Source organism: Sceloporus occidentalis, unplaced genomic scaffold (assembly GCF_023333645.1).
Source record: "Sceloporus occidentalis isolate IW3139 unplaced genomic scaffold, rSceOcc1.0.p SCAF_130, whole genome shotgun sequence".
NCBI lineage: Eukaryota > Metazoa > Chordata > Lepidosauria > Squamata > Phrynosomatidae > Sceloporus > Sceloporus occidentalis.
In genome coordinates, this window is record NW_028317110.1 from 2,376,712 (window position 1) to 2,447,992 (window position 71,281).

General features: G+C 40.8%; 6 protein-coding genes across 6 annotated transcripts; 4 read left to right on the plus strand and 2 right to left on the minus strand.

The window, feature by feature from the left end:
• Positions 1-9,075: 9,075 nt before the first annotated feature.
• Positions 9,076-11,254, plus strand: LOC149281597 (sorting nexin-21-like). Its single transcript, XM_089499162.1, has 3 exons — positions 9,076-9,262; positions 9,943-10,097; positions 10,574-11,254. Exons 1-3 carry the CDS (start codon positions 9,076-9,078, stop codon positions 11,252-11,254), a joined length of 1,023 nt encoding a protein of 340 aa, XP_089355288.1.
• A 291-nt stretch (positions 11,255-11,545) lies between these two features.
• LOC149281598 (acyl-coenzyme A thioesterase 8-like) lies at positions 11,546-18,810 on the minus strand. The gene is made up of 6 exons (XM_089499163.1): positions 18,689-18,810; positions 18,117-18,253; positions 16,107-16,332; positions 15,086-15,243; positions 11,909-12,100; positions 11,546-11,667 (listed from the first exon to the last, which is right to left on the minus strand). Exons 1-6 carry the CDS (start codon positions 18,808-18,810, stop codon positions 11,546-11,548), a joined length of 957 nt encoding a protein of 318 aa, XP_089355289.1.
• Positions 18,811-19,560: 750 nt separating this feature from the next.
• Positions 19,561-23,496, plus strand: LOC149281599 (zinc finger SWIM domain-containing protein 3-like). Its single transcript, XM_089499164.1, has 2 exons — positions 19,561-19,715; positions 21,291-23,496. The coding sequence occupies exons 1-2, from the start codon at positions 19,561-19,563 to the stop codon at positions 23,494-23,496; spliced, it is 2,361 nt and encodes a 786-aa protein (XP_089355290.1).
• An 820-nt stretch (positions 23,497-24,316) lies between these two features.
• On the plus strand, positions 24,317-31,268 carry LOC149281600 (zinc finger SWIM domain-containing protein 1-like). The gene is made up of 4 exons (XM_089499165.1): positions 24,317-24,349; positions 24,964-25,082; positions 29,372-29,463; positions 29,824-31,268. Exons 1-4 carry the CDS (start codon positions 24,317-24,319, stop codon positions 31,266-31,268), a joined length of 1,689 nt encoding a protein of 562 aa, XP_089355291.1.
• An 8,478-nt stretch (positions 31,269-39,746) lies between these two features.
• Positions 39,747-41,518, minus strand: LOC149281601 (neuralized-like protein 2). The gene is made up of 2 exons (XM_089499166.1): positions 40,831-41,518; positions 39,747-39,862 (listed from the first exon to the last, which is right to left on the minus strand). Exons 1-2 carry the CDS (start codon positions 41,516-41,518, stop codon positions 39,747-39,749), a joined length of 804 nt encoding a protein of 267 aa, XP_089355292.1.
• A 1,822-nt stretch (positions 41,519-43,340) lies between these two features.
• On the plus strand, positions 43,341-47,993 carry LOC149281602 (lysosomal protective protein-like). The gene is made up of 14 exons (XM_089499176.1): positions 43,341-43,504; positions 43,584-43,695; positions 43,793-43,843; positions 43,934-44,020; positions 44,684-44,839; positions 45,105-45,196; positions 46,012-46,096; positions 46,198-46,289; positions 46,625-46,697; positions 46,818-46,966; positions 47,187-47,262; positions 47,381-47,470; positions 47,598-47,699; positions 47,910-47,993. The coding sequence occupies exons 1-14, from the start codon at positions 43,341-43,343 to the stop codon at positions 47,991-47,993; spliced, it is 1,413 nt and encodes a 470-aa protein (XP_089355302.1).
• Positions 47,994-71,281: the final 23,288 nt, after the last annotated feature.

Here is a 71,281-nt window from a genome sequence, read left to right on the forward strand (position 1 = left end):
AATATAAATAAGGTTTCCAATCCCTACTATAAGATGTCTACCCCTTAAAAAAAACTTAGCTGGTGATGTGCCAGAAGACTCACAAAAATATTGCTGCAATTTATCCAACATCAGCTTGGATAATATTTAAACATCCTGTTTTAAAAGTGTTATGGGATGGTTGGACTGGACCTTGCCTGTCTTGTTGGGCTTCAGGATCAGTATTGTCAATTGGTAGATTACGAAGGAACACATTATTATTATTATTATTATTATAAAAAAAAAGTGCTTTATGTGAAGCCAAAGATCCATTTGTCTTCATGAGGCTATCAGGGAGTTATTTAATTCCCTTTCTTCAATCGTCAGTTGAGGTTGCCTCCATAAACAAAATGTCCAACTCCTTGTCATCTGGGGCGGACTGGTATAAAAACTTAAAGTATGTCTGAAAAGAAGTACATTTCATTTCTTGGGTAGTAAGACTTGAGTTATTACTCACTATGATCCTTCTAACATTATGTTTTTGTGGACAGTCTGTCCAATTTGTTCTCCGGGAAGAAAACTATTTAAGTACGTAAGTATCGCAAAGGTCTCTGTATTTTACATACTGCTGGTTGGTGCCCTTCGTTGAAGACTGCAAATATAGCCTAGCTGCCTCCGTAAGACTGCTATTAAGAGTATAGAATCTAGCAACTACCCCCTAGTTTGTTTAGCTGTGAAAGAGATTATGTTACCCCTCATGACGGCTTTGAATGTCTCCCAGAATAAGAGGTAGTCATCCATGTGAATTAAGTTATCGTCCACACAGTTGGCCCAAGTTGTTTCCAAGAAAGACCTGAAGTTATCACTATCTGCTAAATATAAGGGGAATCTCCAATGCTTGCTGTAGGTACCGTGTGTAGGGAATTGCAACTTAAACCACACTGGGGAGTGGCATGATACCAAAATAGCCTCGGCCTTCGTGTCTAGAAGTGGCATCATATGGGATGAGAAAGGAATCTATTCTAGAACATGTGGAGTGTGTAAAAGACATAAGAAAGAAACTTATCAAAATTTCTACCGCACCCCTGGTTCCTGTGCTATGGGGTGCTTGCACACGGGTGTGTATCCACTGGGACTCCTCCCCCCTCCTTCAGTGTGTTTCTTGTAAAAACATAATGTAAGAGTTTTGGGTTTTTTTGAGATATTTGTTATGGTAACCCCCTGGGGTTAAGGGCACATGTGGGTAGATTTGAGCTTGGGAGCAGGCCACTGATGGATTCCTGGAGAGACTCCTTGCCTGCCTGGCCGCCCAGTCCCCTCTTATGTCTTAGTCACCCTATGCTCACTGGGGGGCACAGGCTGACCAGAAAACCAGAACTAGCCAGCTATGGGGCTCTATGAACTAGCTGGTTTCTGGGGGCCGGAAACTCTCCATGTGCCTGACCGGAACCTAGCCGCAAATTCATGGAACTGTATGGCAATGACTGCAAGGAACCACGGCGATGACTGCTGACAATTGGAACTGCAGCGCTATGGACATCTGCTGTCCCACCATGCTGTTCTTTTAGGGTTACACTATGCTCGTGGTGGGCAACACTGGGAGGTGGTTACTGAGAGGGAGGCACATTTGTGTAGGGAGGCTCACCCTGGTTTTATTACCCATCTTCAGGACCAGGGTTTACCCGGCCATGGCTATGGAACTCTGGCCTGGGCAATTCTTGAGGACGTGACATTTAGTGTGTTAAATGTAAAGTAAAGTTGAATTATTGCTTGCTGTGTCAGGAACTGGGTCCATACAGGCAACTGTAATGACCCAGCGCGCCCAAAGATGGAGTTCAGGAGTTCAGTATGCAGTAGCGGAGTAGGACAGGGCCTGGTGCAGGGCGACCGCACTCACCTGGGTGTTGAGCACCTAGGGTTGTGCAGCTATATACCAGCGCCCTGACATAGCAACAGGTGTAGTCCAGGACAGAGCAGAACTAAACTTGGCTGGATGCGGAAATCCGAACTAAACTTGGAGATATCCTGCAGGCACCCTGGAGCAGGCATGAGACATAGCACTAGAATCATGTCAGGATGCTGCAGGCTGGGAGTATGGAAGCTAAGCAGAGTATATAGCGGAAACAAAGCAAGCAAGGGTGACAGAGCAAGAAACAAGGAAACCGAGCAAGGAACACAACCAGACAAGTCATACATGACACAGGGCACAACAAAGGACAGGGAACAAGGCAAGGAACACAGGGGACGGAGTGAGGAGCCAGAATCCTCGGACGCTTCTCCTTTAAGCAAGGATAGGACATATTAACTGGGACATGGGGAGAGGAACCAGAATCCTCATTTGATTCAGGGAAGAAGGGCAAAGGTACATAAGAGACAGACGCACATGGATACAGGAACTAGCCTAGGACTAAACGATAACAATTGGAGATTCCGTCACATCTTATGGCCATAGTATGCTTAGCCCACCACTACGCCAAAGTACTCCAATGACGGTGGGTCCTAACGCTAAGCCCTGCATACGAAAGTACCGATAAACTAAACATTGAATCCAAACACAGAACCGAGAAGGACAAACCTTTAAACTACAGACTGAGACAAACAGAACAAATGGGTGGGACACACCTTATAAAGGAAACAGGAGCTGAAGCTAAGAGCAGACTGGAATCAAGGAATAGAGGTTCAGGACAGAGCATATGGAAATCCAGGAGTGGACCACAGCAAAACATGGCAACTGAGGCAAGGCAGGGAAAAACAGAGATATGCAGCTCCGCGGCCTGGATGGACCCTGACAGCTGTTCCAAATTCTTGTAAATTCTAGGTAAATTCTTGTCGCTCAGGGTCCCGACGTTGGATCAAGTCGCTTTTTGGAACATACTATCCTCGGACCCTGATCACCTCCGAAATAGTGACTTTTTGCTGGCCATAGAACTGTATAGAGGTGCCGGGCAGTCTGGTAGTTGATGGGATTATACTCCTGATCCATTTATGTTGTGTGTATAAATATCTCTGCTGTTCCCAATAAAGTCCGTCCTTGTTTTACCTCAATACGAGTTCTGTCTTTTTATTGGGGTAAGTCTTGGTGCTGTCCTTGTGCTATGCTACAGTGCCACCAAGGTTCCTGAGGAGCTGCTGTATCTATCTATACGTTTCCTGCTGTCTTCAATGCTAGCTCCACCTTATGATAGTGTACCCAGTCGGGGTACGGGTTGTTACCGTCACAATATTGAAGGATTTTGCTGTGTTTTATTGGGGAGTTAAGACATGCTTCATTCCATGAAAGAAGTTTCATCATGTCAGGGGCCACTTCGTTCAGGGCACCTCCGCTCTGCGTTCAGTTATATACCATAAGTGGGATTGTCTCTGCCCACAGCACAGTGTAAACAGACCTTAAATTATAGGAAAACCAGTGTACTTTAAACATAATACACATTATTGCCAACTGGGCACAAAAACAAATGATTAACAGCGTATGACATTGTAATGAAATATCCAACCTTTCATGTTCTTCCAGCCCCAATGTCATTTAAGAGCGTTTTGAAAATAGGCTCAGCGATGTATACAGGCCTAGGGCGGCAGATTGTCCTCTTGGGCGATCAGCATACCTGGAAACTCTTCGCGCCTTTAAGACATGACGTGCCATACACAATGTCACTTGGTTCACCTTTTAATACAATGAAGATACCAGCTGCGGAGGGACAGCTGGCAAAAGGTAAATAATTTAAAAGTCATGCTCATGTTATTCAATGTTTAGTCACAGTCTAGCTGAGTGCCCCATTGCAAAACGTACGTTACTTTCTGTTAGGTGCTTGCACACAGGCTCAAAAGATCACCAATGCTGCGAAGTCCTGAAAAATCAGTATCTTGTGTTATAGCGAATGGGCATTTCTGTAGGCTTTCAGTATCCTTACTTGTCCAAATAGTTGAGTCCCAAGTGAAGCACTTGTGTAAACCACGTCTGTGGTGTGGAGATTCGTCCTGGGGCTTTTATAGATTATAGTAAGCCCATAAATCCAATAGGTTCCATAACTCCAACAAGTACCAGTTGAACATATAAAAAGTGTATCCCCATGGTCCTTGTCTAAGAACAACCCAGCCACCATAAAAAGTAATTGCTCTAATCAAGGTAGCACTTAGAGGCCTGGAGATAAGGCTCAACATTAATGCCAAAGGACCTATTAAATATGCTAATTTACACTGAATATTGAGAAAGATGTAGCAGCGAAATAGAGAAATGGTGACTGGGCCATCTTACGGCTGACATGCACTTTAGTATCAAGAACATCTGTGTGGGACTTAAGGTCTAAATCATCACCTTTAGCAGAGGTTACAGATGCAAGCTTTAAAAGTTAAAGCCCTAACCACCTGTAGCTGGCTTTTCTTTCCTTTGTCACCATATGAGCAAGGGTGATCTTTTCAGACTCCTAGTCAACAAATCTTGGTTATGGGGTAATAACACAAGTGACTATTACAAGCCAAAATCATCTTTTTTTATGTCAGGAGGCGATAAAAGAGAACAGTTCCATAGAAGCAACATAAAGCATCTCATCGGAGGGCAGAGAATTTATAGAAAATGCCCTCCATCTCTCTCCGCTGCTGGGGACAAAAATCTAAATGGTGGCATTGTGCACATCCCCAATCACACCCTTGTTTAGTCTCCTGCCTTTTATGACAGATTACATACAGTAATTTCAGGAAAGATTTTGCCTGCACTTCTACTAATTGTCACTAGGTGGCACCCCTCCAGCAGAACAAAACCCGATAGAAAGCTAGAATTGCAACTTGGGAGGCAATTGCAGAGCTACACAATCAGGAAATCAGCTTAATGGAGCAAAACAGAGAGCTAATTAGTAATATAACCAAAGAGGCAGGATACAAAGTGATTGACTAATACATACGCCATGATATCAAGGGTTGAGGTGATAGCGTCTCTCTAATAATAATAAATATGTATCACATAAACTTGTGACCCATTCAGATGGGTCAGGGTGGGCCTGGTTGGTTTAACATGTTGGGAGGAGCAGGCCGGCCGGCCGGCAGGCCAGTTGCTCAATGGCACAGTGGAAAGGGAACAGGAAGGAGGAGGCTGGAAAGCAGATCTCCCAGGCAGGAAGTGAACTTGTTGGAGGAGAGGTCTGAAGAGGATGAAAGTTTGAGTTCTCATAAACTGCAGGTAAGATATTCGCTGCCCCTGAGTCGTCTCTTTGAAGCTCTCTTAAATCCGTTATTTCTACAATAACTTTCGAAGTGCCCTGGGACACGTGGTTTGGTCTCCTGGGTCCTCTTGGCAATCGTGTGAAATACGTGGTGCCGCTTTCCGCCATCACTCGCTGCTGTATTTTGGTAAAGTGGGAAGAAAACCTTTTCCATTGTAACGAAGAAAGAAGTGTTATGTGTACACATGATATGAAAAACGTTGGCACTTTTTTTTTTAATAAGATATCTAGGTTTCCCTGGGTAAAGCAAACAACACAAATTGGCCTGACATCCCAGGGTGAACATTGTGTCTGGATCTTTGTCATGCAAAGGGTTAATGATCAGTGTCATTGAATGTGAAATGATATATATATATATATGTATACATACAGTACATGGCGTGCCTCTTTGTATGTAACCTGTAGTCAGAGTCCTCATAAATGGCCATCCTCACGCCTCCTTCGGAGTAAGCTGGCTTGCGTGGATGCCCATGGACTCCAGTTTACCCTGTTGTGGTTTAACCCCTTCGTGACAAAGGCTGATTTTACTTTTTGTACCCTTCGTGACAATGGCCGTTTTAACATTTCTGCGCTGCTCGTGTTTAGCTGTAATTTTCTTCTTTCCCGTTTACTGAACCCACACACATTAGATATTGTTTTTTTCAGGACAAGAAGGGCTTTCTTTAGATGACATTGTTTTGATTGTATCATATTATTTACTATTAAAAAAAGTATAAAATATAGTGAAAAATTTAGAAAAAAATGACTGTTTCTAACTTTTAGTTGAAAAATCTTTTACTCATCTATAAAAGGTAATAAAAAAACCTGCTAAATAGATTCTACTATTTGTCCTGAGTTTAGAAATACCCAATGTTTTTATGTTTTTTTGTTTTTTTCTGCACGTTGTGGAGCAATAAGTACAGGTAGCGTTTTGCTATTTCAAAGCCATTTTTTCCAAATCTGGTAATTCTTCCCCCCATGTGCCATTTCGGGTATCTTTGAAGCCGGCCAATGCAATTTACCCCATCAAATCATATATTTTTGAAAACTAGACAGCCCAGGGTATTCCAAATGCTGGTATTTTAACCCTTTCCAAGCACTTATTCTACCATCAGCCTTTGTCAAACTTTATGGTAGTAATTTTTTTGCATTTGTTTTTACACACACATTTTACTTTAGGTATAAATAAACAGGTTCTGGTATATGTCACTATCAAAAAACACCCCAATATGTGTTTAGCAACATCTCCTGAGTACAGCGATACCTCACATGAATGATTTTGCCTGGCTGTTTGGGGGCAAAAGGGCCACATTTGGGGCATGCACATTTTTCAATGTTGCACTTTGGCGTATTGGGGGATCCACTGCCCATGCCCTATTTGGTACATCTTTGAGCCGGGCCATTTCAGTGTGCCCAATAAAGCTATATATTTTTGAAAACTAGACACCCCAGGGTATTTCAAATGCTAGTATTTTAACTCTTTCCATGCACCATATCTACCACCAGTCTTTGTCAAACTTTGTGATAGTCATTTTTTTCCATTTGTTTTGTCACACACATTTTACTTCAGGTATGAATTAAAAAGTTCTCGTATATGTCACTATCACAAAACACCCCAATATGTGTTCAGCAACATCTCCTGAGCGCAGTGATACCCCACATGAATGATTTTGCCTGGCTGTTCGGGGGCAAAAGAGCCACATTTGGGGCATGCACATTTTTCAATGTTGAACTTTGGCATTTGGGGATCCACTGCCCGTGCCCTATTTGGTACATCTTTGAGCCGGGCCATTTCAGTATGCCCAACAAAACCATATATTTTTGAAAACTAGACACCCCAGGGTATTTTAAATGCTGGTATTTTAACTCTTTGCATGCACACATTTTACCACCAGCATTTTTTCAAAGTTTGCAGTAGTATTTTTGTGTGTGTATTTTTCCCACACACACCTACTTTATGTATGAATTTACAGCTCCTGGTATATGCCGCTGTCACACGACACCCCAATATGTGTTCAGCAACATCTCCTGAGTACAGTGATACCCCACATGCATGGGTTTGTCATTTTTGGGGGGAACTAAAAGGCCACATTTGGTACGTGTGCATTTTTCTAATTGGAAATTAGATGTGTGGCCATCCTTCCCCCCCGTGTTAATTGGGACCTTGTTGAACCCGGCCAATTCAATTTACCCCATCAAATCATACATTTTTTAAAAGTAGACACCCCATGGGCATTTAATATGCCAGTATTTTAACTCTTTCCATGCGAGAATTGTTTTAAGCTAATGTGCTAATTTTAGGACTTGCTCACAAAAATATTTTTTAGATATATATATTTTTTTTTTGCCTTTTTTTTAAATTTTTTTAACATTTTTTTTCAACTTGAAGGTTCCCCTGATAGTGAAATCAGTGGGAAATTATTTTTACATTTTACTGTTTTTTTACTATTTTTTTTCTAATTATTAATTTTATTTTATTTTTAATTTATTTTTTCTAATCACACTGTGATTAGAAAGCTGAGCTCCATTGACTTGCATAGTTGAATGCAGTACCTATATTCAACCTGCAAGTGGAGCCAGAGTTCTCTAGAGGGTCTGGAGACCGTCTAGCGAACTTTTTAGACTTTATTGTTTCTTTATTGAATTTTCCCGGACCGCCGCCATCTTGCGGATGGCGAAGATCACCAGCAGCTGCGGCTGTGACCGCTCTCCGGAGCGGTCACAGCCCATCCAAAGGTAAGTGTTTGGTGTCGCTGGACGCTTTTAAAACGGGCGTCCGCCGCCATACAAAGTATGGCGGATGTTGACGCCCCGGGGAGGGGCCAGAGATGGCCCCTTTGTGCCGATAATGGCGTTGCTGAATGCCTCGAGGTCGAGGCATTACAGCAACGCCGTTTCGGTGCAGAAAGCGAAAATAGATCGCTTTCTGCACCCGTTTAATCCTGGCACGTCATTTGTCGTTATCGACATGAATTTCCGTGACGTGCCCGGACCGGCAATTGTCATCAAGGGGTTAAACTAGCACAAATGTACAATATTTTGTCTACATTGTGATTATGCTGTTAAATATACTTTTCAATATACCCTTTATATGCTAAATTAATTTGTTTAAATTTAAGTAATCTGGGTCATCCTAAGCAAGTATCGGGTTTATTTTACTGTTGTGTCGCTGTCAGTCTTTGGCAGGGGAACTCCTTCCTAAATTATTGTGTACACATAGTTGTAACTGCGTAATCGGGGTTTGAGCAGCGTTGCGTAATGCTTGCGCAGTAGGAAGTTGTCGCGTAAGCAAGCGGTTACTGTAAGTGTAGGTCTGGCTTTATAGATCCAATGAAATTCAAATTCTGTAAATGTTTTTTTGACAAAATTTCCCAGGATCCTAGTCATGCCAAAAATAGATCTGTAAAGAATAAGGGGCGAAATAATAGAATAAATGGTTCATCGTATGTACAAGTTTTTGTAAGGGTTTTGTGCCAAAAATGTGACCGTATTAGCCATCATACCCACGGTGCCAGTATAACCAAGACAAATATGTACATGTGTGTATCATGTGGTTGTGGTAATTGTATAAACCACAACATACCTTGCATAGGTTTGGGGGAGGTTTGACATGACTTCTCCAGAGATGTCAACCTGCTTGGAGTTTTCCCAAAGAAGCCAAACTTTTGGATACTATGGGGTTAGATAAAGATTCAAAAAGTGATTCCGGTGCAAGTCTGGCTGAATGAGTCCATTCCTATGGTGGTAAGGGACTAAGAGAAATGCGTATCTGTGAATAGCCACAAACTTTCCCCTGGAAAAACTTCTCAAATTGCACAATGATCCTAAAGCAGTTTGCGTAACTGGAAAAAGTGGAGATGTATGGATCAATAAGGAGTTTGATCTTTCCGGAACACATTTTAATCTGTCATATCTGTTAAGCCAGATGGCCTTTAAACTTCTTCAGCGTTTCCGTGCTTCAACAATGAAGGAGCCAAGGGGACCTGGGCCTCCCGAAGAGCCCCCGGAGAGCGCAGAACTAGTGGATGACACTGAGGTATTATCTGTAAGACTAAGTGGAACCCTCAGCCTAAGTGAGGATAGTCTTGGCTCTGATGAGAGTGATGACACAGGTAAGTAGAATATAATGGCAAACATTCATACTTAGCACTTTAATAGTCACTTACTACAAGTCTACCTTATACCGATAGTTGGCATATTTATCCTTCTAAAATAAGGTAAATCCTACTGTAAGTAGGTGTTCAGAGGCATTAGTCTGCACACTGTCCTGAGCTCACCTTCCACGCATACTTACCTGTGTTTTAGGTCATCGATTTAAACATTTCCAAAGGTTAATGGAGTTTGAGATAGCCTGTCACAATGGATTTTGACCGGTTCTGGAGTATATCTTTAGTAATTGAAGGCAATTAAGGCCGTTTGTAATACAATGGTGACATTAAGGGATTTAATTTTATCTCAAGAAAAGGTGTAATTTGAATGGTTGGAGGAGATCTGTAAAGAATTATAGTAAAATACAAGCGCTTACATGAAATCTGCCATCAACATTGAGTCATGTATATTTTACCACTTGCGCTGTGATTATAGTAATTAACATACTATGTGGTGGTTTCACTTTAATGTAATTCGTTATTTAACATATTCGTTTCTAGAACATGATCTGTAAGTGATATGATGAGGTTAACTTGAATAAAGTACCTAGAAGTCTGTGGTATGCGATAAATTAAAGCTTGCTAGCAGAAGAGATGGCTTGTTCATTTTATACCATGACCCTTTTCAATGACTTTCACCTCAGAGACTAGAGCACTGAAAGAACGGCATCAACGCACCCTTTTAACACAGCAGCTAAGAGAGATGTGGGCAAACGCTCAGCAGCATCCTAAGCCTATCAGGCTAACGTTTGAAGTGACAGAGGCCAATGTAGTGCACGATGCCCATGCCAAATACGTGGTAAGTGGATCAGGGTTCAAACACACCCTTACAATCTTTGATGTTTCATCTAAGTGTTCTTTTGGCTGGTAATTGACTAACCCAGGAAGTCACATCACCAGTCATACTTGCCCCTTTCGACGCTTGGCTATCATAGATCCCTTTCATCTGATTAACCATCCAAGTCTCCTAGCAGACCAGTCTTCTTTATGCATACTTAAGCCTGCTCTTCTTATATTTATTGAATATTGAAATATTATTATTCAGTGGTTTTATCCTCAATATGATACCTTGTAAGTAGCTTAGTGGTTCAAATTGATGTCATACGGCTGACTGGAACTACTTTAATTTACCTATTTAGTCACAATCTATTAGTAATTGTGCTTGCAAACGTATATAAATATATATGTAATAAACCCTTATAGACCCAGTCTATTGTAATGTGCGCACAAACACACACATCAATCTTACAAAATGAATCATGTGTTCCCTCTTAGGTGTACACGATCTTCGTTCTGCTATCAGGAAAATATGATGCTTCCCCAGCTTGTATCTCCTGCCGTTATTCTGACCTAGAAAGGCTGAGACGGCGTCTCCGTACACACTACCCGGACGAAATGAGCGACGTCGCCTTTCCCCGCAAGCGTCTTCACCGGAACTTCACTGCAGAAACGATTGCTAAACGCAGTCGTGCTTTTGAACAGTTCCTTTGCCATGTGTCCTCAATTCCGGTCCTGCGTTGGTCCGGGCACTTCCTGGGATTCTTCTATCTACACGAGATGGAGAACGCACAACGGCTGACACGCACAGGTCTCTATAAATTAGCACTTCCATTATGGACAAACATCTGGCACCTGCAACAGAAGCTTTGTCCCTCCGGTCATTGTGCTCATAAGCTAGTAGTGTTAGCTGGACTGGTTGTTTGTCACCAAGAGATGGAAACGCTAGTAGAAGCACAAGTATACAGCGAGCAGGCAATAAGACTGTTGCAGGAGACAGTTGCCCCGAATTGTCCATGGTTAGTCCCTTTCCTGCATGCACATATCCAGCTATCATGGAGAGTAGGAAAAGATAAAAGAGATTCAGAAACTGCCCTGCAAAAGTTACAAGAGGCCGGACATCCTACAGAAAACGTAGCCAGTCTGAAAGAGATTCTTATTACAGAGACCATTAGTTGAAGCAGCCAAGTGAGTACCTGCTGGACTACAGTACTCGCCAGTCTTGGGAAAGAAGTTTACCTAATAGCTTCTCTGCTGTTCTTATAAGCACCCTGGGGTGTTGGGCTTTTTGCATGGTGGTGAAAGACTCTTACACAGTGAAGAAAAATCCGTTGTTGTAAATCATCAGATACGAATAAGATTTATTACTGTAAGCAAATTATATACAGATTAACCAGAATTTCAGTTCAGGTTTGCACAGGTTGTATGACCGTGACGGACATCAGATGTAGGTCCACAGCTATTTTTAAATCACAACTTGCTGTTGGGATTCTCCTCCTGCCTGACACGGAATACACCTTCTTGAGCACATGTGACTGCAAGAATCCCGTCTCTTCGCCACAATCGGCCATGCACCAGCCCACGGCAGTTCCCTGAGTGGGAGAAAAGGAGAAAAAAGTGTGACCATTACTTGAGAGAGAATACCTGCACTTTATATGCTTCAACATCAGTCCCAGAACCTGTGATTTTCTGCACAAATTGATTGTGCCCATCCATAGCACTGCAGACTTGCTATTTCGCCTGTCCAAGACAAGCATTGGCTCTCTTAATACTCTTTCTGGCTTGAGGACTAATTTGCTTTGGTTACTGGCATCTTATTGTCCAATACCTTACCTGCCCAGTGACTCTCGCATTCATACAGCATCCATTCATCTGCCCTGAATGGTGCATGGAACCACATGGAGTGGTCAAGTGATGCCATGAAGCGCATGCGGAGGTGCAGATGAGGAAGTAGCGCCGTACCCAGAAAAGAATAATCAGAGATATAGGCAGCTACGCAGCAGTGTAGTCTCATATCACCTGGTCCTAAAGAAGGAATTGAGGAGAAAAGGGAAATTATTCTAAACTCTACTACACTTTGTATATAAAATGATATACTTCACTACATAAAGTACTAACGAAGATATAATTAATCAAATTAAATCACAAGTTATAAATATTCAGTTGGCCTAGTGGGACAGTGCATTAATCTGTAGGTTGACAATAAACTAAGGGAATAAAACCAGTTAACTACACAATGGTTCTACAATATTACAATAACACATACACTTAATACTAGAGCATGAAAACATCCATTTTTATGTTTTAACTGTTTCAATAACTGTTTTACAGCCTTAACTATATTTTTATAATAAACTTAAAACTTCTTGCATCCTTACTTTTTTCCTGCACCATTTATAAAGCAAAACTTGAATGTATATTTTCTTTGTTAGCATCCAATTTTAAATTAACCCCTAAAGGACCGGGCTCATTTTTCGTTTTGTACCCTGTGGGACCGAGGCTGTTTTGACACTTTTGTGGTGCTTGTGTTCAGCTGTAATTTTCTCCTCACCCATTTAGTGTACCCACATAAGTTATATATTGGTTTTTTTCAGGACAAGATGGGCTTTCTTCAGATACCATTATTTTGATCGTATCATCTTATTTACTATAAAAAAAATAAAAAAAACATGGTGAAAAATTAAAAAAAAAACACATTTTATGACTTTTATTTGAAAAATCTTTTACTCACCTAAAAAAGCAAGTAAAAAAACTAGCTAAATAGATTCTACTACTTGTCCTGAGTTTAGAAATACCCAATGTTTTTATGTTTTTTTGCTGTTTTTTGTAAGTTATAGGGCAATAAGTACAAGCAGCGTTTTATGATTTCCAAATCTTTTTTAACAAATCTGGTCAGTCTGCCTCCATCTCCTCTTTGGAACATCTTTGAAGCCGGTTAACTCAATTTAACCCATTCAAACCATATATTTTTGAAAACTAGACACCCCAGGGTATTCCAAATGCTGTTATTTTAACCCTTTCCATGCACCAATTATACAACTACACTTTGTCAAACTTTGTAATAGTAATTTTTTTTATTTTTTTTTCCACACAAATTGTACTTTAGTTATAGATATACAGGTGCTGGTATATGTCACTGTCAAACAACACCCCAATATGTGTTCAGCAACATCTCCTGAGTACAGCGATACCCCACATGCATGGGTTTGTCAGATTGTTTGGCTGGTAAAAGGCTACTTTTGGGGCATGCGTAATTCAGGTGGTCATTTGGTCATTGTGCCTCCCTCTCCTCTTTGGAATATCTTTGAAGCCGGTTAACTCAATTTAACCCATTCAAACCATATATTTTTGAAAACTAGACACCCCAGGGTATTCCAAATGCTGTTATTTTAACCCTTTCCATGCACCAATTATAGAACTACACTTTGTCAAACTTTGTAATAGTAATTTTTTTTTTTTTTTTTTCACACAAATTGTACTTTAGTTATAGATATACAGGTCCTGGTATATGCCACTGTCAAACAACACGCCAATGTGTGTTCAGGAACATCTCCTGAGTGCAGTGATACCCGACATGCATGGGTTTGTCGGGTTGTTTCAGATTTAAAATGCCACATTTGGGAAGTGCGCTTTTTTTTCTCCATTTTGGTCAGTCTGTACCTATGCCCTATATTTGAGCTAGGCCACTCCAATTTACCCCATCAGCCATTTTTTTTATATATTAGACACCCCTTGGGTATTTGAAGTGCTTTTATTTTAACTCTTTGTTGAGATTTTTGAGAATTTTTAGCACTTGCTCAAAATAATAAACTTTATTTTTTAATTTTATTTTATTTTTTTAATACTTTTTTTATATTTTTTTTACACATTTTGCTGGTACTGGATGGTTCATCTAGTGACATCACTGCATAATTATTTTTAAATGTTAGCACATTTTTTTTTAATTTTTTTTTCCATTTTTTATTTATTTTTATTTTTTTTTAATATTTTACTAATCACATAGTGATTAGAAAGCTGGGCTCCATTGACTTGCATGGTTGAATGCAGTACCTGTATTCAACCAGCAAGTGGAGCCAGTTCTCTAGAGGGTCTGGAGACCCTCTAGCGAACTTTTTCGTCTTTATTGTTTTATTTCCCGGGCCGCCGCCATCTTGCTTGATGGCGAAGATCACCGGCAGCGGCGGCTGTGACCGCTCTCCGGAGCGGTCACAGCCCACCCAGAGGTAAGTGTTTGGTGTCGCTGGATGCCTCCTGATCGAGGCATGCCAGCGACACCATTTAAGTTTAGGAGGCGATCGTTGATCGCCTCCTAAACGCTTTTAAAACGGGCGTCCGCCGCCATACAATGTATGGCGGCTGTTGACGCCCCGGGGAGGGGCCAGACATGGCCCCCGATGCCGATCTCGGCCTTGCTGAATGCCTCGACATCGAGGCATTGCAGCAAGGCCGTTTAAGCGAAGAAAGTGATCCTTGATCACTTTCTAAGCTTATTTAATTTTTTGACGGTTCAGGACCGTCAAAGGTCATTTAGTGACCTTCTTGTTATGACGGTCCTGAACCGGCAAAGGTCGCGAAGGGGTTAAAGCAGCAAAATTACAATTCAGTTATGCATTTAGTTAGTTCAGTGGGGAAAAGTGAAAGTACAGCCCGAGAAAATATAAAGTAATGGCTGATGGAGAAGCTGATAACATTTTTAACAATCTTAATGATGGGAATATATGGCTACATATATATATATATTCAATTACATAAATGTATTTACTTTGAAATAACCATGGTTACGAAGCAGCTTATAGGAAAGTAAAGGGAATTTGTCTTTAGGTGAAATTGGAACTGAGATTTGGCATGACTGTCCTGCCCCAGTAATGGCAATAATTCCAGAATTTTACACCATGCATGAGGAATGACAGAAAGAGTTTTTGGTTTTGTTTTTTTAAATACCATACACTTCCAAAAATAATATTCTAAATACTTTGCAAAATCTCAGTAAACTCCCCTATACACTCTTACCAATTAATCCTCTGGCTCGCACCCAGAACATCTGGCGCGGTTCCTGAGGCATGCGGTGGAACATGTCTGGCGGGTTAATAGGTTTAATCTGGATGGGAACCTCTTGCGCAAGAATCTTGTTGAGACCTAGCCTGTGCTTCTCCACCAGGGAGGGATCCCTAAAAAAGGAGGATGAATAAATAAGTTAAATACGCCACAAAAAATATGTGGCGTATTTAACTGCCTGACCCATCTTGGGATGAGGAGATATATATATATATATATATATATATTATATATATACACACACATACACAACACGTGCAAACGGGCCAAAAACGATCTTTTGGGCAATAATTTTTGTTCCCTGTCCAATCAGCTTGGCTGAAAATTCTGCATTTTTAATTTGGGAACAAAATTTGTTGCCCGCTGCCCACATTCACTCTCTTCCACTCTTATCTTCGTTAACGCTCTTCGATAACCTGGTATCTTCTTTCTCCATCCGCATCTCCAGATAAAACCCGCCAACTTCCACCAAAATGGCGGCACTGCTGTGACGTCCTTCACGATCCCCCCCAATCGGGAAAGGGGACATCACGAAAGCACCAACTGAGGGCAATATGGCGGCGCAGTGATGTTTTGGTGGAAGTTGCCGAGTTGTCCGTGGAGATGCGGAAAAAGAAAAGACCAGAATAAGGATTAAAGATTGAAAACGGAATGGAGAAGATAGATGTAGAAGTAGCTGGCAGAGAAGGTAGGGAAGCATGAATGAACGTGGACCCACGAACTTCAGATGAAGATTCAGAGCTTTTTGCTTGGTTTTAGTAGAATTTGTGGGGTGTCTGGCCTCGTTTTGAGGGCTTCGTACAAATCGCCAAATTTACTAGAATTTTGTAAACTTGCAATCTGTACAAATCTGAATGCACAATCTAGTATATATCTAGTATATATGTAAAACCTTTGTCCAGCAGGAGACAAGACAGTACCACCTTCCCAGATGGATTGCGCAATGAAAGCAATATGTTATAATGCAGCTAATTACCGTAAATACTTTTGTATAAGCTCCTCTCGGGTCAGGAGATCCTCTGGAGGAGGCACAGATGGCATTGTAAACTGATGCTGCAGGGGGCTATCCTGGGAACATTGAAAGGAAGCTTGACATGTCAGGATCGGCATGCCATGCTGAATCGCCTTCACTGAACGCACGCTGAAACTGCGACCATCGCGTGTTCTATCCACTTGGTACAGCACTGGAACTTTGGGGTCGCCTACAGGAGGCCACAATCAAAAAGTTTCAAATGTATAAGGTGTTCATAAATCTTGTCAAAATACGTACACACAAAAGTAGCATCAGCTATATGGACCTGATGGGGGGTAGAAAGAGGACATTATATATACCCACAGTAAGCATTTTACATAGCGAAGCAAACCTTGTGGTGTGGGGTAGTTATTGACTTGTATCACTTAACTGCTTTAAGAAAACTGTTAACCCTTTGCATGGTTATAGTGCCCATCAATGTGCATATATCTGAAAAAAAACAATCATTCTAAAAATGCATTTGTTGCGTGCATACGTTCATACAATGCAAAGGTCTAAGCTTTAATATGTATGCTGTCTGATGCAGGCATATGTCTGTTTCTAGCCTGACATTTCTACAACGCACTCAACCCGCTCTGCATTTTTTTTTTTACTCTCTAAAAGGGTATTTTATTGCAGGAACAAAAAGTTACTTAAGCCCCCCATCAACCATGACGTACTTGAATCATCAGAAAAACATTATTTGGACGGCTGGTAAATACCTATTTTGCCACAGGGCTACCCTATGCCTTTAGTGCAGGTATGATGGTCCAACCTTTAACCCCTTCAGGCCCGGGTTATTTTTTTATTTTTATTTTACCATGTTTGCGCAGTTTTTGTTATGTCTTTATTCAGCTTATTTTTCATCATTTAGTATGAAAAATATCTAAAAATGCGGAGACAATTAGAAAAAAAGGCAAAATTTTCAGTATAGGAATACCCCATATACATGGGTAGGGCATGTCTCTTTGGCACTGTGGGTTTAAAATTAGAACATGCGCATTACAGTTTTCAAACATGGAATTTTGACAGATCAGTTTGCTGGGTCCAGGTCCCAAATATGAGTTTAACCCTATAGTTTAAAAGGGTATCTTCCCTGAAAGCACAAAGCCCAAGGACCTCAGTCACCTTTTAGTGTAGTGAAAATATGGGTAAGCTGATAGCATAAGGGGTGACACTATGATCGTGCTGGTTGACAGTTATAGACTATAGGGTGGCCGTGCTGGTCTGCCCAGTCATCTGGGCATTTTTATTTTTTTTTTGCATGACACACCGGGTACTTTACAAAACCAATGAGCCCACTTCGGCATGATGTACCTGGTACGTCACTGGACCAGAATGGGTTAATTTAGGTTCATCAATGCATTTTCTTCCAATAGATTCTTCTTCCAATAAAAAATAGATTCCATCTAGTGAGTGGTTTACTACATATAAGACACGGATACTTTTCTAAATATGGTAAATAACATTTAGTCTTAATCAGAGGAGAAGTGTTAGAAGAGGCCATAGTCTAAAACTGGAGGGTCAGGGGTTTAGATGTAATGTAAGGAAGTTTTATTTTACTGGGAGGGTAGCGGATACATTGAATAGCCTCATATCAGAATTGGAAGAGGCTAATACAGTGAGGGAATTTAAATACACATGTGATGGGCTAACATTATCCTGGATCTAAGACATGGCTAAGGACTGATTCAGGTCTAAGCCTCTACATCAGGAAAAGCGGGCAGATTAGACGAGCTGAATGGTTCTTATCTGCTGTCAAATCCTATATTTCTTTTCTGTGCAATCCCCATCCAGCTTTTTCATGTTCATGGGCAATTAAGGTACCCTAACCTAGTATGTATATTTTGTTAACACAAGATCTGTGTTATTTTTCAAGGTCATCAGTTTTAGGAATAAGCACACACAGTGGTTTCAGCCACAGTAGCACGCATGCGCAAGACTATAAAGCTACAGGATGTTTATATTTGTTACCTGCTCGGACAAAGTAGCAATGCAAGGAATGGACATGCACATCTTCATCCACAGAACTAGCCGCTGCCACCAACGCCTGACCCACAATCTGACCGCCAAACAACCTCTGTGTGGCGGGGACCCAGTGGTGAGAGCCCCTGCGTGGGAGAAAAGAATTACTCAAATGACAGCTGCCACGGTCTTTGAACCTGTGGATTGCGCAGCGCTAGCAGCAATCTGTAGTGAAGTTCCATAATCACGTGTGCCAGTTATACCGTTTGTGCCCAACATTTACCACGCACAAGAATATGAATTTCTAAATCATCAATAAGTGAATACAAACAAATAATTAGACCTTTATAACATTGAAATGATCATTAACTCATCTGAGTGATAACCCTTGGTTTATTTACTCCATTGCCTTCTTCTATATACATTCCCTATAGGTAACACTACCCCTCTTGAGATGCCAAGGCTCACCATGAATCGCAAACGCCTATTCACTCTCGCACAGTCACTGTCATAAACTGTCAAACACTCATCTCCGCTTCCCTGTTTCTTTTCTGTACACGAAGACCGCCTCTCGCCGTTACCTGAAGAGATCCTTGTCCAACTGCTCTAAATTTAGAACACTGGTGACAAGCACACTTCTCAGATCGGGGTTATTAGCTTCTTCTGGCTCCGGCAAATCGTCCGGTTGCAGGGAAGCTGCCATGTTTCTATCACGTGACTTTTAGACCCTCACGTGACTCTTGGACTCTAGCTCCAGAGCGAAGGGCTGTGTGTACGTTCGACGCACGAAGTCCGTAGGTGATGTAACGTCTTCCGCTCAAACTGTGAATGGTTGGTCTCTTCGCGATCGTTTCTTTCGACCTTTGCCATTGGAGAGTCTCCGACTGGACGTTAACTTTCTCAGCGTGTTCTCGTCACGTGATAAGAAATCGGTGCGACGAATGGTGGATATCGGCCCAACCCACTCCTTTTTTACATTAATGTGTTTTAATATTGATGGGCGTAGCTCACCCGGGAATTATATAAATACGGCGTGTCCAAAGAACCTATTAAAGGGTAGGATTTTCGTATTTTGTATTTATTTGTTTATTTATTGTGGCTTCACACAGTAATAGGGATTGCCCATTGGAAGCATATGTCCACGTAATCATGAGTTAAACCACAGTATAGGTGTTTAACCAGATGAAATATACAATCAAGGGCATCAAAAGTCCATGCGGCGGGGGTGTATTCATTAAAACCGGAAGTGGGCCTAGAGCCGGAACACAACAAAGAACTTGTTTGCGTTGTGGCAATATCTGCACTTGAAACCGGTACCGCTAAGCAGTCGGTCATTTTGACAAGCGATAATGAACACCTGAGCGTACGGCGAATGCTTCTGTGAAAGCCACTCGGTGTTTATTGTCCCATTTGGCATCACAGGTACGTTTACTAAGCTAAACCTGCGGCAACAATGCAGCTGGGCAGCTGCTTCGTCAACTACGAGGACTTCGAGGAGTGTTTTAATGAATACAGAGAAGAGACCAAGACCAGCTACAGCATGAAGAACACTGTGTCTGTACGATGCCACAACCGGAGCCATCACGCTGACATACGACAAGATGTCATGTAAGCGGTTTTATTATCATGTATAACACACACACACACACACACACACACACACACACACACACACACACACACACACAAAGCTTACATATGATGGTGAAAGGCAAGGGTTCTGTCAACCAACTAAGCAGTCCAAGCCACTGGGCTGGTTCAGTAGTTGCTATGGTAACGCCACTTTTACAACTTCACTCTAGCCATTTATTTTAGATTAGGACCACTAGATCATTACCAGCCTCTGCATGGAAAGGCTGCAGGATGCAATGCATCAACCCCAGAGGTCAGTGGGTTAAAGAGCATCTAATGCTAGTATTTCTTAGTACATTGTGCCAAGTGAATCCAGGTAATGCTGTTTACTAATTAAAACAAGTGATGTGCTATGGAATGGCTGCACCTATATTCTAACTTATTTTTCTTGGGATCCGCTTTAATTCCTTGTATATTCATGGTGACTTAATGTTTGGTTCAGACTCTGTTGGGTCTATTCACTTAAGCCAGGGAATTGCGTGTCAACTTCTTGACTCCACTATACATCATTAACAGCCAACTAAGTGAACAAAAAAAAACTTAACAGTTCTGTATAATGTATAGTTTAATAAGTAAGGTTTCTTCAAAGTATCGTAATGCATTAAATTATGTGTTATAGAAGCTCTGCTTGGTCCTTCGGAATTAATAGTTGAGGGAGGGAGAGTTAAAACCACAACTCATGTGCCCCTCTCTGTCTCAAATGCAACTAACTGGGAAAAAAGTATAAGCAATAGTTTTGATATACAGCTGTAATAACGCTAAGCTGTGGACAGATCCCATATAGTAATTTTCACTTAACACAACACCTCCCCAAGCAGTGTCCCTATTTTATGGAACTTGGAATGCTTGATGTGTATCAGTGTTTGTCAGATGTAAGAATCACAATACGTTTATAAGCATAGGGATGTGTTGCTAAAACGTGTAAATGCATTATTCGTAAAAATGCTTCCATAACTACTTAAAGGGGCAGTATTATGCTCCGCCAAACAAGAATACATATTGAAATGAAATCTGTAGTAATACAATTTATGTAATGCATTCTGATTAATCCCTCTTTGCATTTAGGTTCGTATGGTGGCTGATATCCCTTTTAATAGCCGTCACTTAGTCTCTTGGTAAAAAAGAGGAGGAAGATGATTTTACAAATTATGAGGTAGCGCTGAACAGCCAGCAACCTCCTGTCTTTATAATGAAAATCAAGAGATTACAAGTTGGGGTCAGATAGTGTTTTATACCATGTTGTCACTGGGCTTTCCCAAGTGAACAGCACACCGAAAAGGAGACCTGTTCTTAGGTTTGGAAAAATGAAGCATCATGGGGAATAAATAACATAACTTTCGGTTATGCATTTAAAAAAAACCAAACAAGCAAAACAGATATACTCCTATTTTAAAACAGCAGTAAATTAATTCTGATCTTATTAAGCTGTTAGGATGCCTTTAACTGGAAATTCAGTTTGGGTTTTTTTTTGATGGACTGAGATGCAAATATGCATTGATGTTGATTACGGTAAGCTTATATTTAATTTGGTTTTCTCTTTCTGTTTTACAGTTTCACCCATGTAAAGTTTTGCTGTTCTCAGCTGAATGGACACAGGCGTAAAAAGAAGACTCAGGAGAATACCTGCCCAGCATACTTCATTCTACAGTATGATGAAAAGCTTGATCGATTGGTTGTGAAGGAAGAAAATAACGTACATATTCATACTGTGGCTGTGAAGGAAGAAAGTAGTGTACATCTTCATACTGGAGATAAAAAGCAACATCCCTCTTTATCGATCCTTCCTACTGAAAAGTTACATAATGGGTCTATGCTTTCAGAATCTTCATTAAAAAAGACGTGTGCTGTACCAGCGACCGACAAACTTGTTGTTGATGATCAATCGTGCTGTGTGAAAAGTATGGTACCTTCACAAGAAGTGACTACCTCAAAGACCAGTGTTAGTGGTCCTGCTCCCTGTGAAGAGGCTACCACTTCTAAGACCTTTCTTGAAGAAATCTCTGGAGATGCTGTCACCCAGTTAGCAAACCTAATGCAAAACTTTATCTCAAAAGATATAGGAGCCAAAGCCACAGTTGACATTAGGAACCATCACGAACTTGAACTGTTGAGCTTCCAAACCAGTAAAATGTCTGATATGTTTGTAAAGTTTCCAGAGTGTCTTATATTACACAGAGTGCACAGAAAACGAGGGTATGTCTTATATACTTTTTTGGTGGAGAGTAAAGAACGAGTGGGGAAAATTGTTCATTTTTCCTTTGTTAAGCAGGATAATGCTAACAATATATCCAGAATGTTGTCTATCTTCCAGTACTTCAATCCTGATTGGACCAAGGTTAAGATTATTTTTACTGATGTAAACTTTGCACATGACTCGGTCATTAAGGAAGCGTTCCCTTCTGCTCAAATGCTGCTGTCTATGTACCATACAGTTAGTTTTATTCAGAAAAAAACTAAGGCAAAGTGTGTCAGTAAGCTATGGCTCAAAAAACTCATAGATGATGCAATCTTCAGCACATCTCCTGCTAACCTGTCCTGTCTGTCAGAAAAACTTCGGCATATAATGGACAAGGAGCTGTATGATTATTTGTGTAAAAACTGGTTTTCTTGTGAGTTGTTGTGGTACATGCATGTAAAGAAAGGCCTGCATTCTTGCAGGACCTACATGGATAGTCTGCAGTCGGCGACTAGTCAGATATCTAATTTATTTGCAAAGCAGAGTTCCATGATATCTGTTATCCAGCAATTTGTGGAATACGCTGACTGCTTCAACAGCAAAGGCTTGGAGAGTCAGAGTAATGGCTCGTTACGCTCCTCCAAACCAAATACAAAGCCCACAAAAAGAGTAAACAATGTAAAACCCCAACTAAAACCTTGTAAGCAACCCATGGCTATTCCTTCTCTTGTGATTTTTCACAATCCATTGATCATGAAAGACAGCATATCTGAAGCGAACCAGAAGCATATCACCACAGACTCTATTGCACAGCCTGACAAGAAAAACATGCCGAACCAAACTGTAATCCCTGTGAGCTATTGTACGTATAGCCCACAAATTACAGTATGTTGCACCAACAATCCAGATCCTGAAGTGGTTTCTATGAAGGACCAGAGTAAAGCAGATGCCATGTTAGAGTCTCTGCAGGAGCACTGCAGTGACCTTGGATTTCTCTTATGCTTGAAGGAATGGGAGACAGTACAGAGGTCTACGCATCTGATAAATACACAAGAAAGTTTCATTAGTGTCCAGCTTCTAGAGGAGCCACAGCTGGTGTCAGCTGATGGACAGTCGTGTACGTGCTACTTCAACAAAAGGTGCAAGTTACCATGTCGGCACATACTGAGCATTCTTTATGCAGAGAAAAGGCCAGTTGAGTCAGACATGGTAAGTCTTAGCTGGCAAAGGAAATCTGAGAAATCAAATTCAGAAGCATGGCACGGTGCCACTGAACCGGATATAACAGAGACGGAGCATGCTGTGAATCAAAGAGACTTTAAAATTAAGAGTCTGACCAAGGAGCTCTCTAACCTTCTTCTGCATTGTGAGGGATCAGAGCACTCCGTCAGATTCTCCACGTTGCAAATGATAGTAGACCTGTGGAATAAGGAATCTACCCCAGACAGGGGCAAATGTGATGATTCCAATGGTGAGCAAGTGCTGCCATATCAGTGGGTGAAGAAGGAGCAGTTAGAGGGTGATGAGAATTATGGCTGTCTTGAACTTTACAGCTCGGATGCTTACCCCGTTATGAGTTGACATTCATGCAAAATGTGTACCATGGTTTGGCACCTTTTTTACTGTACCACAAAAATATGTATATATATATATAGTGTCTGAAATGGACCAGCAGAATCAAATCCTTTATTTATTAACAAAAGTAAATTGTTTCACTTTAATGATAAATAAACTGTAAGCAATGTTCTCTCAGTTATATCTTGCAGATTTTTACCAAATTTTTGTGTACGATGTTTTACTTTAAATAAGAGATTTTTACTAGGTGGATGTGTATGTATAAATTATTCTCATTTAGACAGTGGACCTCGGTATAGAACAGGTTTGTTCTTGGTGTTGGGATTAATGCTCTGATCTAGGTCACAGGAAGTTTAGTGCAGAAATAACCACCACCTTGCACCTGCCATCAACTGTTGCACAGGAAGAACAGAGCCATCCGTAGCTGGCAAAGGCAGGAAGTGGATTAAGAACTGATCCAGCAAACTGTTGCGTAACACCACCAAGGTTGGACATTCAAAGGAAGAGAGAAAAAACACACAAACACCCCAAAAATATGACTTAGTGTGTCTCTCCAAAGGATGAAACTGCTGGTGTGAAATATAATTGCAATTGTGTATGGAAATGTTTAAACAGAATCATGTGAGAGGTGGCAGCACTTTCACGCTTCTGAAAGACACACTCATTTTTAAGGTGTGTGTGTTTACTCTTTGGAGTTTCTTGGTTGATAGATGGTGTTTGGATGGTGCACCTATTACGTGTGATACATTGCTTTTTTTTTTAAATTATTTTTATCCACTTCACTCTGTTTTCTAGCTTTAATTAAAGGCAGCATCAACGGCCAGAAATGACCAATATAAAGAAACCACCAGGAGACAAGGTCAGTGGCAGGCCAGGTCTGACAATAGCAGAGTAGATTAAACAGGTGGCCGTACACAGTATGTTAAACTATCCAATAAGCAAAGTCAATGGCCTGCTCAAAAATCAGTCCAGACAGGGATGAAAGCTAGAAGAGTAGATTATCAAGGCTATGGTCATAAACAATTGGTCAATTCTAATAGGCAAATTAAAAAACACCTAAGGCATAGATATTGTGAATTCCATCATGCTATATGGCCATATGTTGCTTATACCGCCGCTACATCAAAGAACCCAATTAATGGGACTGTACTGCATTTTAACCCAAATAAGCAATTTAAACCCTTCTCTAGAGACCATTAATGAGACCCCTGGGTGGCAGGAGAGGTTGCTCAACCCTAAAGTTTTATCAGAACCTACAAATATGCATTTCACAAAACATATACAAAAATAAAGGAGGAAACAACCTAAGGAAAAGTGGTGATCTTGGGAGCATGATCTATCACTAGTTGTATAAACAACTGAGCCTCATCCTCCAGGTGGCAGGAGCTTTTATAAGCAGGAGAAAGTCACATGGGAGGTGTGTTAAATGTATGCACATGTGCTGTAGATACATGTCTGCTGTACATTCTGTAGATACTGCCTCTAGACATTAGGGAAGAGAAGCCTGCTGCCACTGGATCACCGCATGTCATCGCTGGATTGTCACAGGAGGTGGTGGTTCTCAGCAAACATGCTGTGAAGGTATATACCAGGTGCGTCCAATGTGCGGCCCGCCGGACTTCGAGGTCTGTGCGCTGGCAGACCACATTCAAAGCGGCCGCTTTGAACACGTGATGTTCGAGGGGGCGAGCTCAGAGAAGGTGTTCCTCGTGGCAATGAGAGGGTCATCACATGGTAGGAGAGTAGGAAAAAAGAAAAATGTAAGTATTACCAAAAAATAGAGGTTATAGGAAAGTGGAGCCATATAAGAGAGGGGGTTGCTGGGTTATGGCATTATAAAATAAATATAAACGGGTGTGTGTGGCTGGGGGAAATACACATGGCAGTGGGGGCATTAATAGACAAGAGGGTGGTAGGGCATTACATTAACCTATACAAAAGGGGTGGGGGCATCAATACACAAGGGAGGGCATCACATAAATCAATACACAAGGGTGAGGGGGCATAAATGCACAAAGGGGGGGCAATACACAAGGTTCTGGGGGGACACTAATCAATAGTAAAGGGGGCCTGGCTGGGACAGCAAAACACAAGGGAGCAAAAATACAAAAGGGGCAGTGAATGACAAAGCAGTGTAGAAAATAATTTTTTATGCTTCAGTCTTTTATGGTGTGTGTCTGGGTGTCGGTGTTACAGAGCCTGTCCTGGTGTGTTTGGGTGTCTGTGTGGCAGACCCCGTCCTGGTGTGTGTATCTGGGTGTCGGTGTGGCAGAGCCTGTGAGTGTTTGGGTGTCGGTGTGGCAGAGCTCGTCTTGGTGTGTGTGCTTGGGTGTCGGTGTGGCAGAGCCTGTCCTGGTGTGTGTGTGTTTGGGTGTCGGCGTGACAGAGCCTGTCCTGGTGTGTGTGTGTGTGTGCGCGCGCACGTTTGGGTGTCGGTGTGGCAGAACCTGTCCTGGTGTGTATTTGGTTGTCTGTTTTCTGGCACTTTGCTTACTGTAGGAATAAATAGAACTATGTAATTTTTACTTATTCAGAGATAAAACGCCCTCCTAAATTTGTAGTCACTTCAGAGGACAAAACTTTCTTGGCCCAGAAATTTCCAGAGAGGAAAAGTAATGGTTTTGTGTTATTTACTCTGTTTCAATCTGCATATTTTATTAAAAAGGATAAGTGGCAGTAAATTGTGGCTTCGGGCGTCCCGTGTATGATTACTTTTTTAGTTTACTGATTACTCCCAGTCCCATAACATAAGATTCTATCCTATATTATCTGCCGAGCACTGATGTTCTCTTTATGCAGTACACATTGATGCAGAGGAGTTAAAATTCTGTCTATTTTATTTATTTCTATAAAATGGCCGCCAAGGCCCATGATTCTCTTAATCCGGCCCTGCCTCCAGTGTGCGTCAACCAGCTTAAATCCAAATTTTACCCACAGTGTGCTCCAGCCTTGTGCAGTTTTATTTGGCTAAACCTGTTTTAAATAGTTTGTGGACTGACTTTGTTTTACTGTTTAAGTTATTTAGTATAAATAGAATTACATAAAAATTTCCACTGTTTATTCATTATCGCCAAATTAACCCTGTATTAATATGCATTATAAAGCTAAAAGGCTTTATAGGCCACACACATATACATTTCTGATAAAGTGGCCCACTGCAGAAAAAACTTGGACACCCCTAGTATATACGAACAGGCTGAACTGGGCCATGGGGATAATTGAATTAAAGTGATAACAAAATCCATGACAAAATTGAAAATTACAATAATCACTGTTTAAAATGTAATATGCTAGACTGTATTTGCTTTATATAGACCTTCACAGTGATGTTTTTTTTTCTGATCAGACTTGAAAACTGCTGCATGCTGTAATGTCAGTTGACACCGCATCTTCATTTCTATATATACCGTATTTTCTTGAATATAAGAATGCTCTGAAAAATACCCCTCGTGTTATATTCGTGGTCATATCCGGGGGGGGGGGGCAGAGTGGCAAGCCTGGGGGCAGATGTGCATAACTGGGGGCAGGTTGGCAAATAAAAGGAAATAAAAACAAGAAATGCATTTTTCTCAATCATAGTTTTTATGAAATATGAAAAAATTGTTTACATGTGAATTAACATTTACTAGTAAAACTTTTTTTCCTATAGGGTAGTCTTATAGTCAGGCTTTTTCTTTTTTCCTGAATTAATATTCATATTTTGGGGTGTCGTCTTATAATTAAGCAAATATGGTAAATAACATTAGGTACATGTAGAATAATTCCATAGCAAAAAAAGATTTGTAGAAAAAGTATTTTTGTTCTGCTTGATCTTGGACATGACATCAAGAACATTTCACTGATAACTGACTTTGGGTGTTTTTATTTGTAGCAAGTGGTAAGGTATTGAGAAGGTTCTAAATTTATTATATCTATACTGTCAGATTGCAGTTCAGTCTTCCTTGTGATATCCCACCTGGACTATTGTAACTCCCTACTCCTCTCCCACTTTTCACGGCTCCAATCCATCCTGAACAATGTGGCTAGACTAATTTTCAAAAAAAAACAAACGACATCCTATTGGCACATCTTTGAACCTGGTATATTCGAAAACATCTCCTGCGTACAGTGATACCCACCATGCATAGGTTGGATGTATTCAGTCTGTATTTTTAGATTTACCGGCCCTGGAATACATCACTGTCAAAAAACACCCCAATATCAGCAACATCTTCTGAGCTTTCACAGTCCTGCGGTGGGTGTTCGGTGTTGCTGAATGCCTCGCTATTGAGGCATTTCAGCTACACCATTGAAGTTTAGGAGGCGAAACAGTGTATGGCAGACGTTGACGCCACCGGGAAGGGGCCAGACATTAAGGAACACTGTTTAATGTCATGACGTGCCAAGCACGTCGTTGGTCGTTAAGTGACCTTTTTTGCATGACATGTCTGCCCTGTCATAGGTCGTTAAGTGGTTAATCACCTGGTTCGACCACGCACCCTTGATAGCCACAATACTAATGGACTTCCCGAACCAATCTCGGGGGCCCTGGTGTTTATTTCTGTAAGTTTGATTCTTTAACAGCTTTCGCATGCAGAATCAATTCCAAGATTACTTTGTGATTAACAACACAAGCCAGATTTCCTTAGTAACACTTTGGCTGCTGACAAAGCAGTAATGAGGGGTTTATTCATACAGCAAGGAGCCAAACAAGCGATACTACGGACAAACTAATGCATGAGTTACATTTACTTACCGATCAACAAAAATCACAGCCTCAAATACAACTAAAAGATATACCTAAAAGTATTTTTAGTGCATGCAAGCGTTATAAAATGCATAGAGCTGATCTGAGTCCCAAAAAATCTCAGGCTGTTCCATTTATCTACCACCCTCCCTGTAAAGTAAAACGACTTTACAGTTTACAGGGTTAAAAAATGACCTACAAGTTGTCAAAGTAGCATAAAACACATTGTAATGTCCCGAACACGAAAGAGTGCCAAAATATGATGCATTGCTGCTCCACCACCAGCCTACCGGAACCCTGCTTCTTATACATTCATTTTTCCTCCGCAGTCTCTGTGTCACGTGACCACGAGAGTCACATGCTGATATAACCCGGAAGTGTTTGACTCCGGGTGCTGTGTCTGTGAATGAGTGGGTTCATTCTCCTGTCACTTTGGTGAGTAATCATTGCAACAAACAACTGGCACCGGCACCGGCACCGATCTCAGTTGCAGAGTGCATTGGGCTTCTATAGAGATATCTTCCCTCTGCTGTTAGATAATATATAGCTTTAAAAGTGTAGTGTGTAGCCGTTAACACATATCTCACATTAACACACACGTGTGCTAACACAAGGGTTTGCTGCTATGTGATGTAATGCAAGCACGGTGCTCGGGAACTGAGGGTACTTTGTGACTATTATAATTGTCAGTAAAGTAGTTGGGCTGGCCAAAATATCCGGACTATATATTAATGTAAGAGTCTTGAGCTTGGCTGAGTGTGATATGAGTTGTAGCCCACAAAAGGACATTTTCAAATTATTAGGGGAGTTTTTCTGGGGGTGTCTTGCAGCACAGTGTCTGATTCCCTACATGACAGCAGGGATCAGACAATTTTCCAGTGTTGCTGATCCAACTGTAGATACAGCCCCCCACCGGCGTTCCCACGCCAACACAGGAGGTGACTGGTGGTAAGTACATGACATGCAGGGAGGTGTTCGGCCTGCACTGCATGTAGCTAGGGGCAGGGAAAGAGGCAAATTCATACAATCTGCAGATTCCGCCAGTGCATTTGCAAAACAAACACTAAAATGTAATGGGGCCATGCAGCCGTCATACGCATTACAGTGCTCTTGATGGCTGGAGGGTCTCTTTAACACACTTACTTCTGGTGACAGGCATGAGCTAAAACAGGAGATTTTATCTGCCTTATTGAATGAAAGATACAGTATTGATGAATATGAATCATTTGGCCTGTGGATGGTAAACGGTATTGGATGAAAAAGGTGTGAAATTGGTTTAAACGAATGACTTGCGAGTAATGTATCCAGTCTTTCCAGAGTTAGCAATGATTGGTGCTAAATAATGTTTTATGAGTTGCTTGAAGTAATCGTCAAACTGATATCAAGGTATTTGAAGTTCAAATGTATTAATGTTTTCACTATAGCAGGAACTTTAGTAAGCAGAGCTTATGTTGAGCTACTATTTAAAAAAAAAAAATGCTTATCCTAACTCCCAAAATTTACAGTATTTGGGTACCCAACTGGTGTCATCAAACACAAAGGGATTGCAGTTGTAAAACATTCTTTTTCTGTTACTTTTTGTTAATACAACTTTTATATATTAACAGGTGCTGAATGTTCTAAGAGAGTTGTGGAGATGGCTTCACAATTAATGAACAGTTTCCTGGGAATTTACCCTGGTTCGCAGATTAACTTTAATTTAGATGAAAATGCTGAGCTGGCCCATGCTAATATACAAACCTTATTGATGGGAAAGGTATTCATGCACTTTCCAGAAGTGCTATTGCTGGTCCGATCCTACAACGAAAATGGGAAAGCTCTTTACACCTTTGTGGTAGATGGCCCCTTTCTTACAACTGAACATGACATGGTTAAAATTGTGCATATAGCCATCGCTGATGAGACACCCGAAGGACTGGCTCAAATGTTCAGCGTCTTCAAAGACTTCAATCCCTGCTGGCCTACAGTCTGTGTATTTCTGGTGGACCCTTATTTTAATGGAGCTGAAGCTATCTCTAAAGCATTCCCATCAGCTGAGGTTGTCCTTTCTGCTTTCCATGTATGTAAATACTTTAAAGAAAATATCTGCAGATTGCCTAATCAAACTGAGTCATTGCTACTAAATGCTCTGAAGAATGCAATGTGCTCAGCCACAAAGAGGAATCTAAGGAACATGCACATAATCCTGCACCAGTTTTTGAAACCACATATGTTGGAGCAGGTAAAACTAGATTGGTTACTGGTAGACCGAATTTGGGCCTTACATCGATGGAGGAATTGGGCTGAATGCCTTGTGTATTTTCATATGATGGACTTTGTGAGTGGAGAATTTAGCCAGATATTCAGCAAGGAACCCAAGGTAGAGGAAGGTCTGTCTTCTTTGCTTAAATTTATCCAGGTGCAAACTGCTGGGAGGGGTGTGCCTAACGTGCGCCCGTGCGGCCCTCAAGATAAGGTATTATTGGCAGGGGAAGATAAAACATCCACGTCAGCTCACACTTCTTCTACAGAGTCTGAAATAGATACTGAGGCCACATCAATAATCTGTGAATCGCTGAACCGGATCTGCATACCTGCGGCTTTTGATCTCTGTTTGAAAGAGTTGTCTGTTGCACAGAAATCTTTACAATTGATTGGCAAAAGTGAGGATGGAATAAATGTCCAGTTTCTAGAGAACCTTCAGGAAGTAAGTTGGCAGTACCAAAAGAAATGTACTTGTCCCTTCTACAACACCATGAAACTGCCCTGCCGCCATATCTTGACTGTCCTCAATGCCAACCAGGAAGTTCTGACACAAGCTATGCTCGAAGATTCCTGGTGGAAACAGACGCAAGCACTTGAATTCATGCTTCCTGTGTCCACGGACACCCTGAAAATCATGAAGGGTGACAACATGGATATGCCTGCAAAAAAGACAAATGTGGATTTGTTGACTGACCAGATCACACGGTTGCTGTCAGAGTGCAGTGATGATGTATTTCAGCGTCGCTACAGTACATTGAGGGAACTGGCCGATGCATGGATTGGTCCCTATGAACAGGTGAAATTGTAGAGCAGGTGGTTGACACTTCCAGACAGTGGTAGCTTCACAAGCTAGAACTGGGCATGCCTTGAAATATTCTTTTGAGAACAGGATCTACAACTATAATTTAAAAAAAGGGATCCGTTGATGGCAGTAGAAGTGTTTTTTATTTAAATGGACGTACGTGAAATATGACCGCGAACCATGTGTCTATTATCTTGTAAAATGGTTATTAACAAGAATTGTACGTAGGAATGCCATGTTTGTGCAATTTAAAACAAAAAGGACTCATCAACAGATCTCCAAATCTGTATCTATTGCAATCTCAGGAAATCTGAAACAATAGAAATGTGGTAATAAACTGCAAATTATTTTTTAACCAAGGATGTCCTTACTTGTATTGTAATACATAATTGTAACTATTACTTGTAGTTTTTGTTTTGCACTCCTGTGGTGGTGAAGTAAGGCCCTTGTTGCTTATCCAGTGCTGCCCACCAGAGCACGAAGGTCTGTGTTTCAACAACGGGCTTGCTGCCATGTGCCCCTGCACTGTACTGTGCTGAGTATCTAGATATGATGTCATGCTCTATTGCGTCATTGTTCATTTTCCAGAGGGAGCTGGTCACAGATATCTGCGTTCCCTCTACCCTGTCGTGTAAAACACCAAGGGGTATATTTTTTGGAGGTGGGGTCCCTGCATTTGGTTGGACACCCCTTTTAGAGACATGCCTGTATCACAGTACTATAGCACAAGTGGAATCCTGGCCAGGAAAGGCCCAGCTGACAACAAATACAATACTTAGTACAATGGTATTAATTGTAAAACCAGTTTTGCTTGCTGCAAATCAACGCTCCTACCTCACAGGAGAAGTCTCATTCTAAAAATATTTTTATTTGAGCTTAAAATACAGTAATAAGTTAGGAAGTGGATTTAAAAAAAAAAAAAAATCAATAACGGCCTTTATATATAGACCTGAAGGCCGCCCTTTGTGTGAGTCGTGTAAAACTTTGGGTGCATTTTCCTGTTTAAACATCACACTGAGCTGTTTGGGGTTATGCTATTTTTTTCTACACCATTTGGTGGGGACTGTATGGTTTTCTATTTTTATTTTGTTTTTTGAGCGCACTTCTACACTTTATTTCATTACATATAGTGTATCCGTTATCACTATTTTCAGTGCTGATGGTTACTCATGGAAAAACAAACAAACAGGGCATTTAATATACAAATCAGGCTGTCAAGAATTTAGGTAAACGTAGACTATCCCACCAAGTGTGCCATGTTCAGTACAACCTCATCAACACATTGGGGATGCATTTTTGAATATATATGACCAAGTCTCAGATGGGTCATATGACATCTATATAAAACATTTGTTTGTGTTTCAGACGTCCCCGTGACATGTAAATTGAAGCTTCGGGGATGTTGTTGCTTCAAATATGGGGCAATTCATTATCTTCCACAACCATTGGGAAGAGTTTCCAGAATATGTTTAATTCTCAAATAATTCAGAAGAAGCTATTTTAAAGTGGCCATGTCTGAAAATGGTTAAAAAAAATCCTTTATGACAACACATCGTGTTGCTCCTCTTCTTTCATTGTGAACTAAGATAGAGACTTTGGGAAAACAATGCCAGTGAGTTAAAAGATCTCATCCTATGGGACCCGGTAGGTTATTGCCACTAGCCCCTGACCATTACATCTTCTCTACTAAACTTGACGTTGGGCACTATTCGTCCAACAGACTTCCAGATAGTGAAGCATGAGACAACACTCTAGTGAACACTGCTTTGTGCACTACAGCACTTGGCAGCCTCATTCTGTCCAATGCGTATGGTCTACTGTTTCGTGGCTGAGCTGTTGTTAATCCTATATGCTTCTGCTTCATACAATACAGGGGACCAGGGCAGAAATTTCATGAACTGACTGGATTTTTGAGATGTGCCTTCATAATGTAAAGTAATGCATCTGAAACCACAACTCTCTTGCAAACACTCCCTTTAGTCAAAAAAACCCCCAAAATTTTACGTGACCTCATTGTAGTAGGGCAGGATAGTCCAAGCCGTTCTGAAGATATGCAATGTGCAAAGAAGGAGTGTGAGTAGTGTCAAGGTGTAGGTAGGGGTAGGGTTGTATATCTTAGAGTGAGCATGTGTTGAATGGTGTGAGTGTGTAAGTGAATGTTATTTCTGTGTGGATGTTAAAGCATGTTTTGTATGTATTAATCTTTGTGTAAGTGTTTTGTTACTTATGGAGGAGGGGGAGTGCCAAAGAAATCCCTGTATACTGATATACCAATAAAACCTGTGCCAAGAACTTCCACAGTCTTATTTCCACAGTTCAGAGCTTCCAGTTACTCAGTCCCATAGCAGCAGTAGCATCATTGAAGATGCAGAACAGTAGTCTGCTGGCTAAGGGTATTGGACACTTTTTATATTACCCATTTATTAAATGGCAGATGACAACAGAACACAATAAATACCTATACAAAGTGTACTCTTGGAAATGACACATGACAATTTAATGTCCCAGCCAGCCTTACCAAAGAAAGTTGCATGTCATTCTCCATGGTCCAACAATTTGCACCACTGATTGGCTGTTTTGCACACAAGGGGTCTTGTTAGAGCCCCCTATCATGCTTTGGAGACAGCACTTTGTAACTGTATCTAATCTATAGACGAGGTAGGTGCCAGCCTAAGGTGCAGATCTCCAGGCCGATGAATTGGAGGCTCCCTGGGGTAAGTGAGCTGCGTGTATGTGTCTGTCTTTTAATGTCTATCTGCCTAGGTATGTATGCAAGTCTTTGTTAAGATGTGTGTTTGGTTGTGTTAGTTTGAGTGTCTAGGTTTTTTTTTGTGGGTGTCTGGTTGTGGTAGTGTGTGGGTGTCTGGTTGTGTTAGTGTGTGTGCATCGATGTTGGTTTTGAGTGTCTGGATCCACCCCTGGCTCAGCAGTGAAGCTGCGCACCGTAACAGAGCTGTAAAACAGAGGCCTCATGCTCTCACCACAGGACTTCAGGAAGGTAAGTGATGAGGAGGAAGGGGAAAGATAGTAATAAAATGGAGACATAAAAAGGACATAGGGGAGATAGAATGAGTAGAAAGAAAGGGAAGAGATGGAGTGAAAGTGGAGGGGTGGTGATGTGTATCATGCACTCATATGACTCCGCCCCCGAAGATAATTTACAAGGGGGTGGCAAAATGAGTTTTTGCCTAGGGTGAGAAAAAACCTTGTATTAAAGCCACTCCCTTGTGACTACATCAACAACATATCTATTTTTCTGTATTTGTAGTAATAAAAAAAAAAAAAAAAAAGCTGTGTAAAGTTTAAAAGTTTTTTTATTTACACAAAAATATAGTTCACTATAAAATATGTATTAAGTAATATGGGCAACAATTGAAAAATACAACAATATTGCACAAGTAATCTTAAATATATGAATATAGGAACTTAATCTGAAAAATATAAAATAAACAAAAGCTAAAAGTATGAAGTACAAAGGCTCATTGAAAGCATATCAAGATTTTGAAACAAAATAGGTCAACCTGGACTCCAGAGCCCTGTGGACCATTCTCCAGAATGGGACGATAAGCAGGCAATCTAACCATATGTGGATGAGGGAGCCAACACCCCCCTCCAGCAACTAGTGTCTGCTTGGGGTCCGGTACCACATTGTTAATACTTTATATGCGTTTTCCTCAGTACTAGTTTCATATGAGCATTTATGCGATTTTAATAAATCGCCGTTGCTGGATGGTTATTTACACTAGTGGTTAGTGGTGGTTTTGTTTTAAATTTATATTAATTTGACAAAATTTTATAGAGATACATTTTAGCACTGTATTTTGGAGATTTAAGGTATGCAATTGTGTAACTAGATAAGCAGCAGTTAAAAGCTTCTCAATGAGCCTGACATAACACTTGGGGATCTTATCGTGGAGAATGAAGATCTTTGGATAAATCAGACCAGAATATTAGTTAAAAGTAGACTTGGGCGCCGGTCCGTACGAGCTACTCTATTGGTTGCCGACAGGGGCCTCCTCTGCCATCAACCAATGAAGTGTACCTGCAAAATCCAGGTGGCGAAACTCGGCCTGGGGAGACCATTGGTCTTCCCGCTGCAGAAGTTAAAGCTCCGTACGAGCGACAATTAGAGTCGCTCATACAGATCTTTAATTCCTGGAGTGGCTCTCCCCAGGCCAAGTTCCGCTGTCAGATGTTAAAGGTCCGTGCGAGCGACTCTATTGGTCGCCGGCAGGGGCCTCCTCTGGCAGCTAGCACTACTGGTGCACTACTACAACAAGGTCATGTAATGTTCGTTACATACACTTACAAGTAGATTGATTTACAGCTGACATGCTCCCAAGGGTGGTGGTACAATATTGGACTTGCAAAATGAATTTTAGGTCGATGACTGAAGTGTCCTAGCCTACTTTGAGCCACAAGCTCAAGGGATTTTTAATTTTTTTGCCTTTAGCTAGGGGTCAGATAAGAGCCTGCTTCCTGCTCCTTATGTGCTGTTTTCCTCTTCATTGGGAAGCTGTGGTTTTGAGTAATAGTAAAAGCCTAGCTGTCACCCATATTATTGTTATCATTATTTATTGTTTTATATAGCGCCATCAAATTCCGTAGCGCCGTACTTCACCAAGTCGGGCAGAGAATATTCTGGTACCATGTCGTACTATGTCCAGGCTCCTAGAATCATCTCGCATATTCTGTCTTATTTTCATGTCTACACCATCTGAAAACTATAGATGTAATCTTTTATAAGGTATTTAGTGATGAAATACATGGGGATTCAGGTACCCATAAACACACACCACTGGTGTCCAACTTGCATATGCAGTATTTGATAACTTTGCCTACTGTGGTGCCCCTGAGAAATAGGGCTCTGGACATCTGCTTAGTCTTCTTTATGGATTACAAGGTACTGGGTGGGGAAGGACAATCACATTCCTCTGTAAACAATTATACATGAAAACAAGCATATTATACACATGCAACTATGCATTGACTGATAATTGTACTTATATATTGGAAGTTTTCCTTTCGCATTTTTGTAATGCAATATATTTTAGGTAATATTCAGGCATATTCAACGTTTCATAGTTAAGGCATTGTTTATCTCTGCTCCTCGTGCAATTTTGTAACAGCACTTCCTGAATTGAGCAGCTTAAGTATGAAGAACAGAACACCAACACAATCACAGACACGAGTCTTATTTAAAATATTGATTGTATTTAACAAAAGAAATAGTTTAATTGCTGGCATCTGGAAAATAGAGTGTGGAACACAATGACTCTTTAGTGGCAGAGGCAATCTTTCAATTGTTTTTTCATAAGCTTCACGCCAAGTCTCCATCTATTTTTCTTCCAAACGTCTCCATCTATTTTTCTTTGACACATGGTACTGGTACAGTGGGGATACCTGCAATTCTCATAGCCAGGGCCAAGATGCATATCTTTGGATATGTCTGTCCTGTAACACCCTGCTGTCCGTTCTTAGTGACAGTTTGTGGGATTGGTACAGTGGAGGGTGCTGAAAACATACTTATTATTGGTTTGTTCCAATGATTTTTTAAGGTATAACCAATGCTTCTAGTATGCAGTAGTTCCTCAATACTCTTTGCTGGGTAACGCTTGTACCTCAATCCCTGAACAGCATAGCTGTGCTTCTGCATCCTCCATTCTCTAATCAGTCTATAGTCTGATCTGGCCATTTATTAAAGGAGTTCAGTAATGGCTGTGCCTTGCTTATCTAAAGAAAGAATCATTGGCAACGTAAGGAAAGATAATATGTTTAGTTTACTGACATTCAAACTGATACATGTTTTATTATACCAATTCATGAGTGAAAATGATAAAATATCAGATGTCCCCCAAAATGTAAATTATTTTCCAATTTGATGGTACTTTTTATATATCACAAAACATTATATCCATACATTGGGAGTCAGCATGCACAAGAATAAAACCAATGGTTGTATGTAGACCTTTAAAAGCCAAACCTTGCCCATGTAGTTTTGCAGAGTTTTACTACAGTTTGAGATTTTCATCAGGGTTGTTCCTACATGTATCATAGGTGCCACACATATGGAATTTCCTGGAAAGTTAGGCTTTATCTTATTATATTATAACATGCGTTCAAGAAAATCATTCCTGCTTACCTGAAAAACCATTCATGAAATCTTTAGGGAGCTATTCAACACTGGTCATTCATAAGAATGCTTATTGACCACCCCTGATTGCCCTACCTGGGAACTTTGTGGCTACAGCTACCCGGAGACCCCTTTTGCGGCATGCAGGTATGAGGTCCCGCTGACATTGCTCATCATTGCTTAGGGCTGCAGCCTATGAGCTGTCTAAATGACTCAATCTTGGTGCTTCACACTAATTTGCCTAATAAGCAAATACATTACTACCTATGATGCCTGTATTAATGGTAAATATCTGGCATTTAACACTTTTCCCATTTCCCTAGCTTTCTGATATCAACCAAAGGTGACACTGCTGGGAGCTCGGCGCATGTTGCTAGAATACTATTCAGCCGTGTACTGCCACAAGGGTTCAGAACTAAATACAGCTCATCAGTATGATGTGCAATTAAGCTAAAAGTAACCTGACTTACGGTACATGTGGAGTATAAAAGACAGGGCAGGAAGAGTTCAAAGATATGGTCACCTGAGCAATCAAGTAAATAAACTGACATAACTGTATAATTGACACCTCTGAAATTTTGGCCGAAACCAGCACTGAAATATAAGAGGAAATGCTTTCTGTGAACTGCTTTATAATGGAAGTGAAGCGGGATACAAGCAGAATCACAGTTACACGCCTCTCAATATCTGAAAAGGCAGAAAAGGGTATTTTTGCTTTAAGTGAGGCGGTTGGAGGACAGTTGCCTACAGAGACACATTATGTACGGTAAGTTTGTGACCTACTGGTAGTGATTTAGGTAGCGGCATAAGGCATTTAGGATAACAATGCATTTTAATTTGATATTGGTAAATTACATCTTACTTTGTGGTCTATAAGGGGGGAGGACTTTGTCATTTGGACTGGGCCAAGGGACAACCACCCCTTGCCTCTTTAGTCAGCCTGCTCCTACCTCATCCCAAAGCAACAGTGACATCAAAGTCCGTGCATTTCATGTGGTTGCTTAAATGATGCTTTGATATCCACATCATGATTCTGAAATATGTATTACGGGAAGTGCATGACTGCATCTTTTTCTCTTCACATAGTGAAGGATACCTTTTAGTAGACCAATGCCTTAACTTTCTGCATTTAATGCAAATTTGTCATGCATGGAGTCTATGCACAGTGTATGCACAGTGTATGTGATACAGGGGTGTCGATCATTATTGTTATTATTATTATTAATATTATCTTTTATTTATATAGCGCTACCAACTTACACAGCACTTCTTACAATACATATATTCAGGGTATATGATAAGACCAGAATGGACAGACTAAGACAACTTAATACATGTTGTAATGTTGTTATTAAAGTGATATGTTAGAAGGAGGAAAAATGGGCAAGTGTAAGAATCTGAGCGACAAGGGCCAAATTGCAATGGCGAAATAACTGGGTCAGAGCATCTCCAAAACTGCAGCTCTTGTGGGGCGTCCCCAGTCTGCAGCGGTCGGTACCTATCAAAAGTGGTTCAAGGAAAGAAAAGCAGTGAACCGACGACGGGGTCATGGGCGACCAAGGCTCATTGATGCACGTGGCGGGTGAAGGCTGGTCCGTGTGATCAAATGCAACAGACCAGCTACTGTAGCTCAAATTAAAATGTTAATGCTGGTTCTGATTGAGAGGTGTCGGAACACACAGTCCATCGCAGTTTGTTGCGTATGGGGCTGCGTAGGGCTGATATTGCCATGCAGCAACCCTAACAACTTTCAATATGTATAACTGTTATAGATAACGTGCTTTTTCAGTATTAAATATAGTCAGGGGAGGGCTGGCAGCCTAAGGCCTGGGGGGCAAGTCAAGTGAAGTGGCTCCGCCCCCTCGCACTCACCTTTCACCCCTCACGCTGCTCCCATCACTATGCGGCCGTCAGACTGCTGGAAAACTTATCTAAACGGCCGCTGGGTGCTGATGCCACCGGCCGGAGCTACTTTAATCCTTTTTTTTATTTATTTAATATGCCGGATCGGCTTGCCATATTAAAAATAAATAAATAAAGTATTAAAGTAGCGCCGGCCGGCGGCATCAGCACCCAGCGGCCGTTTAGATTAGATTTCGGGCGGCCTGGGGGGCAATTGCCCCCCTGCCCCAGCCCGCCCCTGAATATAGTATAGTTGTGATAGCTTCCTCACCATGCCCCAGGTGGATCTGAAATACTAGAAATGTTTGCCAGTTACATTTACAAGGCTGCCCTTGGATGCATACACAAAAGTCAAAATCATGTTTCTTTAATTGTAACTGGACATACAGAATGCAGTACAACATGTCCTGGTAGAGTCCCCAGAAATCCCTTGACTATGTTTTTCTTTTTCATTCATATTTGCAGAAATTCTTCAGCAGCTGCGGCAGGTCCAACCAGTCTATAGCTAATCTGTGCACCACATGCTTCTGGATGATGAGACGGCACAGGGTCTGCAATGAAGGAACTGGGGAAAAAAACAGCAATATCTGAGTTCTGCATCATATGCTCTATACAATGACCAGTGAAATTAGTAAAAATCTATCTTATTTTTCAGCTGAAAATTCTTAACTTATTATTTATTGGCACAATATGCATTGCATTTCTTGTGTGGCAGATGTTTTAAGGATGCGCCATATTTAACTCCAATAACTACAGACAGCAACTGCTCCATATACAGTATTATCATAGTGTATGCATTCTGTGTGTTCATAAAAACAAAGTTATTTGCAACACAAAGCAACAGGCAACATTAATTATACAGTGGTGAATATCATGAGCTCTGAAATAGGTTGCTACCCCTTAAAGAAACATTTAGTTAGAACAATGGATAGAGAGGCTTAAAGGACACTTTATAATAATAATAATAATAGCTGTGTAACTACGTATGTAGCAGATACCTTTCTCATTGAGCCTCTCGGTTTACATCATAGCTGGGGATCTTATGATGGAGATTTTTTTCCCATAAATCAGACCAGAATATATGTATTTACTAAACAACTTAATAGTGAATTTTCCCGTGTAGTATACTCCATTAATTTCAGACAGGTGGTGGAATTAAAAGCAATTGTGTGCAAATAAATATTTTGGTTCAGGGTCAGTAACTGGTAAATTAGAGATCTGGAAAGCAAATGCAATGTTTGCACTTTTAAATCAAGGCATGTAATAGTTTTAGGATAAGGAAATGAAAAAGCTTTTTCACTCTCCTCCCTCAATGCTAAAAATAGCAAATGGAAGATCAGCACCTTCGCACCCTCCTACCGGCTACTTATCCTAATTTAAAATGTCACACAGACCATAACAGACCATAAAGCATAAGAGAAACGAGTCTGTACACTACCGTATTCCTTTTCACATTTAGGAGAAAGAAATTCCTACTCCTTTACCATGCCCATTAAGTGTTCAACAGATGATACAATGGAATGAGATACCTACATCCATATTCTAACTGGATAACACGGACACTCTTCGTGGAGGCAAAGACATCGACAACAGCATAAAGGGGCTTCTCCGCAGATATCCCACGTGCGCTGGCTCCCATGTCTTCTCCATTGATGATGATGTGCATGTTGTGGGTTCCATCTGACTGGGGTTCGTACAACACCCCTATCCTACTTCTTCTTGACGTTGGTGGTAGAATATTGGACTTGTAAAGTTCATCCAAGATGTGGCTGAAACGCCCAGGCCTACTTCGCGCCACAAGTTTGTCACGAGGGATTTTAAACTTTCCAACCTTTAGGTAGGGGTCTGATAAGAACCCGCTTACCACTCCTGATTTGTTGTTTTCTTCACCCTCGGCAAGCACTCTGTTGTGGTTTCGAGTAATAGCAAAGACCCAGCTGTCGCCCATATTAACCAGGTCTGGCAGAGAATATTCTGGTACAATATCCAGACTTCTAGGATCCCTGGCCATCAGACCTACTCTTAGGTGACCACACCATCCCAGCTCCTTTTCCTCAATCTCCACCAAAAATATCTGCCCAGGTTCCAGGGGCTCCCGACTAAAGCAGATGCCATTAGCAAAACTCTCTACCCTGGTAGCTTGGGTACCTGATGGGTCGATGCGTACATTTGTACCATGGATATGATGAAAACACATAAATGGCTGGCAGGGCACAGACATTTCCCCAGAACGGTGCTCAGATGACACACTAGCTGGGGCTATTTTTAAAAAGGGCAGAGTAACGGAGCATATCTGTCCTGGACAGCTGCACACAGAGGGGCAGCTCCATTTAGGGAAAGGAAATCTTGGCTCCCACCTACCAAGAATTCTAATTAGAGAGGTGAAACACGGTGGCTTGATCAGAAAACAATCTTTTAGAACTTAGTTTTAGTTATTTTATAACTAAACTTATAACTAAGTTTGCCAAACAAGCAAAGAGGTGAAAAAGGGACACTATGGACACAGTGAAAAAAAAGATTTTTAAACTCTGATGCAATCATGTCTCCTTAAAAATCAAATCAAATAACAAGCATGCTGTAGTATCGTGCAAAATATAGTCTCACTAATGTGGTAAATATTACAGTATTAATACTGTACATGTAGGTCTGTGAAGAAATAGATTGTGCCATAAAATTTGGTGTGTAATACGAATAATGGTTTTTTTAGCACCAAAAACGGCCGAAAAATTAACCACTGCATCCTAAGTGGCTGAATCACCTCTGCAATATGAAAGCTAAATACTAATGAACATATCGATTTTGCATATACAACAACTTACAGCATTGTACCTATGGCGTACTTTTGTTTCCCTATACTACTTCCATTGAAAGTCCGTTCCAGGTATCTACTACACCGAGAGGTAGATAAATAAACTTTATTTTACAGAACGGACAGAAGATACTGACAGTTAAAAAAGCACAGCGGAGAACCACATCAAACTGAAGGCTTCAATGACCCAAAGAGTGCCCATTTTTAATGTATCTTCAAGGATTTAAAGAAAATATATACAAAAACTAAATTTTCATTAATAATCAATTTAAATTAATTAAGACTTAAAAGCTAGCTCATTGTGTGTGTGTGGGGGGGGGGGAGCAGACAACAGTGGTGTCTCCAGCTTTCATATTTAGGGGGGGCACATGGGGGGACAGGGACCAAAGTGGGGGGGGGCAATTATAAAACGCTACATACACACACATATATATATTTATATATATACAGTATCTCAGAAAAGTGAGTACACCCCTCACATTTTTGTAAATATTTTATATCTTTTAATAATAATAATAATAATTTGTCCTTGATAATAAAGGTATCCCTGGTTAAGCCTAATCTGTAGGCTCAGGTACTCAGTGGGTTAAAACTATAAGAAACATTAATCTCCCGCCATCTGAAACAAACTGAAGGGCATCTTAGTTTCAGGGGATGTGGTTAGTATTATTACCGCATACAGCGAGGGTTTATATGACTTTTTAATCTATGGAAGGCTCTGTGCATTAACGAGAAAAGCATTTCTAAGAAGAATGTATTTAATTCACAGCTTCATTTGTTAAACATTTTCTGTTGTTTTTCACACGACTGTGACACATACAGGCTGCGATACGCCGACACCCTCCAAACGCTGCAAGCGCCTACACGTCACGTGCCCATTTTGTGCACGTGACACCGAAAACGCCTCTAAGTCATATGACAGCGGTACGCAACTGGAACGAGGAAGTGTCCGGTCACCGACTTCACGGAAAAAAAGGAACCGGGCGATCAAGAGACAGACAATATAAGAGCGGTAGAGCCAAGACAGAAAGGCCATAGAACAGGTCGGTGATTGTTAACAAGAGGTTAATAGGGGACGGTTTGGGAGAACTTCAAAAGCTAAGGGTTACCGAGTAGGAGAGGTGGATGTTTACAAACATTTACACAAAGGGCGGTAATCTAAGAGATCATTTTTCGTTGTCACCCCGATTCTTTGACACTGATTTGCGGTATTCGTCACCGTGTTTTTACATAGATGGAGCTTGTGCTGCTCTGTTGTTTGCTTCTTGGAACCGGATTTGTAAAAGGTGCCCCCTCTAGAGATGAAATAATCTACCTGCCAGGGCTTGCTAAGCAGCCGTCATTCCAACAGTACTCTGGATACCTGACTGTGCCGGGTAACAAACATCTCCACTACTGGTGAGTGTCCCTGTGGCTCATAAATGTGGTAATGTCTGCTTTGGACTCTTTAACCTTCGCCGTGTCTCTGTCTCCGTAGGTTTGTGGAATCGCAGAAAGATCCTGGCTCCAACCCTGTTGTCTTGTGGCTGAACGGGGGTCCTGGATGCAGCTCACTTGATGGACTTCTTACAGAACACGGCCCCTTTTTGGTGCGTACAGCTGGAGCACCTGTGTTGCATATACCTAGGCGACTGTACTGGACACCTGTAATGGGCTAAAGTCTAACCATTGTCTTTCATTTACCAGATCCAACCAGATGGAGTGTCATTGGAATACAACCCCTACTCTTGGAACAAGGTGAACCCCAAAATGGTTCTGCAAGATCATGTTAATTTATTCACCACTCTCTTTTCAGATTAAACTATTTATGTAATTGTTGTTTCTTAGATTGCAAATGTCCTGTACCTTGAGGCTCCAGTTGGTGTCGGTTTCTCTTATTCAGATGATAAAAGCTATCAGACTAATGACACAGAGGTACGTTGTTAGAAGAGGAAACCTTGTTTGCGAGGCCCTGTACCATAAGTGATAATACTGATTATATAACTTAGACTGTTCTGGGTTCTACCGCGCTTTTAGCCCATGCAAGCAGTTCGCCATGCGCTATAGGTGGGAGGATGGTCTATACTATGAGGCAGATTTTCATTACCTAATGTGAGTTACTAAAGCTGTCTGCAATGACCTTAAGTCTGTTGAGTACCTGCCTGTCCGTAATTCATTATTTATAAATGTTTGTTCTATAACAATATGTTGTCGTGGCTTTTGTTGGGTTAATAGTTGCACTCTTTGAAACGGTGAAGTGTTAAGGTGCTGTGTGATGCCTCCAGGCTTATAGGGCGATTGGCAAGCTTTAAAAATTAAGTTTGGGGTGCTCTGGGTATATAGCTATGTGTGTATATGTATATGTATGTATATATATATATATAATGTATGTATGTGTTGGTAAGAGGTTAAGTGTTTTATCCAAGTTGGTGTCACACGCTTTATTTCTTTAAGGAGTTGGTTTCTGTCCCATACAACCTCGTGTATCTGCCGTGATTGATTTGTACATACTGTTTCTTTACTTAGCTCTTCTTTATTGACTCCCTATACACCACACAATCCATTGGTTTAACTATTTGTTGTCTTGCTTTTCTTTAGGTTGCTCACCTAAATTACCTGGCATTGAAGGAGTTTTTCCGCCTTTTCCCAGAATTCAGTCAGAATGACTTTTTCATAACCGGGGAGAGTTATGGAGGAGTTTATGTTCCGTCACTGGCGGTAGAGGTCTCGCAGGACCCTGCTATTAATCTGAAGGTGAGGCGCTGAGATTGTAAGGAACTGTAGACAATAAGAAAACACACTAAAAGTCTATGAAGGGCTATAATAATCTTCATGTAATTTAGACGACTTCTACTGTAGCTGTAGCCTTAACCAAATAATAGACATCACTTTGTGTGAGGAATCTCATTGTGGAAAAGTCTGTGCACTTCACAAACTGACTGTAGTTTCATACTGTACCCCAACCTCTTCACGGATAGATTTGGCAGTTTCTTATAATATGTACTACTTTGATTTTCAGGGAATCGCTGTGGGAAATGGCTTGAGTAGCTATGAAATCAATGACAATTCATTGATTTTTTTCGCTTACTATCATGGTATCTTGGGAAGCCAGTAAGTTACTTAATACTTTTAATAATATGCGTTGCTTCTTCATAGTTAAGTAGGTCACCTGCCTCTGTCTTTGTCTACCTGCCAGTCTTTCTGGCACGGTGCAGATTAATTTCAGCTAAACAGTTTAAGTAGCATTCTTTGACAATTACTAATGGAACTGATTAATTAATGCCTGAGGAAGGGACCTAACAACTTGGTCTCGAAAGCTTGCAATTAAACTCTCAGCCAATAAATGGTATCATTTTAACTATACTTTTCTAATGGAACTAATGGTTTCATAAAGCGTAAATCTCCTTTTAACACCATACATATTTATTTATGGAGCCCCAGCAGATGCTCATCCTCATGGCTCTGTTCTATTTGCATAATGTTGGGAAAGACTAATGGGGAATTCCTAACGTGGATAATTATGTCAAAGTCTCCCGGAGACTTTTTATTTGTTTGGCTACTTTATTGCTTGCCGTCAGTTATCGCTTAATGTTATCCATATTTCATTGATGAGTTTTCATATACAGCAATGTTTACATCCCCTGCACCTAAGCAATTCATTTTTGTCTAGTCTACCTTTTGGTGTTTCTTCACATTCCATGAATGCCCCAAATCACTGTAGCGCCATTACATGTCCCTTTTTATCTTCCCAAGCAATGAACCCTATTGTGTTTTCTCCCTTTGTGTGACTGCCACTGTTACAATATATTAAAGTCCACTGTGTTCATTTCTAAAACTCAAATATGTGCATTTTGCCTTTTTAACATTTTTGTTTTTGGAACCGCAGGTAACTTTGTTACATTTTTTTTTTTTTATACCCTCTTCAGGCTGTGGGCTGAATTGCAAAAGTCATGCTGTGAAGGAGGAAACTGTCAGTTTCATGACAACCCTGATCTTAATTGTTCGTTAAGGGTGAGTAAGTTAAGGGTTAAGTGGATCTTTTTTTTTTTTTTTTTTTTGCCTTTATGTTGTATCAGGAGAATATTCCTTTCATATTCCTTTGTGCTCTAAAGGTGCAAGAGGCTATGCATGATGTCTACAGCACAGGTCTAAATATCTACAACCTGTATGAAGCATGCGCAGGGGGTGCTCCTGGGGAGATCAGGTAACTATTTCACTTGTTTTGTAAAATCCAGTGGGATTATATACCACAAATTACTAACTTCAAATCTCAAGGGTTTCTAATACACAGCAGGTTTTCCATAATGTTTTTCATATTGGTTAAATTAAGGCCGCTAAAGCACTCAAAACATTGCTGCCCTTAAAACTCAGTGGGACACCAACATAAAATAGTTTATTCCAGCGAAGGTTGGGAGTCGAGCGCTGTTATTTATTTCTTTTCTGGTCAGTGTGACTATATTTTATATCACTGATGGCACTCAATTTGAACCATTATGTTTACCCGCTGCCCATGCTTCTTTTTTTTTTATTTATTAATAGGGACTATGGCGATCACATTACTGTGTATCATCATGGCATACTTTCTCCTAATGTTTTCAAACACTGGAGCAGGGTAAGTATTTACGGCATTATTTAGTAGTGTTGGAAAACCCTCTGTAACCAACAGTACTTTGTGTCTGAAGTTTGTCTTGAATTTGAGTGTACCAATTTTTTTTAATTTTTTTTTCTTCAGAAACTAGTGTCTCTGTCCCTTGTCCAGAAGCCTGTACGAATGGACCCTCCCTGTGTAAACAGCACGGCTTCTAGCAAATTCCTGAACAATGAATATGTTAGGAAGGCCCTTAACATACCTCCTGAGGTGCAGCAATGGGAGGTCTGCAGGTGATGCTACTGATAGATTCTACTTGTAAGCTAGTGTGACTCAGAAGTGAATTCTCAGGGTGTCTGATAGTTGCAGCTCCACAACCTCATCCCATTAGTTACCCCTTAGCTAAAAGGTACTTTGACCAGGATATTGAATAAGAGGAGGGGATAAGTCATTGAAGTGTTAGAAGGGGTCCTGACAGGTTAGGTTAATGTAAGAACTATTATTTTTTTGCAGCTTTGATGTTTACAGAACATATGGACGAGTGTATCAGACCATGAAAGACCATTACATGAAGCTGTTGAGTGCTATGGTGAGATGCAGAAATATTCATGTATTTGCAGCTGAAGCCTCATAATCGTGAGTCAATATGTCTTCTTGGACATGGGGTGACTCCTATAAATAATGAGAAAACTGAACTTTCTTTCCAGAAATATCGTATTTTGGTATATAACGGAGATGTGGATATGGCATGCAACTTCCTTGGAGATCAGTGGTTTGTGGATTCTTTAGAACAAAAGGTATGTGAGTATGTGTGAGAGGCCAGTTGTGTTTGCCTTTCATCTACACATATATTCACTTGCATGAGTGTGCGCTGTTATTACTTGTTTATCATTAACTCCAAATTACATCCCTTGGATTCTTCAGCTGCAGGTACAGCGTCGGCCATGGCTGTATAACGAAGGTGATCAGCAACAAATTGGTGGCTTTGTAAAAGAATTTTCTAACTTGACCTTCCTTACCATCAAGGTATGGAGATCTTTATTCAGGGATTCCCATTATCTTACATCCTTTTCACACTAGCACAGTAGGTTCCATCCATATTCTTTTAGTTTTCATTCTGACCGCATTCAAAGCGCCTCTTTTTCTGTGTTTCCCACCCTTGGTAACATTAGACTGTAATCTGCTGTCCGTTTCAATCTATATTAACAACATATCAACTGATTATCATTTTTGCAGGGAGCTGGACACATGGTTCCAACAGACAAACCCATTGCTGCCTTCACCATGTTCAGCCGTTACATCAAAGATGAGCCCTTCTAGCTCTGTAACCACTTCCGCTTAGCATCCACTGTACAATATGTATATGGAACTGAAAGATTCAATTCACTGGAAACCTCATTTTCTTAGAACATCCATCTGGCATAGGATATATCATGAGATTTTCTTTCATATTGTTGTTGGAGCTGTGCTCTCTCCTCCTCAGGTTTTTTTTTTCCCCCCATTCAGGTTACGCCATAAGGGAAGGAACACTTCCCTATATTAAATTATATTAAAACATTACATTCAAGCTCTCTCATGCGGTGATCTGCAGGAGGGATCTTATGAATTTGTGGGCTAACAGTTTGTAATGTTCTGGGGTGTTTAAAATGTCACTTGGCCTTTTACTTCTCCATCTCTAGTGATTATCATGTCTGCATTTTCCTTATTACATTACTATTGTTAAACTGGGTCAATAAAGAAACACATTTTATTTTTGTCTAGATTAATTTTAGAAAATGGCAGCACCTAACGCTTGAAATGAATAAGCAACAAATGGCATACACAGAAAGGTGTTTCTATACAAAGTTTGCTGTGGTGGTAAAACCAATTTTCAAACGTTTTCACCACGGTGGGGTCTATTCACTAAAGGGAGAGTTGTGGTTTCAGCTCGCTCATTAAGCAGTTCATTATAAAGCAATGGACTCATCGTAGATTTCATGGCTATAGAAATTAACCTAAAGATGCTGCATTGTCAGTGACAACAGAAGAGAGGGAAAATGGAGTAATTATTGAGTAATTGAGGACTTAAAGGCAAGCAGGCAATGCAATAAAATGTTGAAAAGCAAGGAAGGGTGCTGGGTTTCATAACGAGAGGCATTAGTGGCCTCCCCTACAGTATTGTGTACAGTTCTGAAGACCCCATCTCTTGAAGGATATTGATATTTGGAGTGAGTTCAGAGGAGGGCTATCAAAATGGTAAAGCGGTTTGCAGGATAACAAATAGCAGGAAAAACTACGGAATCTTGATCTGTATAATCTTAGAATAAATAATGGAGAGGGAAGATGTGATCGAAACATACTCAAAGGAATTTAACAAAGTACAGCAGGAAAGGTTATTTCAGAGGAGAAATGTTAGAAGAGGACATAGTCTAAAACTGGAGCATCAGTGGTTTCGGTGTAGTGTAAGGAAGTTATACTTTGCCAAGATAGAGGCGGATAAATGGAACAATTTTCCTGCAGCAGTGGTAGAGGCTGATTCAGTGTTAGGGACTTTACAGTAAGAAAAAAAACTGATTAGATGGGCCAAATGGTTCTTAAATTCTATCAAAATCCGTGTTCCTATGATACTTTCACTTGGCGGGGTGGATGGCTGCCGCTTTGCAGCATCAATTCCTCTACATAAAGTGCAAGTAATAAGCAAACAGAAAATAATCTCCCATGGGGGCATTTGATTGGCGAGTTGTCTCTTTTAAATTCTTGTGACGAAGCCCCCCTACATGCATTTGTCCCTTTCCCTGCAACCATTACTTGCCTTTTAAGAGATGTCTTCAACTGAGGAGAACCCCACCTAGTTGCTGTGCAGGGAAACGTTCAAATACTTTAACGTACAGAGGAGTTCTCAATGACTACAAGGTTCCCAGGTCTCATAGCTGCAAAACAAGCCCAAGTCATCACCCCTCCACCACTGTGATTGACGGTTGGTATGAGGTGTTTGCATTATCAGCACACAGTGCCACGTTTGACGAAGAACAAACATCTCCACTTTGGTCTGTCCGAAGGAAAGTGTTCTGGAAGTCTTGTGGTTTGTCCAGATGCAGCTTTGCAAACTGACACCTATAGAGTCTGAGAGGTAACTCATTGTTTTTTTTTTTTTTGTCCAGTTCTGGGAGGATTGTCTTGAATGTTTTTTTTAATAATCTTGCTCGCTGTAGAATGATAGAATTTAAATTGTGTTAAAATGGCCCAACGTTTGCCGAAAAAAACTATACAAATTGTGTGGGTACACTGAACATGGTAAAAACATGAAAACTGCTCTGATCCTGTAGTGTAAAAAAAGCCCTGGTCCTAATGGTTTCATATACATTCTGCGAAGGTCCTACTGGAGTGTCCCTTTTACATCATTCATAGATACCCACACAACCTGTACTTTATGGTGCCTCCCTTATTGTTCTTGCTGCATTGAAACCATTGGCAATTAACCTTTTTTGTGCTGGGGGTCAGGGTACATATTTCTTATTGGAAGGCCATGATATTTTTGGTATTTTTGTTGCAGATAGATAAACAGCTTATGCTTAACCTAAGAAAACCTTTATATTTTTCTTTCAGGACAAATTGAGCTGTTTGATAAGAGGCCAGCTTCATTGTCATATACGCTGACATGGGCAAGACAAATTGGGACATTGTTCTCTGAGGAACAATGTGTGCTACTCAAAATATCTCAAGGCTCAAATCACGAGACATCCATTTAAAATCTGGTATTAGCTGTACAATAGAACAAATAACACACACAGTTTTCACGCAATATGGTGAAATGGGTTCTGTTCTGATGTCACACCACTTTAGTATGGTTTCCATTAACTTCCCAGCTTCTGACATAAGACTTAATGTTGTTGTTGTAGTTGGCTGGTCTTGCTGTAGTTGGCTGAGTCTTTCCAGTAACCCTTTTTTGTGAAGTACTACTGTCAATAGGAACTGGTAAAAATAAGTCTGCTAGCCATTTTGCAAGGACATGCTAAACCTCTTCTAATAACTTTGGCTGTATGTTATCAGCTGTTATGGGTTTGTTCATTTTTACTTTGAAGAATTCAAGTAGAACTTCTTCCTCTATAAACCCTGCATGTCTCACTAACAAAGGACCTTTCCCCTTACCCTTCCTCTGTAAAATATGAACGGAAGTACTTAGGCAGTCAGCTAGATCTTTATCTTCAGTAGTCACAGGGGGGTAGTGGTTGCGCTTCACACGGATAGTGGTTATTAAAAAGAAAGAAAAGCACAATGGTGTAGTTTGTCTTATTATGTCAAATTATTGGGACTTAATGATTAGCCCCTAAATTTGCGCTTGGGCGATATGATCCTCGCCTAGGGATATTCTTGTGTTGTACTCTTACGGTTCTTTTGATGACTTTTTGGAACGTGATGTACGTGCGCGGTTATGAAAAGAAGGCAGACATAGTGCTTTCCATATAAAAGGTACAATTAAAAGTAGGATATGGTGTCAGTTATACTCACTTTTTGGTGAGCAATGTATAAAATATATAAAAGAGTAAAAACAAGTCCAGGAGCAAGAATAACTTATTTTTTTTAAAAAACTATTTATTCAAGCTGGTAATAAAACCTAGTAAAATATATAAAATAACACACAACGCGTTTTGCCTAATAGCAGGCTTCCTCAGGCTGTGAAAAAAAGAGGGATCCTTGGCAAGTGGTCTGCAGCTGTATATCTACAAAACCTTTTATAATAAAAAGACTGTTTAAACCAAGATTTAAAGACTTATTTTACTACCTAATTGTTTTATCTTTCTAGCGCTTTTACCCTTTCTATTTTATTAGATCTTTATCTTCATTTGTCTTTTAATTATTGCTGATTATTTTTTTGTGAACGTGGCAGTTTTCTCTTCAATGTGTATTTTGGCACATCTAATAATGCATAAGAGGTATTTTGTGTCACCTCTCTGATATGGCATAAAGTGCAGTTGGCTCAGGATCACACTGACTTCCACAAACGGATGCCAATTTGATGGTAACAGGTCCTGCTGGAGTGAGATTCAAAGTGCCAGGATGCTGCCACTAATTTTTGTAGATCCGCTTGTTATCATGCTAGAAAAGCCATAAACCAGTCTTACTTGCTGAGATTAAGGGTCACATGTGCCCCCCCCCACCAAAAGACACGAATTAATACAAAAAGGAGGAAAAAACAAAATACTGACCAGAGTGACAAGAGGCGAATATCTATTTTTTCACTAGAGTTTGTGTTTAGCATGATTATGAAATAAAAACACGTTTTCTACGGCTGTCTAACGTAGGCCCGCAGCTTACCGCCGCAGCGCCCACACGCTGTGCTAGAAAACTCTTGTCTGGCCTCGGTTCCTGCTTCCCCTTGGCGGGAAAAGCGTTTTCTCACACAGTGTGCGGGTGCCACAGGCACAGTAAGCTGTGGGCCTGTGTTAGGCGGCCATTGGCCGCATAGAAGTCTGCGCTGCCCCAGTGATGCTGAGCTGGCCCCCGGACCAGTGAATTCTGCAAGAGAGGAAAGGGGGTGCAGGAGAGTCAGTGTGTGAATAAATTAATTGAGTGTTTAGGGGAAGAGGTGACACAGGCAGATTGCTAAAGGGGGAGAGGTGGCACAGGCAGGCTGCTAAATGAGCACAAATGGCACAGGCTGGCTGCTAAAGGGGCAGTGGTGGCACAGGCTGGATGTTAATGGGGCAGCAGTGGAACAGGTAGACTTTTTCAGGGGCAGAGGTGGCACAAAGTCTTGCTTAGCATATGGTTATAGGGGTTATGCTGCACTACCATCAATGTCTGGCTCAGTGTATAGTGATGGGAGTTACACTGTACCACCATCAATCTCAGGCTCTGTATACCGTGATATGAGTTATGCTGTACCATATCTGTTCAGTAAATGTTATTTATTTAAACTGATTAAATTTATTTAATTTATTTTCAGTTTACATACAGTTTACACATTTGTGAAAATAAATAAAAAATACACTTTTTATGTTTTTTGGGAGGAGGGGTGCCACATACAGAATCCGCCCCAGGTGCCATATACTCTCTAGGTACCTCTCTGCCTCCTACACTGTGTTACTTACCTTTAGCGGTTGTACCCTTTGCAGATGAAGTTGTCTTTATACCAGGACTAGCTATAAAGCAGGCTTTCCGTCATTACTCTGGGTATCTGCGTGTTTTAGGTGGCAAATACTTTCATTACTGGTGAATGTTATACAGCATAGATTGTGCTTATACAGGTTTGTGGAGTCTCGGATAGTCTTCTGGTTATATGGCTAAATGGTGGTCCTGGCTGCAGCTCTCCATATGGGCTGTAGCAGAACATAGCCCCTTTCTGGTGTGTCTTTATGAGCATGTTTTAACATAAGCTATAAAGTGATTTTGGCAAATGTTATAGGCAATAGAAGTATTCGTAGAATTTATTACTTTTTCTTTTAATCTCAGATAGAGAATGATGGAAGCACACTGAAATACAACCACTACTCATGGAACAGTGTGAGTACAAGTCTGCAAGCTCTTCCTTCTCTTTTGTATCATCTTATGCAAGTTATTATTCCATATCAACTTAACTACATTTCCATATTTAGGTTCACTGTTGTATGTCTATATATCCTGTGCTACTTTTGATGTTACTTGCAAATACACTATAATTAGGAGCGGCGTCCAAATACTTTCAGTCATATAGTGTTTAGGTGTTTCAGCCATAGGATGCCACCTTTGCCACAAGTCAGTTTGTGAAATTGTAAAGTGAAAGCATGTAGGAATAACAATAGCTTGGCAATGAAACAACAGACCATGTACATACACAGAGCAGGATAGCTGAGTGCTGAAACTCTTAGCGTGTAATCGGCAGTTGCGGGTGGAAAAAATACTGCAATAATGCGACTACCACAAGGACGGCACAGACCTTGGAATTAGGGACAGTGAACAGGTTGTACACACACAGACTGAAATTTGGCACATTATGGAACTAGGGACACTGGGTCTCGAACTTAACTACATATGCAGGTAGGTATTATGTGGACACAACTCTCTGACTGAGGCACATCTGCACAAGGTCTTAGTTTATGGTCTTGGCAATGAAAAAGTAAATGAACCATTTGGAATTACCTGGTTTTCCGCATGAGTTTTTCTTAAAATTTGTGACATTCTGCATTGTGCCCTTGGAGTCATCTTGGCTGGGCACCCACTTTTAGGGAGAGTAGCCGCAGTACTAAATTGTCTTAATTTATAAACATTCTGTCTATAACCTTACACTAACCTATGTATTGCCCCCACCAGCCCCTGTATTGTCCCCACCTGCCATGTTCCCCCTACCCCTGCCATGCTCTTCCCGTCAGACCTTATCATGGCCCCTACCTGCCCCTGTCATGTCCCTACCATCCCCTGCCATGCCCCACCAGTCAAAATAAGCTCATAGGCCAAAATTCTACAGCCATGAGTGATATATATTATTGGGAATAGAAGGGCAAAGGTGTTTCAGCCAGGTAGAGTTGGGTGTTGTAAGAAATTGAGGAGGCAGGCAATAGTCAATATATCAGTATATCACTGTTGAAAGCGATGTATGTTCCAACTCTGGCTTTAGAGGTCTCCTAGAGGAAGATGCCACTTAAGTATATATATATGAAATGTGTGTATGTATGGTTTTATTTTACTTGGTTATAAAGCTGAATCTAATAGTGTTGACTCCACATAATAAAAGCTAATGTAGATGGAAAGCACATATTTATGTGTTTGATGGGCAAGAGTCATGAACTATCTAATTTAACCGATCAGTGCAGGATTAAGAGTTTATATGCTGAGGAGAAACTAGGTAAAGCTTTTATTGGGAAAAAGGTGTGTGTGACCTTGGCAAACAATAGGCTGGAGTTCATGATGCTGTTATATGAACTTGAAGCCTCATTGACATATAATAAATAGCTGACAAAAGTATACACTAAACAAGAACATACAAAATACATTTGAGGGGAAATGAGACCCTGGTATGAACTAAAGCATTCATAGTTAGATGTTTAGTTAGACTGTAAATTAAACTTAATTTTATGGTCAACCTGTCCTGAAAAAGGTACTGAATTTCCTAAGCTAACTGTAATATCTAGGGATGTCTCATTAAAGAAGGAGACCGAGTCCAGCAGGAATACAATATGGAATCCCAATATTAACTGAAACAAATGAATATGGCTGCATTAACCCAAGAGAAAATGGGAGGTTAATACTTCTTTATTGGGTCAACATAGAAAAAGATATAGTGTTACCTAAGCATATGTAAAGCTTATGTAACTTTACATCTCTTTCTATGTTGGCCCAATAAGCTATGAACCTCACCTAAAGACTCCATTAATGTTAATACAAAGTTTATGAAATGGGTAGAGAAGTATAGTATAAACTACAAGTTCAAATGCATAAATCTTCTGTAAATTGTGCAACTTCTTCCACGTCTCATATCCAACATTTGATCTGCAATTTAAAATAAATCCCTTATAACTTTTTTTTTAAAATGTGAAAACTACAACATGCACACCAACTCTGCTGTGTTGTCATATTAACTGTCTTATACATCAGAAATCCACGTGAAAGTACTTTCTGAGTTCATTAGCTCTTAAGAACCAGGGCTTTTTTTTACACTACAGGAGTGGAGCAATTTTCATGTTTTTCTTATCTGTAATGTCCCTTTTTCTCAATTAGTGAACCCACAAATACTGTGTATTGCTTTCTTCAGCACATGAAGGGTTTTTTGAAACCATATTCATAAATGTAAAACATCATTTTGTCTTGACCAAAAAAAAAAATGACCAATGATACGCCTGGCACACCATGGGATTAAATGAGCGGTTAAGGCATTCAGCAACACTGAGAACTGAAGCAGGGGCCCCGTGTCGCCCCTCCCTGGGGAATCAACATTCGCCATACATAATATGGCAGTGGACGCCTGATTTAAAAGAGATTAAGAAACGATTAATGATGGTGTCGCGGTCTTCAATGTTTTTGCTGAAATGCCTTGGTAATGAGGCATTCAACATGGAAAGCCCACCCCAGGACGCTCTGGGGAGCGGTCACAAGCAGCACCGCAAGAGATTTTGCCTTTCGCAAGATGGCTGCACCTGTTAACAAATAAACACATTTCCAAGAGGGTCTCTACAGAAAACTCTGGGCTCTTCTGCAGGTTGAATACAAGTACTGCATTAAACCATGAAAGTCAATGGAGCCCAGCTTTCTAATCACAATGTAATTAGTAAAGTATAATTTAAAATATTGGTGGGGGGCATTGGTTACATGTAAAAGCACTTATGCAGTGATGTCACCATCAGGGGAACCATCCAGTTTGAACAAAATTAAAAATTGACAGTGACATATATAAGGAGCTATAAATTGATGCCTGAAATACAAAACTCACACAAAAAATGACTACCACACGCTTTGACAAAGGCTGGTTGTAGAAAGGTGTTAAAATACCTTTTAAGTATTTGAAGTACCCTGGGGTGTCTACCCCATCAAACCATATATGTTTGAAAACTAAATTGAATTGCCCTGCTTCAAGGATGTCACAAATACTAAATTACTTAAACAGTAAAACAAAGTCAGTCCACAAACCATGTAAAACAAGTTTAGCCAAATAAAACTGCACACCCAAACACACACACACCAAGACAGGTTCTGCCACACAGACACCCAAATACACACACCAGGATAGGCTCTGCAGTAAGAGATCTGGGACATTTCCTGCTTGTGGGAGCTTTGTTTTGTTTTGTGTGTTTTTAAAGCTTTAAAAGAACCTAAATTATCAAAGCAACACTATTTGAATGTAATCTTTTTTAAAGCAGGCAGCCACGGTCATATTGTATATGGTGCACCTGGATGCTCCGGGGAGCAATAACATGGAGCCCCCACAGGAATTTTCAATGTTGCTTTTGAAGCAAAGAAAGCACCATTTGATTGCTTCCTAAGCTAAGCTTATTTAATGTTATAGCATGCCATGCAAGTCATTCATCATTAACTGATCTTTTTGTGGTCATTAAGTAGTTAAAATGCAGTTATCTTTGTCATCATCATTTTTTAAAAACATTTCTGACTTAAAAATAAGTGATAATTGAAAATGATGCCAGAATTTGGCTGCTTGCTCCAAATCCCGCATTTGTGGTCAGCGGCGATGTATTGTTACACATTTTCATATGCAATGAACCCCCAATAATCAGATTTTATTCAAAGAAACAGATTTAGGATCTATGATTGTGACCCAAATTGTGTAGTACTGTGACAGGATGGTAGTGACTAAAACTGAGCCTCATGTTGGCAGGTGGGGAGGAGAATATTTTGCCACTACTGGAGTCAGGATGCTTGCTAGTAATCCTGCTGCTGTTGCATACAGCTGGTTGTATTTCTGACTCCAGAAAAGAAGGCTTCAGCTAGTTGTCAATTTACACCCCTGCACCTCCAGCAGCATAGAAGCTTCAGCTTCAAGCAGTTCCTATGAGCGGGTGACTCCACTTGTCTCTTCTGGTGTTGCTTGGCCTGCTTGTACCGGCAACTGTTTTTTCATGGATCAGTCTCAGCTCATGATCAATCGTTTTTTGAGAGACTTAATCTCTTCTGGCTTTCCTCTCCCTGCATGCACGTGGTACTGGTTTTCTGAGAAAGTCAATGTTGTCATAGGCCAGTCTCCTGTTCACATGCTGAATCCCTTTCCGAGCGACTTTTATACCCTTGTTCTCGGCCGGGATGAAACAAACGCGCACAACATTGTTGATTTTTACATGCCGCCTCAAACTCGCTAACAAACTAATGGAAGGAAGAGGTTGGCAGTCCAGGTCGGAGGTCTCCTGAGCTTCTGGGGCTTCCTTGAGGATTGACGAGCGACGGTACAGGCTGGAGGTGTCTTGAGCTGTTGGGGGTGTGTTGCGTTCAGAGATTGCCTGCATGTCGTCATATATCAATGTCCTGACATGCTTCATCCCGCCTGGGGAGACTTTCCACCCCTTGTTCTCAGCCGGGATGTAACAAACCCGCACGACATCGTTGATTTTCACATGGCGATCACTCCTCACTGTAGAAATAGTGGAGGGTGGGGCTGGGGTCTGCACATTTTCCCTGATGGCTAAGATGTTAGTTTGCTGGCGAGTTCCTTCTCTAGGTTTCAAGCTCTTCACATATTTTTTTGGCAGAGAAACCCTGTAATACTCCCAAACTTTAAAGACAGCCCAAGATATCGAGGTGAGTGCTATCAGTAGCACGACAAAGTGGGCAAGGTGCTTGAAGAACAGCTGTTCATTAGCATCGGTCTAAGGGAAGAATAAGGTGGTCAGTATGAAAAGGCTTATGAAAAGCTAATTTACAGATACATGCAAAAACCTACCATGAAAACATAACAATGATGTATATACATACATACATTAATACTCTGATTATAAGACGACTCCCCAAAATCAAAATATTAATTTAGGAAAAAAACAAAAAGCCTGACTAGAAGACTACCCTATAGGAAAAAAGTTTTACTAGTAAATATTAATTCATGTAAAAATTTTTTTCATATTTAATAAAAGCTATGATTGAGAAAAATATATATATATTTTATTTGCCAACCTGCCCCCCCGTTATTCACATCTGCCCCAGGCTTGCCACTCTGCCCCCAGAAATGCCTTATACCCCCCTATTTGCCACTCTAATGTGCCTTTTAACCCTCTAAATGCCACTCTGCCTCCAGAAATGTCTTATACCCTCCTATATGCCACTGTGCCCCATGATATGCCTTTTAACCCCCTATATACCCCTCTGCCCCATGATGTGCCTTATGCCTTGGCTTTTTTAGGCCAGTCGCCAGCAGTTTAGATGCACAGTGGTAATTGGTTAAAATACGGCAAATCCAGAGCCAGTCCCTAACACAATATGTGTATTCCCCGTATCCTACTATTGTGGGGTATTATATTTCTAAAAATGTAACACAGTAACATTACTCACCCACCACCTTACGGTAATAGCTGGAAAATAAACAAAGCAAATGAGTTGAATGATCCTCATCGTTGCAGCTTTCATTAAGAAATGATTTTCATTGACAGGCGTTCAGCGTAAACAGCCAAAGCTGTTTGTGACATCACAGAGTGATTGTGATGTCATCAACGCTTCTCTGTGTTGAACTGACCATAGATTGTTGGTCACTTCAACGTTCAATATACTATGACAGTATATACTGGTTTTGTTACTAATATCATATCATATATACTAATGTTAAATTATTAAGAGAATGAAGGGTATGCAGGCTTTGAAACAGGTGTCATTTCATTTTTCTTTGTTGGCATGTTTTGTTTTATAATTATGCCATCCTGTTATAACCTACAGTCAAATATGAATCCCATAAGAAATAACAGAAATGGGTTTTGCCTGCTCACACATGGTTTTTTTTTCAAAAATGATACATATATTACCAATTCTCCAAGGGAAAACAAACTTTTGATCATTAATGTACTAATGTTAGAGTATTACAGATTCTGGTCAGGGGCCACCAAGGCTTATGTGAAACTGACACAAGGCTGGACAGTTACCTAACAATTGTCTGTCCGTCAGTAAGTGTGTGACGGAAGCCTCCATCACTGGGGCCACTGGAGAAGCCTGACTGCCAGCCTCCTCCCTATTGACTATGGGCCCTGGGTTTGTAAAGGCTTCTGTGTCACCCCCAGCAGTATCCTCTCATCACTGGTTGAGGGGATTATCTCCAGCAGACAGCCAGGATCTGCCACCAGGGAGTGACCACCATTCTTTGATGTTTAATGTTGTACAAATCAGTCTCCCCCCCTATTGTATTGTTAATCCCGTTACTGCCCTGTTGTCTCTGAGAGGCAGATTAAGGGGGCGGTTTGTGTCCCAATATCTTGTTTTATGTAAATATGTGTTTTGCTGGATATATCCAGCTCTGTGTGTCTAAAATAAATCAGTCTTCGTTTGGTTTTACCCTACACTGAGTCTCGGCTAGTGACTGGGGAACCGGGGAAAGTGTGTTGTCCCAGGCTAAGGGAGCACAAGACAGCGGAGGCAGTCGGTCGGACTAGCCAGCTCCGTGACATTGGTGGCAAGCGGTGGGATTTCTTATTAGTCTGAGGGACACTTACTTTCTACCGGGATTGACCGACAGGACGGCAGACTTCGGTCGCCTTGACAAGGACATGGATGTGGTATCAGAATTCCAGGGGCTGCTGCGGGTCATCCTCTCCTGCTACACCACTGCTTTGCCTACAGAACAATACCAGAACCTGAGGCAAGTGGTTCGACGGTCAGTATGGCAGAGGGCTGTTATACGCCGGGGTCAGGGTCTTCCAAGCTCCGAACAAAAGATTAGAGACCAGCGGGAACTACGGATGTCATTCCTGGGACAGCAACCCCAGGAGCAATGGGTATCCGAATTGGACAAGCTGGTCCAACAGGAGGTAGAGCTGGAAGATCACTATAGGGCTCTGCAGTGGTATACAGAGCAAGCATATTGGGGAACTGCGAAAGATTGTTCTCCAGAGGGCTATGACTTTGGTGGCCCGGGATTATTATGGGATAGTCTTCAGGAGGATCCGGACTTCGGCAGTACAGCGGAGTGGCGGATTGAGGACATCCGGGATTTCAGGGAGTGGGACCTCCCAGATGCGCTAGGACTTAAAGGTGATTTAGACTTTTTAATTACGCAGGAGTGGGAACTGGAAAAGGCGTATAAAAAACTGTTTGACCGCGTTCAACAAAATGCCCCGGTGTCCAGGGATTGTGTGGATTTTGTGGATGTTATTGAGTGGTCACCTGAGGATGTTGACTCAGGCGGGGTGGATGGGACTGTGGTCTCCACCCCTGAGTCAGAGGGATACTGGGCAGCTAATCCAAATCCGATACTGGAGCTGTGCGACTGTGCTCCACAACCAGATCCAGAGATTGTGGATCTAACTGATTTTACATCTGAGGATGTTAACCCAAGAGGGGTGGATAACACTGCGGTCTCCACACCGGGGGCCTCAGAATGCTGGGCAGTCTGCCCAGATCTCTTAGTCCCAGCTGAAGAGCTGGCAACAGGGCAGAGCGCTGCTGGCTACTGCCCCACACCTGCAATGACTACAGGGATCCAGGGAGATGTGGCAGCCGGCCCTTCTCCCCAGCGGCAGCTCACATGTCCAGGAGCGGAGGAACTTGTTTTTCCTCCCCAGCGGCAGTGGGAGGAACCGAGAGATGTGACAGCCGGTCCATCTTCCCAGCGGCAGCTCACATGTCCGGGAGCAGAGGAACCGGCCCTCCCTCCCCAGCGGCAGGCCGACCCACAAGATTCCCTAACCCCAGCTGAAGTGCTGGCAACCAGGCAGAGCATCGCTGGCCTCTGCCCAGCACCTACCAAAGCTGCAGGAATTCAGGGAGATACAGTGGCCGACCCGCCTCCCCAGCAGCAGAACCTAATTCCAGGACCGGATTAACCGGAACTCCCTCCTCAACGGCAACAGGAGCACCAGGGAGGGGATGCAGGCGGCATCACTCCCCAGCGGTACCCGGGAGATGGCGCAGCCGGCCCATCTCCCCAGCAGCAGCAGGAGCACCAATTTTGGGAGGGCATTAATGGGCCAAATAAACTGACTGACTACGGAGTCAACCCGTTTGGGGTCTCATCCTATGTCAGTCCAATTCGAAGGGGGGAGAATTGTGACGGAAGCCTCCATCACTGGGGCCACTGGAGAAGCCTGACTGCCAGCCTCCTCCCTATTGACTATGGGCCCTGGGTTTGTAAAGGCTTCTGTGTCACCCCCAGCAGTATCCTCTCATCACTGGTTGAGGGGATTATCTCCAGCAGACAGCCAGGATCTGCCACCAGGGAGTGACCACCATTCTTTGATGTTTAATGTTGTACAAATCAGTCTCCCCCCCTATTGTATTGTTAATCCCGTTACTGCCCTGTTGTCTCTGAGAGGCAGATTAAGGGGGCGGTTTGTGTCCCAATATCTTGTTTTATGTAAATATGTGTTTTGCTGGATATATCCAGCTCTGTGTGTCTAAAATAAATCAGTCTTCGTTTGGTTTTACCCTACACTGAGTCTCGGCTAGTGACTGGGGAACCGGGGAAAGTGTGTTGTCCCAGGCTAAGGGAGCACAAGACAGCGGAGGCAGTCGGTCGGACTAGCCAGCTCCGTGACATTGGTGGCAAGCGGTGGGATTTCTTATTAGTCTGAGGGACACTTACTTTCTACCGGGATTGACCGACAGGACGGCAGACTTCGGTCGCCTTGACAAGGACATGGATGTGGTATCAGAATTCCAGGGGCTGCTGCGGGTCATCCTCTCCTGCTACACCACTGCTTTGCCTACAGAACAATACCAGAACCTGAGGCAAGTGGTTCGACGGTCAGTATGGCAGAGGGCTGTTATACGCCGGGGTCAGGGTCTTCCAAGCTCCGAACAAAAGATTAGAGACCAGCGGGAACTACGGATGTCATTCCTGGGACAGCAACCCCAGGAGCAATGGGTATCCGAATTGGACAAGCTGGTCCAACAGGAGGTAGAGCTGGAAGATCACTATAGGGCTCTGCAGTGGTATACAGAGCAAGCATATTGGGGAACTGCGAAAGATTGTTCTCCAGAGGGCTATGACTTTGGTGGCCCGGGATTATTATGGGATAGTCTTCAGGAGGATCCGGACTTCGGCAGTACAGCGGAGTGGCGGATTGAGGACATCCGGGATTTCAGGGAGTGGGACCTCCCAGATGCGCTAGGACTTAAAGGTGATTTAGACTTTTTAATTACGCAGGAGTGGGAACTGGAAAAGGCGTATAAAAAACTGTTTGACCGCGTTCAACAAAATGCCCCGGTGTCCAGGGATTGTGTGGATTTTGTGGATGTTATTGAGTGGTCACCTGAGGATGTTGACTCAGGCGGGGTGGATGGGACTGTGGTCTCCACCCCTGAGTCAGAGGGATACTGGGCAGCTAATCCAGATCCGATACTGGAGCTGTGCGACTGTGCTCCACAACCAGATCCAGAGATTGTGGATCTAACTGATTTTACATCTGAGGATGTTAACCCAAGAGGGGTGGATAACACTGCGGTCTCCACACCGGGGGCCTCAGAATGCTGGGCAGTCTGCCCAGATCTCTTAGTCCCAGCTGAAGAGCTGGCAACAGGGCAGAGCGCTGCTGGCTACTGCCCCACACCTGCAATGACTACAGGGATCCAGGGAGATGTGGCAGCCGGCCCTTCTCCCCAGCGGCAGCTCACATGTCCAGGAGCGGAGGAACTTGTTTTTCCTCCCCAGCGGCAGTGGGAGGAACCGAGAGATGTGACAGCCGGTCCATCTTCCCAGCGGCAGCTCACATGTCCGGGAGCAGAGGAACCGGCCCTCCCTCCCCAGCGGCAGGCCGACCCACAAGATTCCCTAACCCCAGCTGAAGTGCTGGCAACCAGGCAGAGCATCGCTGGCCTCTGCCCAGCACCTACCAAAGCTGCAGGAATTCAGGGAGATACAGTGGCCGACCCGCCTCCCCAGCAGCAGAACCTAATTCCAGGACCGGATTAACCGGAACTCCCTCCTCAACGGCAACAGGAGCACCAGGGAGGGGATGCAGGCGGCATCACTCCCCAGCGGTACCCGGGAGATGGCGCAGCCGGCCCATCTCCCCAGCAGCAGCAGGAGCACCAATTTTGGGAGGGCATTAATGGGCCAAATAAACTGACTGACTACGGAGTCAACCCGTTTGGGGTCTCATCCTATGTCAGTCCAATTCGAAGGGGGGAGAATTGTGACGGAAGCCTCCATCACTGGGGCCACTGGAGAAGCCTGACTGCCAGCCTCCTCCCTATTGACTATGGGCCCTGGGTTTGTAAAGGCTTCTGTGTCACCCCCAGCAGTATCCTCTCATCACTGGCTGAGGGGATTATCTCCAGCAGACAGCCAGGATCTGCCACCAGGGAGTGACCACCATTCTTTGATGTTTAATGTTGTACAAATCAGTCTCCCCCCCCTATTGTATTGTTAATCCCGTTACTGCCCTGTTGTCTCTGAGAGGCAGATTAAGGGGGCGGTTTGTGTCCCAATATCTTGTTTTATGTAAATATGTGTTTTGCTGGATATATCCAGCTCTGTGTGTCTAAAATAAATCAGTCTTCGTTTGGTTTTATAGAACGAAAGAGAAACACCTTCACAAGTGGGTGGGTCTTTAAAAATGAATATAAAATAAATTACAGTACCCTACAAATCTTGCTGCTTCCGCTGATCAACACTCCTCATAAGTGTTAAAACAAATGATATGTAGGCAAAGGTCGGGGCGCATAGATATGTGGGAAAAAATAAAAACAAATATAATGTAATAAGTCAAATGAAAAATTATAAAAGTAGAGATGTTGGTTGCACTCACAAGTGTATAAGAAATTGAAAGCTCGTCAAAAATCCATATTTTCTTTCGTCTTAAACGCTTCTGTGTAGAAGATAAAGAACGAAATAGTGCAGTAAAAAAAGATATTGTTTAATTAATATAGATTAAAAACTTACAAACGAGTAGGCATAACAAATGGGTTATGCGTAAGCGCAGTGTCCTTTATAAAATAAAGTGGATGGTCGTCAAGTCCATGTATAGTCCAGATGGTCAATAATGGTGAAATTATTTCAAAATGTCTCAACGCGTTTCGCCAATCTCGGCTTCCTCAGGAGAAAATCAATCTGTATTTTGTCTGTATTTTCGCGGTTCTTTTAAAGGTCCCGGCTCGCCGTCTTGTTCTATTTGCGTCATTTCTACGTCATCACGTTCAATCTTTTTTCTTTTTTCTTTTTTCTTTTTTTTTTTTCTTTTTTAGTTCCTCAGGATGAAACTGTGGCAGATGTTATGGAACCCTCTGTCTGTCAACGGGACTCGTGATCGGCATTATTCATAAAACGGTAAGTGTATAAAACAGATTTATACAGTTAAAACACATAACATATAAAATGTTGTTCATTCAACAATCTTTTCTAATTACAGGGGTATATCGGCAGAGCACCGAGGGACCGACAGGAGGAAAGACAGACAAGCTGATAACAGATAGAAGACATCTGTGCGTGTGGTTTGGCATCCGTCCAAACCTCAATAGGCAAGTGAAACAATGTTGCAACTTAGTAACAATGTTGATTGATGTCAATTTAAAGATCCAATGTGTTCAGTGAATATATTTTATTTTCTTAGGAATCTATCTTATTGGACAGAACTCCCACAAGAATGAAGATATAAGAGAGAGATATAGAAGAAAGTATTCTAATTATACTATCACTAATTGATTAATTGAATGCTGTCAAGATTATGTTACTGATATACGTCTATTCTGTGGTTGGACAATTAACCCTCAGGTGGAAGAAACTCGGTGTGAAAATGATGTTGTTGTTAAAAAGATGTTATTAAAAATCGTGTAAGAATATAAAATGTTGTATTGTATTTGAAACTTGTATGTGGATAAAATGTATTTTAATAAAAACGTATGTGAATCATAGTTCTTGTATGAAATTTTAATTAATATATATAATATAAGAAATATATATGATATAATATAATATAAAAAATATATATAATATATGAAATGAGAGGTAAATGAAAACTTAGTAAAATGAATAAAAATGGTTAAAAAGGACGATAAAAATTATTTTGTAAAAGAGGGAATTAATACATAACGAATGAATGGATTTACAGAAAAATGGATATATCAAATTCCACATTCAATCCGTCTTTTTTGTAGGTTTGAAATTTATATATCCATTCGGTTTCTTTTTTTGATAACATATCTTTTACATCTCCTCCCCGCCAGTGGGGGATACTAAATCTATCCCTATTATTTTAAAATCGGGAAACGAAAATTTATTACATTTTATACAGTGTCTTGGGACACTGTGTTTCATATTATTGTTCCTTATTCCTCCTAGATGTTCAAGGCCCCTTACTTTTAATTCTCTAGAAGTACGTCCTATGTACTGGACTCCACATTTGCATTCTAATAAATATACTACATTCTTTGATGTGCAGTGTATAAAGTGACGAATGTTGTATTCTTTTTTTGTTATAGTGCATTTAAAAGAGGTGATTTTTTTGTCTTGTAAGTGGCAGGTTTTGCAGAGTTTACATATGCCACACCGATGAAAGCCTATGGGTTTGTGAGTTAAAAAATGGTCTTTGTTAGTTTTTTCGTTTGGAAGAGTGCTGGGGGCTATTAGACTTTTCAAATTGTTTAATTTTTTATATATAATCCTAGGTTTTTCTGGAAGGACATTTTTTAATACATTATCACCCTGTAAGATTGGCCAACATTTTTCAAATGCTTTTTTTATTTTAAACGCTTTATCGTTATACTGAGTGAAAAAAGCAAAATTAATATCATCTGTTTTTTGTGTTTGTTTTGCTTTTTTATGTAGCATCTCTTCTCTTTTTATGTCTTTCGTTTTCATTAAACTTTCTTTTAATAGTTCATCGGGGTAATTCTTCTCCTCGAATTTTTTTATTAAATGCTCACTTTGGTTAATAAAATCGGTCTCCTGTGTACAATTCCTACGTATTCTAGCCAATTGGCTTTTTGGAATATTTCTCAACCATTGGGGATGATGGTGGCTGGAAAAATCAATAAAACTATTTCCATCGGTAGGTTTAAAAAAAGTTTTTGTGATAATTTTTTCATTATTTCTAGCGATGAGAGTAAGGTCGAGGAAATCTATTTTTTCTTTATTAATACAGGAAGTGAATTTTAAATTATATGTATTGGAATTAATAAAGTCTATGAAACATGAGAGTTCTTCAGAAGATCCTTGCCAGATGATAAGTATATCATCAATATAGCGTTTCCATAGAACCAGATTTGCACCAAAAGGGTTATTAGACCATATTTGATGTTGTTCCCAATCAGCTACATATAGATTGGCATAGCTTGGTGCAAATCTGGTTCCCATTGCTGTGCCGCATTTTTGTAGAAAAAATTGATTGTTAAACAGAAAATAATTGTGGGTGAGAATAAAATAAATACATTTTGTAATGAAAAGATTTTGTAGTGGATCTATTTGTGGGTCTTTACTTAAAACATTTTTTATAGCTTTAACCCCTTGTTTGTGTGGGATAACTGTGTATAGAGAAGATACATCAACCGTTATCCATGTGTATTTATCCGACCACGTAAATTCTTCCATTATTTCTAAAATATGTGTGGTATCTTTAATATAAGATGGAGTTTTTGTAACATATTTTTGTAAAAAGTAATCTACATATTGAGAAATATTGTTTGTTAAAGATTCTATTCCGCTTATTATGGGTCGACCAGGGGGATTAGTAGGATTCTTATGAACTTTAGGTAAAAAATAAAAAATCACTATTTTCGGGAATTCATTATACAGAAAATTAAATTCTTTTTTGTTTAGAATATTATTATTTTTGCCTTCTGTTAAAAGTTCACAGAGTTCTTTTTGAAAAGTTTTTGTAGGGTCCCCTGATAGTTTCTGATATGTAACTCCATCGTCTAATAGGCGATGTGCCTCGCTCATATAGTAACTTTTATCTAAAATTACCGTAGCGCCTCCCTTATCAGCTGCTTTGATCACTATCTCTTTATTTTCTTTTAATGTCTTAATGCTTTCCTGTTCTTTTCTCGTTAGATTGTGCTGTCTTTTTTTATCATTTTCAAATTTATTAAGTTCTTTGAGGAGCATATCTGAGAATACTTCCAAATGTTCCCCTTTTTCTTGTTGTGGGAAGAACTTAGATTTCGGTTTGAAATTGGTGTGTATGAATGGATCATTCATAGTTGTTTCATTAGGATCTATTTGTTCTTTCTTCAAAAAGAATTTTTTTATCGTTAGTTTTCTAATAAATTTTTGTACATCGATAAAAAGATCAAATCCATTTGGACCCTTATTTGGGGCAAATTTTAAACCTTTACTTATAAGTGACAGTTCAGCTGTATTTAGGGTGTGAGCAGATAGATTAATTATTTCGTTGGGCGAATGTTTATTTGGAGGTATTAATAGTCTCCCCTTTCCTCTGCCTCCTCTGAATATCTTGTAATTCTCCTTTTTTTTACCGGAGAATGTGCTGTCAGTGGGAGTTTTTGCTCTTGCGTTACATAGGAGCAGTACGCTGGACCCTTTAGTAAGGGTCTTTGTTTTGGGGATGGCCCCCTGCCTAAAAAAGCTTTGTTAAAATCATTAGGGATTTGGGATCTATTTCTTGTTAAAATAGGAGAACGTGTAGGTGACGGGTTGGGCTTCCTTTTAGGGATCGGTTCTTTATATGTTTTTGTGTGTTGTTTAATCTCCCTCATATCGTATCTTTGTGGTGATTTGTGATATCTATAAGACCTCTCTCTAAAGTTATCAGACGTACTTCTATCTTTACGATTATTTGAAGGGGTTCTGAATCTCGGTTTTTGGAAATTTCTATATGTATTTCTTCTATATTGGTAATTATATTCGTTTTTGATCTCATTCTGTTTGCCTCTATTTGTGTAATTGTGTAATCCCCTAACAGAATCACTTTTGTCTCTTTGTAGTTTTTTACTCTTTATTCCTATAATTTTTTCTTCTAATGTTTGTATTTTTCCAATTAAATTTTTATTCCTAATTTTTATTTCGGATGTTTCGAATTTTTGATGTATATTGTCTTCTACTTGTCGAATTTCTTCTTCTAGCGAACTCAGACTTTCTTTTTGGAATATTACTAATAATCTCATCAGTTCTATCGAACATTGATCTAGAGTGTTATTCCACTTTTTTATGAATGCCTCATTATCGACTCCAAAAGCAGGAGTTTTTTGTAATCTGAGGCCTCGTGGTATTAAATTATTGCTGATATAATGTTCTAGGAAGGTAACCTCCCACCATTTTTTTAGTTCTTTTTCTGCAAGTTTCTCTAATTTATTAAACATATCTGGAGTGATGTGATCTTCTTCTGTGTTTTGTGAAAATATAGTATTTATTTTTTGAGACCTCTGGTCTCTAATATTGGTGTAATAACTTTTAATGTAAGCCATCCCTACTAGCGAAAGTGAAAATGAGGAAAATAAAGTGACAATATAGAACGGAAAAGAAACACCTTCACGAGTGGGTAGGTCTTAAAAAATGAATATAAAATAAATTACAGTACCCTACAAATAGATCCACTACAAAATCTTTTCATTACAAAATGCATTTATTTTATTCTCACCCACAATTATTTTCTGTTTAACAATCAATTTTTTCTACAAAAATGCGGCACGGCAATGGGAACCAGATTTGCACCAAGCTATGCTAATCTATATGTAGCCGATTGGGAACAACACCAAATATGGTCAAATAATCCTTTTGGTGCAAATCTGGTTCTATGGAAACGCTATATTGATGATATACTTATCATCTGGCAGGGATCTTCTGAAGAACTCTCACGTTTTACAGATTTTATTAATTCCAATACATATAATTTAAAATTCACTTCCTGTATTAATAAAGAAAAAATAGATTTCCTGGACCTTACACTCATCGGTAGAGACAATGAAAAAATTATTACAAAAACTTTTTTTAAACCTACCGATGGGAACAGTTTTATTGATTTTTCCAGCCGCCATCATCCCCAATGGCTGAGAAATATTCCAAAAAGCCAATTGGCTAGAATACGTAGGAATTGTACACAGGAGACCGATTTTATTAACCAGAGTGAACATTTAATAAAAAAATTCGAGGAGAAGATTTACCCCGATGAACTATTAAAAGATAGTTTAATAAAAACTAAAGACATAAAAAGAGAAGAGATGCTGCATAAAAAAGCAAAACGAACACAAAAAACAGATGATATTAATTTCGCTTTTATCACTCAGTATAATGATAAAGCGTTTAAAATAAAAAAAGCATTCGAAAAATGTTGGCCAATTCTACAGGGCGATAACATACTGAAAAATTTCCTTCCAGAAAAACCCAGGATTATATATAAAAAATTAAACAATTTGAAAAGTTTGATAGCCCCCAGCGCTCTTCCAAACGAAAAAATTAACAAGGATCACTTTTTAACTCACAAACCCGTAGGCTTTCATCGGTGTGGCATATGTAAACTCTGCAAAACCTGCCACTTACAAGATAAGAAAATCACCTCTTTTAAATGCACCATAACGAAAAAAGAATACAACATTCGTCATTTTATACACTGCACATCAAAGAATGTAGTGTATTTATTAGAGTGCAGGTGTGGAGTTCAGTACATAGGACGTACTTCTAGAGAATTAAAAGTAAGGGGCCTTGAACATCTAGGAGGAATAAGGAATAATAATATGAAACACAGTAACATAGTAACATAGTTCATAAGGTTGAAAAAAGACCAAAGTCCATCAAGTTCAACCTATATACATATTGTGTCCCTACTGTGTTGATCCAGAGGAAGGCAAAAAACCCTTATGAAGCAGATGCCAATTGCCCCATACCAGGGGGAAAATTCCTTCCCGACTCCAAATATGGCAATCAGAATAAATCCCTGGATCAACGTTCTGTCCCTATTAATCTAATATCCATAACTTGTAATATTATTGCTTTCAAGAAACACGTCCAGGCTCCTTTTGAACTCTTTTATTGAGTTTACCATCACCACTTCCTCTGGCAGAGAGTTCCATAATCTCACCGCTCTTACTGTAAAGAACCCCTGTCTGTGCTGGTGTAGAAACCTTCTTTCCTCCAGCCGTAGAGGATTTCCCCTTGTTATAGATACATTCCTGGGTATAAATAGGTCCTGGGAGTGATCTCTATACTGTCCCCTTATATATTTATACATAGTTATTAAGTCCCTCCTAAGCCGTCTTTTTTCCAAACTAAATAACCCTAATTCTGATAATCTTTCTGGGTACTGTAGTCCTCCCATTCCCCTTATTACTCTGGTTGCCCGTCTTTGAACCCTCTCCAGCTCCACTATATCTTTCTTGTACACTGGTGCCCAGTACTGTACACAGTATTCCATGTGTGGTCTGACTAGTGACTTGTACAGGGGTAGAATTATTTCCTTGTCGTGGGCATCTATGCCCCTTTTGATGCACCCCATGATTTTATTTGCTTTAGCAGCAGCTGCCTGACACTGGTCGCTACAGGTAAATTTACTGTTAACTAAAACTCCTAAGTCCTTTTCCATGTCAGTCGTCCCCAGTGTTTTCCCATTTAATACATATTCCCAGCCTGGATTTTTCTTCCCCATGTGCATAACCTTACATTTATCTGTGTTGAACCTCATCTGCCACATCCCAGCCCAAGCCTCCAACCTATGCAGATCCATTTGTAATCGTGCGCTGTCCTCTATTGTGTTAACCACGTTACAGAGCTTAGTATCGTCTGCAAAGATTGATACTTTACTATGCAATCCCTCTACAAGGTCATTAATAAATATATTAAAAAGAATAGGACCCAAAACTGACCCCTGTGGTACCCCACTAGCAACAGTCACCCACTCAGAGTATGTACCATTAATAACCACCCTCTGTTTCCTATCACTGAGCCAGTTACTTACCCACATACACACATTCTCCCCCAGCCCAAGCATTCTCATTTTATGTACGAGCCTTTTATGTGGCACCGTATCAAATGCTTTGGAAAAATCAAGATATACGACATCCAGCGATTCACCCCGATCCAGTCTTGAGCTCACCTCCTCATAAAAGCTGATCAGGTTAGTTTGACAGGA

Bases quoted from the DNA above. Each gene is read 5' to 3' on its own strand.
- LOC149281602 (XM_089499176.1), top strand. From the start codon at position 43,341: ATGGAGCTTGTGCTGCTCTGTTGTTTGCTTCTTGGAACCGGATTTGTA. The intron at 46,698-46,817 runs GTAAGTATTTAC...TTTTTTCTTCAG, and splicing joins TTTTCAAACACTGGAGCAGG to AAACTAGTGTCTCTGTCCCT. The intron at 47,700-47,909 runs GTATGGAGATCT...TCATTTTTGCAG, and splicing joins TGACCTTCCTTACCATCAAG to GGAGCTGGACACATGGTTCC.
- LOC149281601 (XM_089499166.1), bottom strand. From the start codon at position 41,518: ATGTCTGTGCCCTGCCAGCCATTTATGTGTTTTCATCATATCCATGGT. The intron at 39,863-40,830 runs GTAGGTATCTCA...TTTTTTCCCCAG, and splicing joins TATCCAGTTAGAATATGGAT to TTCCTTCATTGCAGACCCTG.
- LOC149281597 (XM_089499162.1), top strand. From the start codon at position 9,076: ATGGCCTTTAAACTTCTTCAGCGTTTCCGTGCTTCAACAATGAAGGAG. The intron at 9,263-9,942 runs GTAAGTAGAATA...CTTTCACCTCAG, and splicing joins TGATGAGAGTGATGACACAG to AGACTAGAGCACTGAAAGAA. The intron at 10,098-10,573 runs GTAAGTGGATCA...GTTCCCTCTTAG, and splicing joins ATGCCCATGCCAAATACGTG to GTGTACACGATCTTCGTTCT.
- LOC149281599 (XM_089499164.1), top strand. From the start codon at position 19,561: ATGCAGCTGGGCAGCTGCTTCGTCAACTACGAGGACTTCGAGGAGTGT. The intron at 19,716-21,290 runs GTAAGCGGTTTT...TCTGTTTTACAG, and splicing joins GACATACGACAAGATGTCAT to TTTCACCCATGTAAAGTTTT.
- LOC149281600 (XM_089499165.1), top strand. From the start codon at position 24,317: ATGACCAATATAAAGAAACCACCAGGAGACAAG. The intron at 24,350-24,963 runs GTCAGTGGCAGG...TACATTCTGTAG, and splicing joins AGAAACCACCAGGAGACAAG to ATACTGCCTCTAGACATTAG. The intron at 29,464-29,823 runs GTATTGGATGAA...ATATATTAACAG, and splicing joins TGGCCTGTGGATGGTAAACG to GTGCTGAATGTTCTAAGAGA.
- LOC149281598 (XM_089499163.1), bottom strand. From the start codon at position 18,810: ATGGCAGCTTCCCTGCAACCGGACGATTTGCCGGAGCCAGAAGAAGCT. The intron at 18,254-18,688 runs GTAACGGCGAGA...TCTCCCACGCAG, and splicing joins TTGGACAAGGATCTCTTCAG to GGGCTCTCACCACTGGGTCC. The intron at 15,244-16,106 runs GTAATTAGCTGC...CTCCTTTTTTAG, and splicing joins CTTATACAAAAGTATTTACG to GGATCCCTCCCTGGTGGAGA.